At 36.6% G+C, this 72,089-nt stretch overlaps 4 protein-coding genes across 11 annotated transcripts; 1 reads left to right on the top strand and 3 right to left on the bottom strand.

Annotated features, from left to right (window-relative positions):
* Positions 1-16,977: 16,977 nt before the first annotated feature.
* On the top strand, positions 16,978-20,654 carry LOC141600193 (uncharacterized). The gene is made up of 2 exons (XM_074420379.1): positions 16,978-19,724; positions 20,124-20,654. Exons 1-2 carry the CDS (start codon positions 17,087-17,089, stop codon positions 20,561-20,563), a joined length of 3,078 nt encoding a protein of 1,025 aa, XP_074276480.1. The 5' UTR covers positions 16,978-17,086; the 3' UTR covers positions 20,564-20,654.
* Positions 20,655-21,161: 507 nt separating this feature from the next.
* On the bottom strand, positions 21,162-23,651 carry LOC141601866 (uncharacterized). The gene has a single exon (XM_074422171.1). It carries the CDS (start codon positions 23,649-23,651, stop codon positions 21,162-21,164), a length of 2,490 nt encoding a protein of 829 aa, XP_074278272.1.
* A 17-nt stretch (positions 23,652-23,668) lies between these two features.
* On the bottom strand, positions 23,669-24,535 carry LOC141601865 (uncharacterized). The gene has a single exon (XM_074422170.1). It carries the CDS (start codon positions 24,533-24,535, stop codon positions 23,669-23,671), a length of 867 nt encoding a protein of 288 aa, XP_074278271.1.
* A 2,539-nt stretch (positions 24,536-27,074) lies between these two features.
* LOC141600191 (nuclear poly(A) polymerase 4-like) lies at positions 27,075-40,150 on the bottom strand. 8 transcript variants are annotated; one of them, XM_074420373.1, is made up of 13 exons: positions 39,575-40,150; positions 39,418-39,495; positions 34,877-34,984; positions 32,226-32,288; positions 31,980-32,141; positions 31,132-31,245; positions 30,983-31,045; positions 30,570-30,899; positions 30,323-30,487; positions 29,002-29,955; positions 28,808-28,900; positions 27,761-27,797; positions 27,075-27,623 (listed from the first exon to the last, which is right to left on the bottom strand). In XM_074420373.1, exons 1-13 carry the CDS (start codon positions 39,713-39,715, stop codon positions 27,619-27,621), a joined length of 2,313 nt encoding a protein of 770 aa, XP_074276474.1. In that variant the 5' UTR covers positions 39,716-40,150; the 3' UTR covers positions 27,075-27,618. The 8 variants fall into 8 exon arrangements, with proteins under 8 accessions (XP_074276474.1, XP_074276471.1, XP_074276472.1 ...); XM_074420370.1 differs by having other exon boundaries at positions 27,075-27,626; positions 28,808-28,912; positions 39,575-40,131; XM_074420371.1 differs by having other exon boundaries at positions 28,808-28,912; positions 39,575-40,131.
* Between the last annotated feature and the right edge of the window lie 31,939 nt (positions 40,151-72,089).

Raw genomic sequence — 72,089 nt, 5'->3', positions numbered from 1 at the left:
TGCTAGTATAACTTTCACTATTCATGTTGCTATATTGTTGCTTTTACTACTCACATGGGTGGTTACTATCTTAGTAGTTGATTATCTAGTTGTATTAGAGTTATATATTTAAATAAATCTGAAATATTAAATTAGAATATTATTTAAGAGCAATCATTATTATTTACTAATTAAATTACAAATCTAATGAATTATGGAATATTATATTTTTTGGAAATCTAGATTGGTTTATTTACCTTTTAATAATTTCCAAAATATAACATACTTATATTATATTTGTGTATGTTAAATAATTAACATCTTTATACTAATTAATATCATAAGTGGGACATTTTTATGTTAAGGAAACTCACCATATTTTGATATTCTCTATATTATACTTCAACCAAAACTATATAGTATTTACATTGAAGTCCCTTGTTCAGGTCCATCACACAGTGCTATCGATTTAAAATTATATACTCCCTCTTATTCCTTATAATCTTCCACATTAGTTTTAGACAAAAATTTAGTGGGATGGTAATATGTGGATGAAAATGAATGTGGGAGAGAGAATGTGGGGTCAAAAATTATTATAGCCACAAATAGTTGACAAATAAGGAAAGTGGAAGATATTAGTAAATTTGTCGTTTTAGGAAATGTGGAAGATTATAGAGAATAGGAGGGAATAGTATAATTAAGTTGTACAGATTTAGTTAACTACATAGAAGTCTCTTGATTTCTGTAATATATATATATAGTACTAGTTTTGGTGCCCGGCTACGCTCGGGCTGCCTTAGTTTACCAGTTAAATTTTATTTTCTATGAAATCTGATTCACTAAATTTGGTTAACACATACATTTACAATTTATATCTTGAAATTATGATGAGATGTAAAACTAATCAACAAATTATGAGATACGTTCACCATTCTCACTCTTAGTATTATTACTTTCACTACATCTCATCAGGGGTGTCTAAGGTCACGGGCAACCACGGGCGTGGGAACCGGGCCTCCGCTTTTGATCACCGTATTTTAAGCTTTTATTAATGAAATTCAATACAAATCTCTAAGTATAATATACTTGTGCATTCATTTTGGGGCCTCATTTTTTCGTGTCGCACTGGGCTTCCATTTGTTTTAAGACGCCCCTGCATCTCATGTTAATACTATTACGTTCACTACTTCTTCGGTTACAGTTGTTTGTTTAACTATACTCTGAAGGAAATGTAGATTCATATACATATTAACATACTCATATATGTCTAAATAATTTTGTCATAAAATTAAAACGGATTTTATGCATGCAAACAAATAATATAATAGAAGAGAAATAATGTCCTTACATTGTTGATTTCGGATTTAAGGGCACAAAAGAGATCACCTTTCTCTTTTGATCTTGAGCTTTTCCTTATGGATGAACAAGATCTAAGTATAAGATCTCTCCCTAAGCTTTATACCCAAGGCTCCTCTTAATTTTAATTAATATTACAAATACTAGTATAATATTAATCAAGTAGAAAAATTGAACCAAAAATTGTTTGGTTTTTACTCCTAAAACCGGGTAGGAGAAGGTAATTTTGGAGTATATTATCTCTCTAATTTATCTCTAAAATGTAGAGAGGAAATTATCTTTCTTACACTAGGAAAAATCAAATGTGAATGAATGAAATTATTTTTAGAGGAGAAAAACTCTCTAAATGCTAAAGGAAAACCGGTGGGGAGGAGCTTTTTGGGGAGCCAATGCATGCCCATATTTGTCTTCACAAGGTGAGTAGGGTTGCATGGCTACTTTAGCTATTTAATCATTATGTTTTCTATTTAAAATATAAACACAATTTAACCCTAATACTCCTCTAATATTTCGGCACTTTATGGCTAATATGGATTCCATATTATTTTTGTCAATTGTCAATATGTCACATGTCACATGTCACATAAATTTGTTATGTATTTTTAACATATTAAAAATCAACGTATTAATAAAAATACGTCATATACAAAAAAACGACTTAGTAATTTCATAATTACTTGTGCCAAAATATTTTACCAATTTATAAATTACAACAGATTGTATTTATAATAATTCATTCAATTCCGATTGTTTCTTTAAACAATAATTTCATCCGAGTAATGATACAATTCGATTACTCAGACCGTATCTCATTTAATCACATTTCAATTTGATACGTAAATTTTACTTCCAAAATCGTCCGTCAATTTTCAAGTAATTTAATTAACTCGTAACACTATACGATTAATTAAAGGATCAATTAAGAGTATCGCCCTATAGGTATGACCTAGGGGGTCAACTGATCACCACCGTCACACGACAGTAATGTCAAACTCTAGTCAGCCAATCATTACCGATATATGTTGACCAGTTGACAGTATAAATACTTCCCAATTGTATTCTTTAAAATGAGATTTAATAATGATATATAAATCATGTGATCGCACTATTGTTGAGGACACATTTCCCAACAATCTCCCACTTGTCCTCGACAAGTGTGCGTCACCAATTCTCTTTTCCTATTACTATCTCCCACTCAATGCAAGGTGTCTTTCAGGTCGTACTTGCAAGTGATCATATCGAGAGTGGTTTCCTCGATCTGGAGAATAACTGATTGACCGGACTTTATCTATCATAGATACTTTCCGAGCGTGGCCACGCATTTCGATTCATTACTCCTCGAGTGGCCCCGAGATATTGTTACAACCCGACTAGGGGTGAACAATTCCTATCGCACTCATTCCCTTCGACTAGCCACAGCCATCATAACCCAAAATATGCCCATTTGACCCCATTTACGAAGGTCGTAGTAACACAAATCAAAGTTAATGAAATGTGCCATCTTAGGCGAATAGCCTTTAGTCAAAAGAATCGACTCATTCGAATACTATAGTAGCTCTCGCCACGACCAGGCTATATAAATTTGCCGGAACTCTATAAGCGGTCATAAGGCCCGACAAAATGTTCCTAACAGATCGCCTATGTGATCGACTAGTCATCTCACATGACTCTATGGCACTTGAACTTGCCATCAATCGCCTCACACTCTAGTCACTTCGAGACGTCACCTCATACAAGTGACTATGGGCAAATACGATGTTAATCCGTGTTCACTTTAACGGGGTTCAATTGTCTCTACAACCCGTTTGGATGTAACAAAGTATAAATTAAAGATAAAAGACAAATGAGATTATGAACATGAACAAAAACAACACTTTTATTTCATTTCAAAATCTAACAAAAACTTGGTACACGTTTAAGTCCCATGGACGTAACATGTCCATCATGCTTAGCCTGCGATAAAGGCTTGGTGAGCGGATCGGCTATGTTGTCATCCGTCCCAACCTTACAAATCGCAATTTCCTTTCTTTCAATGAAATCTCTTATTACATGATATTTTCTAAGTACATGTCTAGATCTATTACTAGACTTTGGCTCCTTAGCTTGGAAGATCGTCCCACTATTATCACAATAGAGAGTGATGGGATCATTGGCGGTAGGTACTACTTTTAGACCTTCCGTGAATTGCTTGATCCACATGGCTTCCTTGGCGAGCTTCGATCTTTGCTATGTACTCACCCTCCGTTGTCGAATCGCGGTTGATTCTGACTTCCTTGAAGCTTCTCCATTACGGCACCACCATTGAGCATGAAAACAAAACCACTTGTGATTTCATGTCATCTCTATCTGTTTGAAAACTTGAGTCCGTGTATCCATTAACACGCAACTCGGTGTCTCCTCCAAACACAAGGATAGAGTCCTTAGTTCTTCTTAAGTACTTAAGGATGTTCTTTGACAAAGCAATCCAGTGACTCTCACCTGGATTTCCTTGATATCTACTCGTCATGCTCAAGGCATACGAGACATCGAGACGTGTGCATATCATGGCATACATGATTGATCCAACAGCGGAAGCGTAAGGGATCAACTTCATGCGTTCAACATCATGGGGTTCGGAGGGACATTGAGTCTTGCTCAATATCGTTCCGGTTACCATAGGTACCAAACCCCTTTTGGATTTGTCCATCTTTGAATCGTCGAAGAATCTTATTAACATAAGACTCTTGACTTAGTGCCAATATCCTCTTGGATCTATCTCTATAGATCCGGATACCTAATATGCGTTGTGCCTCTCCTAAATCCTTCATTTGGAAGTGGTTACCTAACCACTTCTTAATGAAAAGACAACATTGGAATATCATTTCCAATGAGTAGTATGTCATCGACATACAAGATTAGGAACACAACATTGCTCCCACTAAATTTCATGTATAAACATGGTTCCTCAACATTTCGAGTGAAACCATTTTCCTTTATCACATCATTGAATCGATGATTCCAACTTCTTGATGCTTGCTTAAGACCATAAATGGATCTCTTAAGCTTGCACACTTTGTTAGGATTTTCAGAATCAACAAAACCTTCGGGTTGTATCATGTACACCTCCTCTTCTAAATGCCCATTTAGAAAAGCGGTTTTGACATCCATTTGCCAAATTTCATAATCATGAAATGCGGCGATCGCTAACAAAATCCGTATGGATCTTAGCATTGCTACGGGGGCGAAGGTCTCATCATAATGGAGACCTTGGACGTGGGTAAATCCTTTTGCCACTAGCCTAGCTTTGTAGACATCGTCATGTCCTTCTATGCCATTTTTGACCTTGAATATCCATTTGCATTGGAGGGGTCTTGCCCCTTTAGGCAAATCTACCAAGTCCCAAACTTGGTTTTCAAGCATAGAATCCATTTCGGACTTCATGGCTTCAAGCCATAAGGTGGAATTAGGACTAGAGATTGCGGCCTTGTAGGTGGCGGGCTCGTCACTTTCCATAAGCAACACATCGAGTATTCCATCTTCCTCGATAAGTCCCACATATCGATCGGGATGGCGAATTACTCGGCCCGTCCTTCTTAGTGGAGGAGGTACAACCGCGTTAGACGACGAAGGAACATCTTCTTGCGTCTCTACCTCGGTTTGTGGCTCTTGAACTTCATCAAGTTCAAAATTTCTCCCACTCTGTCTCTTAGAAATAAATTCCCGTTCTAAGAAGACAGCCTCGCAAGACACAACCACTTTGTTCTCTTGAGGTTTATAGAAATAGTAACCTCGAGAGGTCAAAGGATAGCCTACAAAGATGCACTTTTCAGATCTTGGGGCAAGCTTATTGTCGGGTTTAGTTTTGACGTAAGCATCACATCCCCAAATTTTCATGTAGGATAGATTAGGAAGTCTTCCTTTCCATGTCTCAAATGGAGTCTTTTCGGTGGCTTTAGTGGGACTATTATTCAAAGATAGAATTGCAGTTTGGATTGAAAATCCCCAAAACGAGTTCGGTAACTCGGTTTGACTCATCATGGATCGAACCATATCAAGTAGGGTTCGATTTCTCCTTTCGGCAACACCATTTAGTTGTGGTGTTCCGGGTGGAGAAAGTTGTGATATAATACCACAACCTTTCAAGTGTGAATCAAATTCAAGACTAAGGTATTCACCACCACGATCGGATCGTAGTGCCTTAATTCTTTTGTTCAATTGGTTCTCTACTTCGTTTTGGAATTCCTTGAATTTCTCAAATGCTTCACTCTTGTGTTTCATTAAATAGATATACCCATATCTACTCAAGTCATCGGTGAAGGTTATAAAGTAGTCATAATTACCACGAGCGGTGATACTCATTGGTCCACATACATCGGTGTGTATGAGTCCCAATAGCTCACTAGCTCGTGTCCCTTTACCGCTAAAAGGATTACGAGTCATTTTGCCAAGTAGGCAATATTCGCATGTACCAAATGATTGATAATCAAATGGTGTAATCACATTAGTTGAAACTAATCTTTTGATGCGATTCTCGTTTATGTGACCTAATCGATAATGCCAAATGAACGCTTCACTTGGGTCACTTGATTTGAGTTTCTTTGATTGAATGTTATAAATATCATTCGTTGGATTTGAGGTCTCTAAAATGTAAATGCCATTAATGGAAGAAGCTTGGCCAATAACCAAATCATTCCTAGAAATAGTACAACGATTGTTCTTAATGACAAAACAAAAACCGTCCATGTCTAGCATGGCGATTGAAATAATGTTTTTAGAGAGCGTAGGTACATAAAAACAATTATGCAAATACAACTCAAATCCATTTGGCAAAGCTAGAACATAAGTTCCTTTGGATTCGGCCGCTACTCGAGCTCCATTTCCAAGGCGTAGATCCACATCTCCCTTGCTAAGCCTCTCCACATCTCTTAAACCCTGTAAATGATTACAAAGGTGAGAACCACAACCGGTATCTAGTACCCATGTCGTAGTGGAAGTATAATTTATATCAATAACATAAATTTCTTTAGGAATTGTACCTTTTGGAGTAATGAGTCTTTCCCTTATATTTCGCAAATACATAGGGCAATTCCTAAGCCAATGTCCCATGTCATAGCAATAATGGCACTCATCATTAACTTGCTTGAAGTTTTTGATTTTCTTTCCTTTCTTCTTAAACCTCTTGCCCTTTGAAGCAAGAACTTGATTGCTAGAGCTCCCACTAGCTTTGGCATCTTTACCTTCCAGAGATAAAGACCCTATAGACCGTATGAGGTAGTCTTCCTGAGATGGACTCACACGAGGTCTACTAGAAGTGGGTGGTTTAGAAGAGATGATGAAGTTAAGGTTTCCATCCGAACCTATCCCGAAATGAAGTTCTCTAGTTGTATCGAAATTATTGTTGGAGCATACGTCGTCAAGAACATGGTGATATGACTCAATAGTAATCGGTGCGGTAGCATTTGATGGATTCATTGTAATGCACTACAAATATGGAGGAAAGGAAATATTAACATTTGTCTTTTTAAATCATACTTGCAAATTAACAAGATATGAACATTTATATAGTGACCTCTACCCAACTATAATAAATGATTCCAAGACCCAAATTCATATCAACTTAGGCACGGGGTAGCCGATGCAACCTTCATTAATATAACTCGGTGGATTAACCTTTTAATCGATTCTACTTTTAGAACTCTTGGTCGATAAAATTACTCTAATGTTTATCTATAGCCCAAAACACATCAACAAGGGCACGGGGTAGCCGATACATCCCTTATCAATAACTTTTGTTGAGTTCAATCCAAATTTCGAATAAATGTGTCCATTATCCAAACCCACATCAACTTGGGCACGAGGTAGCCGATACATCCCTTATCAATATGAATTCGGTGGATTAACATTCATCACCCACTTCCCCTACGTAACAAGGTTTGTACCCCGGGGTAGCCGAGTGCACTCCCTCGCGAAATAGGTTTTCATGGTTTCTACTATTTGGTAAGGCTATGTCTCAATTGTTTGTTTTAGCGAGAGGTCATGTCAATTTATTATCTATCACGTTTTAAGTGAACTAAAGCGGTGAACTACGATAATTATATTTGACACGGTCGATAAACTCGATAAAATAAGGATGCATGTTTTAGTTATGGCGATTTAGCGATGCATGTGACATAAAATAAAATGCAAGCATAAAGATAAATATCCTAGTATGGCCTCTCCTAAAATAGAAAAACTCTTTAACTATTACATATTCGGAAACCAACTCCATTGGTCCCTTGAACTTCGGTTGTGGCACGCATCTCGAGGTAACACCGTCTTTATGTATCGCCATTCTTGAAGAAATCCGTCTTTTGGAACTCCGGAATGAATAAAATTACATAATAAATTACATAATTTCCTATTATACATTTGTAACTAAAATAAAATAAATCTATTAATTACAAAACGGTGATACGAGATCACAATAAAATTACAACCGAATCGATATTCCCATACATTTCGGGAAATACCAATTAAAATCTAAGGCCATACTAAGTAAAATTACATAATTCAAAATTACATAAATTAAAATTATGACAATCATAAAGAAAAATGCAGCATTATAATATGTATGAACATGCTCAATTTTATGCTAAATCGCCTTAAATAGCCAATATCATATATTACTCGGTTTTTACGGATTTGCGTGATTTCAACATTTTATAATCACAAAAATACATAAACTCATATTTATGCATAAGTTAATTACCCTAACCTCTTAGGACTCAAAATATAGTCTTCACTAATAATTTGACCATAATTAACCCATATTTACAAAATTGTTCATAAATGGACCAAAAATTACAAAAATAAGCCATTAAACTTCAAATAAATCACAAAATTTCAAATAAATTTGAAATTTGAAATTTAAACTCATGAACATTCTGGAAAAATTCCATGACACTCATAATGTTCAAAATTTTAGGTTAAAAATTTCGAAAATTTACCGGAAAAACAATGTTGCGGTTTATCAATTTATAATAAAATAATCATAAAAACATGGAAAAATTATTTTCATTAACTTTTCAATTTTAGATCTGAAAAATATAATAAAATGCAACATTAAACGTTTTTCCTAAGTCATAGATTATGTTTTATTAATTTTCCACTAATAATGTCACTATTTATGCTATTTTTTTCAAAAATTCATAAATCATGCAAAAAGACTTCTTTATAGCCAATTATTTTACACACATCTTGTAAAATTGCATGTGACAACATATTAATTTTCTATTACCAGATTCGAAATTTAACTCATATTAACCTATTTTTCACTTAAATCCGAATTTAATAATGAAAAATTCATTTTTCGAGCATAACAAGTCCAAAAATTATGAAAATTTACAGGTTATCTCAAAATAATATATGTGACAACATATCCAAAAACCAAGTGAAAATTCGAAGTATAGCTAATTTTAGACCAAAAATGACATTTTTACTCATAAAATCACATTTAAATGCCATTATTGTAAATTATGAACAATAAAAATCCGCAAAATTAACCAAAATATCCTAAAAAAATTTAGGACTATAAATATTAACATGCATGTAATAATTTCGTGATATATCATAATAACACAAATTTTACAAGTTTTATTTGTTATTCTTATAACTCGGAAAAACTTTTAACCAATTTGCATGCAAACAACCGTGGCTCTTGATACCGATTGAAGGAAATGTAGATTCATATACATATTAACATACTCATATATGTCTAAATAATTTTGTCATAAAATTAAAACGGATTTTATGCATGCAAACAAATAATATAATAGAAGAGAAATAATGTCCTTACATTGTTGATTTCGGATTTAAGGGCACAAAAGAGATCACCTTTCTCTTTTGATCTTGAGCTTTTCCTTATGGATGAACAAGATCTAAGTATAAGATCTCTCCCTAAGCTTTATACCCAAGGCTCCTCTTAATTTTAATTAATATTACAAATACTAGTATAATATTAATCAAGTAGAAAAATTGAACCAAAAATTGTTTGGTTTTTACTCCTAAAACCGGGTAGGAGAAGGTAATTTTGGAGTATATTATCTCTCTAATTTATCTCTAAAATGTAGAGAGGAAATTATCTTTCTTACACTAGGAAAAATCAAATGTGAATGAATGAAATTATTTTTAGAGGAGAAAAACTCTCTAAATGCTAAAGGAAAACCGGTGGGGAGGAGCTTTTTGGGGAGCCAATGCATGCCCATATTTGTCTTCACAAGGTGAGTAGGGTTGCATGGCTACTTTAGCTATTTAATCATTATGTTTTCTATTTAAAATATAAACACAATTTAACCCTAATACTCCTCTAATATTTCGGCACTTTATGGCTAATATGGATTCCATATTATTTTTGTCAATTGTCAATATGTCACATGTCACATGTCACATAAATTTGTTATGTATTTTTAACATATTAAAAATCAACGTATTAATAAAAATACGTCATATACAAAAAAACGACTTAGTAATTTCATAATTACTTGTGCCAAAATATTTTACCAATTTATAAATTACAACAGATTGTATTTATAATAATTCATTCAATTCCGATTGTTTCTTTAAACAATAATTTCATCCGAGTAATGATACAATTCGATTACTCAGACCGTATCTCATTTAATCACATTTCAATTTGATACGTAAATTTTACTTCCAAAATCGTCCGTCAATTTTCAAGTAATTTAATTAACTCGTAACACTATACGATTAATTAAATGATCAATTAAGAGTATCGCCCTATAGGTATGACCTAGGGGTCAACTGATCACCACCGTCACACGACAGTAATGTCAAACTCTAGTCAGCCAATCATTACCGATATATGTTGACCAGTTGACAGTATAAATACTTCCCAATTGTATTCTTTAAAATGAGATTTAATAATGATATATAAATCATGTGATCGCACTATTGTTGAGGACACATTTCCCAACATACTCCTGCTATTTTTACGGTTAACCCGTTAGTTTTGTCAAACTTGTATATTTAAATAAATTAATATTTTCCTAAAATCGAATTGTTAGTTAATTTTTCACTCTCTCCGTTGTTCCTACTGTTGCTTTCATTACATCTGTTGTGACTACTATTACTTTCACTTCTCCCGCCGTCATTATTTTTTCTTTCACAACTCCCACATTTATTATTGTTAATTTCACTACTCTCGTTGCTGCTAGTATGACTTTCACTACTCCCATTATTATTATTATTATTATAATTATTATTATTATTGCTTTTATTACTCACATGGGTGGTTACTATCATAATAGTTGATTACAAGTTGTATTAGAGTTATATATTTAAATAAATCTGAAATATTAGATTAGAATATTATTTAAGAGAAATCATTATTATTTACTAATTAAATTACAAATCTAATGAATTATGGAATATTATATTTTTTGGAAATCTAGATTGATTTATTTACCTTTTAATAGTTTACAAAATATAACATATTTATATTATATTTGTGTATGTTAAACAGTTAAATATTTATACTAATCAATACCATAAGTGGGATCATGTTTTTTTTAAGGAAACTCACTATATTCTAGTGTTCTCTAAATTTATACTTCAGCCAAAACTATATAATATTTACATTGAAATCTCTTGTTCAGGTCCATCACACAACGCTATTAATTGAAAACTTATATAGTATAACTAATTTATATAGATTTATTTAATTACATAAAAATTCTTTGATTTAAAAAAATATATATATATATATATATATATATATATATATATATATATATATATATATATATATATATATATATATATATATATATAGGCAAGATCCGGTGAGTTTGCCACTTTTCGTGAGTTACCCCCGCATTTATATATCATTAGATCTAACAAGATCAAGGGCTGAGATTATACCAAAAAAAATACACACTCTTTTTTTTCTCTCTCTTCCACTTAATCTTACGTTTCCCTTTTTTACTCCTGCCTTCTTCATTCTTCACCTCTTTTTTTTCTTATTTTCTTCAAATTCATGGCATAATCCAATCAAATCTTCTCGAAACCGGAGTAATTCAAGTCAAAAACATGAAATTAATTCATTATCTTCATTCAATTTGATTGATACACGCATGAATCGTCAGTTTTTGCCCAAAATTTGAAGAAACCCTAGCGGAAATCGACAAAACGAAGGTAAGCATAGATTATAACTGTTATTTTGCGAGTTATTTCAATTGCTACTCCGTTAGTATGCTTGTTTATCTTGACATTTGATTGATGATTTATTATCATAATCCAGAAAATTTGTTGGTAATCTAGATTATCACACCAACTGTTTGTTAAAATGTCTACTTAAATTTAGAAACTCGGTTATTGTAATGAAGAAACGTGGTTATTTAATTGTTATTCAAATGCAGAAACCCAGTTATTGTAATGTAGAAACTCGGTTATTGTAATGTATAAACTCGGTTATTGTAATGGAGAATCTCTGGTATTTGTAATTATTGTAATGTAGAAACTCAGTTATTGTAATGAATAAATTGTGTTATTGTATTGAGATGAAACTCAAATATGTTCAAATTTCATGTTCACTCGTTAATTGTCGTAAAATTACATCTCGATTATTGTATTACTTTAACCCAGTTATTGTATTATCAAAACTCATGTATTGTATTTTATAGTTGCTTCTTGGGTGTTCTGATAAGTTATAGTTTGCTTTTTGGTGATTTTCAGGTGGAATCATGATAGATGCGGATAATTAACGTTCAGTGGAAAAATTGACGTATATACTTGGTCATTTTAATGAAGAAATGTAGTTATTTTAGAGTTAACGTGGTTGTTTACTGAGAATAATGTTTCATGGTATTTACAGTTATTGTAATGTATAAACTCAGTTATTGTAATGTAAAACTTTGGTATTTGTAGTTATTGTAATGTAGAAACTCAATTATTGTAATTGGTAAATCGTGTTATTGTATTGATATGAAACTCAAATATATTTAAATTTTTATCTTGTGTTTGTTTATCTTGTTTAATTGCATAACTAATCATTTTCATTCAATCAATAATTGAGATTGGTTAATGCAATAGCAAAATCTAAAAAATGAGATAATAATATACGGAGTATATAACAAGGTTAAAAAAAACCACTTACTTTCATTATATAACTATTTTGTTTTCAACACATTACACTTAAACATCTCCAACAAATTATATCTAAGCATCATCATAATTACATCTATGCATTTCAAATAACACATCTAACAATAGTAACTTCTCAAATATTACATATATTTATCTCCGATACAACGTCTAAAATATTTCTTCCAACGAGAATCGTGTCTTGCTGTTGTTTCCACGTTTCTTACACCAGTATTTCTTCCCAACGAGAACCATGTCTTGCCGATTGATGAGGGTTGAACCAGCAGACAACAAAAACTCACTGAAAGAAATAAAAACAAAAAGGGGGTAAGTTATAAATAACTATGCAACTGATATACAATAACCACCTATAAGTATTAAAATAACCGTAAAACGACTATAAAATAACTGGATATTTTAGAGAAATAAAGCATATTATTATAACCGACTGTAAGCATATTATATAAGACCACAATAATAACTCCAAATTGAAATAACTAAGTTAAAACAATACAATAATTGAGATGTAATATTATTATAACCAACTTAAACAGATTATATAAGAAGACGCCATCTTACAACAATTCTAATTTGAAACAACTAAGTTAAAACAATACAATAATTGCATTTGAATAATACAATAACTCGGTTAAAGCAATACAATAACTATTATTAACATAATATATTCTGAAATAGCAAAAGAAGTAACTACAAAATACAATAACTAAGTTTGAATAATACAATAACTCGGTTAAAGTAATACAATAACTGTTATTAACAGACTAACCACAAAATCCGAGAAATTATCAAAGCTATAGAAACAAAATTGAATAAAAAAAAAACTACTCAAACACCTTACAAACAACATGAAAATGCACAAAATCATTTAGAATTCTCATCTCAAACTCAAAACCTTATAAATTATTGGCAAAAAAAATGAGAGAACAAGTAATTTAACAACAAAAGACATAAGTACAAACGAATACACAACAAATCAACGAAAATGAAACGAATATTAGACAAGAACGATAATGAAAACGCACAAATTAGATCTAGAAAAACAAAACTAGTACTTACCTATAGTGAAATTGATGAGAAATACGAAGATGAAGGGAAAGTGACGATGAAATCTCCATAATTGATGACGAATTTGGACGAGTATGATGAAGACTGAGTTTGTAGCCTACAACTTGAACGAAATTGATGAAGATTGAATTTCATAATTTGTATCGATTCTTTTTTTTTTTTGTTCTGGTTTTTTAGAGGTGGAAGGAGGAGAGAGAGTGGTCTTTTCTAATAATGGGGGAGATTGAGGGAAAAGTGGGTATTTGTAGGTTGAGTAAGATCTAATCTCAGCCATCCATCTTAGATTAGATTAGTGGTTCAGATTTAGAGGGGTAACTCACCAAAAAAAACCAACTCATATGATCCTATATATATATATATAGTGTCAAGTTCAAATGAGTCCCTTATATTTTTTGAGTCCATAAGTCCCTCCCACAACCCTTGGATCATGCATGGTGGAAGGTTGAGATTGAAAGCAAGAAACACACTTAACACTAATTAATTTACTTCTCTCTCTAGTTTTAGTAATACATTCACTAATTCATTATCATACACAATTAACACCACCTTTTGTCTTATACTTCAAAAATTGCGAAAATTTTGTTAACATTTTTTTTGTTTCGGTTTTTTAATTTTTTTTTTTCGAGACAAGTTTTCGACATTTTAGGATTTTACGAGTCTAATTCTAACAGCAAAAAGTGTAATTTTAAGGAATATTTTCGAGAATTTAGCGTTTTACAAGTTTAACTTCAATCTTTTCCGAGTGATTTTAACGAATAATATTTTGAATTTTTGTAATTTTATCACAAGTTATTGTAATTTAGCATTTTACGAGTGTTATTTTAATGACAAAAAGTGTTAATTTAGTCCAGGTAAATGTAATTTCAGTCCAATGAGATTGTTATTATTAGTCAAGGAGAATGTAATTTTAGTCCAGAAAAGTGTAATTTTAGTCCAGAAAAGTATAATTTCAGTCCACTGAGAATGTAATTTTAGTCCATTGAGAGTGTAACATTAGTCCAATGAGAATATGAGAATATGACCAAGTCCATTGAGAGTGTAACATTTGTCCAATAGAAGTAAGTGTAATTCTAGCAGAAAAAGTGTAATTTTAGCCGAAAAAAGTGTTATTCTAGCAGAAAAAAGTGTAATTTTAACAGAAAAAAGTGTAATTTTAGCGGAGAAAAGTGTAATTTTAACAGAAAAAAGTGTAATTTTAGCGGAGAAAAGTGTAATTTTAACAGAAAAAAGTGTAATTCTAACAACAACAAAAAGTGTAATTCTAGCAGAAAAAGTATAATTTTAGCCGAAAAAAGTGTAATTTTAACAGAAAAAAATGTAATTTTAGCGGAGAAAAGTGTAATTTTAGCGGAAAAAAGTGTAATTTTAACAGAAAAAAGTGTAATTCTAACAACAACAAAAAAGTGTAATTTTAGCAGAAAAAGTGTAATTTTAGCCGAAAAAAGTGTTATTCTAGCAGAAAAAAGTATAATTTTAACAGAAAAAAGTGTAATTTTAATGGAGAAAAATGTAATTTTAAAAGAAAAAAGTGAAACATGATCTTTTCAAAAAAAAACATAATAACACCACCAAAACTGAAAAAAGTGAATCATAATAACACCACCAAAACTGAAAAACAAAAAAATATACAAAAAAACTTAGATCTTTTCAAAAAAAAAAAATCTAATCTTATTCGAAACGTTTTTACAACGAAATATGAAACATGAAAGGGTCGTTCAAGACCAACCACCAACACCTCGTTCAACACTAACCCCAAATCTGAAAAAAAAAATAAAAAAAATATATATATTTAAAAAATAAAAACGATATCTCACAACCACTAAAAAAGAAATCTGAAATTTTTTTAAAAAATAGAAACGAAATAATTGAAAAAAAAGGGTGAGGTGGTTGTGGTTGGAGGCGTGGTGTAACTTTAATATAGAAAAAAATAAATCTAAAATAAAAATCACAATTTATTTTCAAAAACCTAGATCTAAAAAAAAAAAAAAGATAAAAACGAGATCTCACAAAAAAAAAAAAAACGAGATCTCACAAACACTATTTCATAACTAATAGATTTGATATTAAAATCAAAATATAATTTATAAGAAACGAAAAACAAAAAAAAAAAATCTAAAAAAAAAAACGAAAGGAGCCAGATCTGAAATTTCAAAAAAAAAAAAAAAAAGTGGCGGCATTGGAGAAAACGAGGAAGGAGCCTGCGTTGTGGCGGCTGGAATGGAGGTGAGGAGGGTGGGTGGTGGTGGTGGAGGGTGTTGGTATTTGTTGGCGGTGTGGCGGCTATGAGGGCGGAAGTTTGGTGGTGGGTTGTGTGTCGGGTGTCGGGCGAAGGTGTGTGGCGGCGGGTGGGTGTTGGCGGCGGGAAGACGAGGGTGGCAGTAGGAGTGGGTGGTGGTGATGGCGGTGGGGGTGGTTTCGGTGTGGTGGTGGATGGGTGTGTGGTGCTTTCCGTGAGGGGTGAGGGTGTGGGTCGTGAGGGTGGCAGATATGGGGTCGGGTGGGTGGTGGGGGAGGGTGGTGGGTCTCGGTGGTAGTGAGCAAGAAGAGAGGAGGGTAATTTTTTTTTTTTTTAGGTTTTTAGGTTTTAGAGAGGGGAGAGGAGAGGAGATGAGGTATAAAATTGTGGGAGATAGAGAGATAAACAGTTGAAAGAAACTATATATATTAAATTAGAGATTGATTAAGTGGGTTAGTAATTGATTAGGTTGAGTAGAGAGATAGAGTGTTAATTAGACTAATAATCACCATTTTTACCTTTTAATCTCAGCCCTCCAACTTCTTCATCCAAAGGCTCACAATGAGACTTATGGACTCACATGTAAGAGTAGGACTCACATGATCCTAACACTATATATATATATATATATATATATATATTATTGATTGATAACGGAATAATGATGAGAATATAATGCTCCCAAGTCTCGAAGACATAATTACCTAATACTTAATGGCATGTGAGGCCTTCTTCTAGAGCTAAAACAATGATTTCCAATAGTTGCTAATCACCCCACTAGTCATATTTCACAAACCAAGTTGGGTCCATTTACACTCGTGTTAGAATTTGCCATTGAATAATACGGCTACCAATCCACTCTAATAAAAAAACATATGTCTTAATATAGTGATTAAAACGATATTGTGTATAATAGTATGTCTCAGGTTCGAATTTCTCTTTTTCTCTATTGTAATGCGATTAGGTGTGTGGTTTTTGAGACCCAAAAAAAAAGACCATAAATCTCCCTTAAAACGATATTGTCCGTCTTAAGCTTAAGACACATGCTTAAGACGGATAATGCGATCTTAAATAAGAATTTGGGAACAATAAAATTAATCAATTTTAGTGGCAATCTCAATAATTCCTTCCTTTTCCAGTGTTAATTTCTCCAACCCACTTACAGACACATTTAATAAAAACAGCACTCCATATTTGATCTCAACAACCATTTCAATAATTTTCCTCCGTGATATACTTCCTTTACCACAAAGTCCTACTTCTTGAAGTACAGCAGACAGCAGGAAAGACTCTCCAAACCCACGTAAAAAAATGTCAAAAATACCCTCCAAAACCCTCCTCCATTTGCTCACTCTCTTCTTCTCATGCCTACCCATATTGGTAATTTCACAAGTTCCATCATCTTCTGATCAAGCAATATTACTCAACATAAAGAAGCAATGGAACAATCAACCTCCCATGCAGTCATGGAATTCTACCACCTCCCATTGCCTTTGGCATGGTGTCTATTGCGACGGTAGCGAGGCGGTCACCGGGATATTACTAGGAAACCAAAACATCATGGGCAAAATCCCAACATCCATTTGTGATCTCAAGAACTTAACCACTCTTGATGTTAGCAACAATAGCATTCTTTCTACTTTTCCTACATTTATATACAAATGTTTCAAACTTCAAACTTTAAACCTTTCTCAAAACTACTTTGTTGGTTTCTTACCAAATGACATTAATAAACTTTCTCCAAATCTTCAACACCTTGACCTTAGTGGTAATAACTTCACTGGTGATATCCCAAGCTCATTAGCTCAACTCAAAGGCTTAAAAACCTTACATTTCGAACAAAATTTGTTCAACGGAACATTCCCTTCTGATTTCGGAAACTTAGATAGCCTTGAAGAGTTAGTGATGGCATACAACTCATTTACCCCCATGAATCTGCCCATCGAATTTGGGAAGCTCAGAAGTTTGAAGTTGTTATGGATGACTCAATGTAATTTGGTTGGCCAAATTCCAAAGAGTTTTCGCAATTTAGCAAGCCTTGAACATTTAGACTTGGTTGCGAATAATTTGGTGGGTGAAATACCAAGTGAGTTGTTCTTGCTTAAAAACTTCACCTATTTATACTTGTACAGAAACAATTTATCTGGAAACCTTCCAACCTCAATTGAGGCCTTGAACTTGGTAGAACTCGACCTTTCGATGAACTACTTATTGACAGGACCAATTCCTGAAGCACTAACCAAGCTACATAAGTTGGAAATTTTGGCATTGTTTGACAACAAATTTAATGGAACTTTGCCGTCAAGTATAGCTCTAATGCCTTCACTGAAGAGACTAAAACTTTTCAACAACCAATTTTACGGTCCTCTCCCTCAGGACTTAGGTATACACTCCAAGTTAGAGGGTTTCGAGGTGTCAAACAATGGTTTTACAGGCCAATTGCCGGAAAATCTCTGCCAAGGTGGAGCGCTATTAGGTGTTGTGGCATTCAATAACCATCTAAATGGAACCATTCCAGATTCTTTAGGAAGGTGTAACTCTTTATTGACAGTAGAAGTGTACAATAACAGCATGTCAGGGGAAGTTCCTCAAGGGTTATGGAGTTTGGCGAATATATCAATGTTACAGTTGAGTAGTAACCAGTTTTCAGGCCAACTTCCAAATAAGGTGGCTTGGAATATGACAAGGGTAGAGATTGATAACAATAGATTTTCCGGCAAAATCCCACAAACTGTGAGAGATTGGGGTGGTTTAGTGGTGTTTAAGGCAAGCAACAACATGATTTCAGGTACTATTCCATTGGAACTAACTAGCCTTTCGCAAATAAACTCGTTACAACTTGATGGTAATCAACTCTCAGGTGATCTTCCCTCAGAAATCATTTCATGGAAAAATTTGAACAGTTTAAATCTTTCCAATAATCAGCTTTCAGGATTCATTCCACCAGCTCTGGGATCGTTACCTGTCCTTAATTATCTTGATTTGTCTAATAATCAGTTTTCAGGGCAAATCCCGCCTGAAATCGGTCAGTTAAAGCTTACTTCACTCAATCTTTCATCTAATAAGTTTTACGGGAGAATCCCTTTTGGGCTTGATAACAGTGCTTATGAGGGTAGTTTTCTGAGCACCAATTTATGTTCTGATGGAGGAGTTTCAGACCTTCAAAAATGCTCCATTTTACGACTAAAGACGAGGACTCTATCCTCCAAATACCTTACCTTGGTTCTAGTCCTTGCATCAATTGCTTTCTTAGGGACTTTATACTTCACAGTGTCCTTGATTGGTGAATTCAGACGTCGAAAGCATAACCAAGATCTCGCAACGTGGAAACTGACCTCATTCCATAAGCTAGACTTCACAGCAGAGAAAGTCCTAGCCAACTTGAACGAGAGCAATATGATCGGGTCAGGAGGGTTCGGTCAAGTATACCGGATCCCTGTGAATGAGTCGGGAGATTATGTGGCAGTTAAGAGGATATGGAGTAACGAGAAAATGAGCAATACACTCGAGAAAGAGTTCCTTGCTGAGGTTGTGATACTGGGTACAATTCGGCATCTTAACATAGTCAAGTTACTCTGTTGTATTTCGAGTGAGAACTCGAAACTCCTGGTTTATGAGTATATGGAGAATCAAAGCTTAGATAAATGGATCCATGAGAGTAGAAGGCAACCCGTGTCATCAATAATGTACGTACCAGGTCAACGAATGGTGTTGGATTGGCCTATAAGATTGAAGATTGCTATAGGTGCTGCTCAAGGACTCAGCTATATGCATCATGATTGTTCGCCTGCAATAATTCACAGAGATGTGAAATCCAGTAATATTTTGTTGGACTCTGAGTTCAATGCCAAGATTGCTGATTTTGGACTAGCAAAGATTCTAGCTAAGCCAGGTGGAGAGCCCGACATAGCTTCTGCAGTTGCTGGATCATTTGGCTACATGCCCCCAGGTAAATGTTTCAGAAATTACTCTTTTATTCATTAAGCTTTCAAATGAATTTAAGAGCTAAGACTTTTTTTTTTTTTTTTCCTTTTACAAACAAAGTAAGGCCACATGAGCAGATTTTTTTTTCCTTTTAAGAGCTAAGTTTGTTTTACTTCAATTTTCAAAATCGTTTTAAGACCCAGGTCATGAGTACCGCCACTAGACCTGCCAAATAGGTTGGGCAGGTTAAAACGAACTTGGAAGGGTTTAACCTTCGTCCTTCACTATTCTCTTTTAGTTTTATATCAACACATAATTTGCATAATTTTATCTAGTTTTCGCGTAAACAGTAATCAGACTTCACCAGCTAGGAAACTGAACCCTGAACTAATTGGATGTGAATTACGAAACAATTATTATGCAGAATATTGCTACACAAGCAAGGTGAATGAGAAGATAGACATCTATAGCTTTGGGGTAGTACTTCTTGAGCTAGTTACAGGAAAAGAGCCTCAAATCGGGGATGAACACTCCAATCTTGCTGAATGGGCCTGGAAGCATTACAATGAAGGGCATCCCATCTCCAACATCCTTGATAACCAGGCTAACGAACTTAGATATATGGAGGAGATGACGAACGTGTTCAAGATAGGGTTGATGTGCACAAGCACATTGCCTTCTTCCAGGCCTACAATGAAGGAGGTTTTACAAGTGCTAAAACGTTGTAGTGTCCTAGAAGATTTTGGAAGAGCAAAGGTGGGGAGTGAGCGCGACGCTTCCCCGCTTCTTGGAAGAGGATATTACGTCTCTAGTTGTAAAAACAGCAAGAAAGAAGAGGAACATGACGATGATAGTGTAGTTTGAAATTGTAATAAACCATACTCTAATACATAGTACATGTTCTTCATTGAAAATACTCTAATTATTTGTTAAGTTGAGCAATTGGATAAGGCGACATGAGTATTAAATGTCAATAGATTGTATCAGTATGACACAAGTATCTAGCTTAGTACTGATTACAGTGTTTTAATATATTTCAAATTTACAAAAACTCAAGTAAAACGGTATCATTTTAAGTTATAACATTCTCCTTTCATTTTGATACAAAGATTAAGGAAACACATTACCCCAAACATACAATTAAATTTAAATCTCACACACACTTGCCAAAAAAGGAAATAATAAGAATGTATTGGGAATAGACAAAAAAGGAAATAGGAAATTTTATTGTGAATAGGAGGGAGCATTAAAAATCGGTTGAAGTTGACAACAATGTAGCGAGAGAGCAGGTTGAGAAAAGTACAATAACTTGGTATGGTAGTCAAGAAAGACAGCTTCTTTTTTTTTTTTTTTTGACAGTAATACATAGCATAGCTTACAATAGAGCTTTCCGGGCAAGATTATGAGCTATCCTATTCACTCCCCTAGGACAATAACTAAGAGAACAACAGTGAAAACGAGACTATATGATAGACTTAAGATCCCGGAGAATGCCGCTAATAGACGCAATCGCCTTCTCTCCTTGAAGAACCCGCATAACTAAAACAAGACAATCTGTAACAAGTCTAATATGGAGATAGCCTTCTTCCAAGGCCCAATTTAGCGCCATGATAGCAGCATGTCCTTCGGCATGCAGGGCAGAAGAAGCAAACGTGCGAGCATGAGCAGAAGTCCTTAAGGTTCCACTACCATCCAACAAGCACCACCCCATACCAGAGCTTCTATCATCTCTCCAAGCAGCGTCACACTTGACAGTGCAAACATTCCCACAATCAGGCCCACCAACAATCCAAAAAGGAAAGGAATTTCTAATCCTCTTTGCTAAAACAGAATCAGGAGAGATGTCCACGGGAGGTGCTTGAATAAGGCAATCACTCTTGTTACAAACAACCTCATTCATACCCTGAATGTCACCCAGAATAGCAGTGAGAGCACCCATAGGCCAAGGGCGGCGGTTCTGGAAGATCATCTCATTCCTGCAACACCAAATTCTCCAGAGGGTAGCAAGAAAGGGGAAGAGGAGGGAGTTAGGATCAGGCCCTTTTAAAAAGTAAGTAACCCAGTTTATAGCCCAATCCCTAACATCAATATCCACCCCTTCCGTGAGTCTGAGTCCTAGAGGACAACCAAACCAGAGAGCCTTTGCAAAGCGACAATCTCTGAAGAGATGAGAGAGAGATTCCATACATGGGGTAGAGCCTTCACAAAGAGAGCAGGTAGAGCGCCAATGCATAGTTCGTTTAAGAAATTCAGTACCAACGGGAAGGGCATTAGCCATAAATTTCCATAAAAACACCCTTAGTTTGATGGAAATAGGCAATTTCCATAGCTTTGATTTGCAGAAGGCAACAATAGTGGCAGACATTCTAGAACGATCAGCAGCCGAGTTAGAACCAATAGATAAACCCTTAGCAGCAGCATAATATCCAGACTTGACAGTGAAATCGCCATGTCTGGACAATTTCCAGTAGAATGAGTCATCTGAAGGTTGACCCGGGATGTAAGTTGCGAGGATTTTTTTCTTAACTCCCTCACCCGGATCGAAACCAAAAGAGGAGAAATCCCATCTCCTATGATTATCATGAAGATCACCAACCAGGAACGTAGCATTAGTAGGAGTAACAATAGAATCCCCACAGAGGTCACGAAGACTGGAGCCCTCGATCCATCTACTCGTCCAGGCATTAAGACGAGAGGACGAGCCAATCGTCCAAGCAATATTGTTGAAAATAAGATCAGAGCCCCAGATTAAGCTTTTTAGAGCCCATGACGACGCTTGAGGAGTCTTCCAACGGTTCTGGAGAAACGGATCATTTTGCACACCAAGCTTGGGACCAAGAACTTTGCTAATAAGGCTTCCTGGAACATTTAAAATTCTCCAAGCAGACTTGGCGAGAAGGGCTTGGTTAAAACAACCAATATTGCGAAGACCAAGACCCCCTTCTCCCACCGGCCTACTAAGGAAGTCTTTACTACACCAATGAATAGACTTATTAGTTCTAGTTCCACTCCACCAAAAATGCACCATCAAAGACTGGAGCTTTGACGTTACACTTACCGGTATGCGAAATACCGATAGAGAGAAAAGAGATAGTGAAGAAAGAACAGAACGAATAAGGGTCAATTTACCAGCCGAAGAGAGAAGAATGTTATTCCAGGAGGATAGCCTGCGCTTGGTTTTGTCAACGAGAAATTTAAATAAGTCCCTTTTAGAAGATCCAATACTCGTTGGTAGGCCAAGATAATTGCCAAGATCATTCTTAGAAGCAAATTTGTACTCAGTTAAGCACTTCTTGACCGTCATAAGTGAGCAATTCGGGCTAAAGAGAATAGAGGACTTATCTGTATTGATGCATTGCCCAGAGGCAACACAATATTCATCAATAATATTCATAAGAAAGTCCAAGTCCCCATAATCACCGCGAATAAAGAAGAGAGAATCATCCGCAAATAATAAATGGGATATATCCGGTCCGTTCTTGCATATTTTGATACCCTTTATGAAGTTGCCATCCTGAGCGTATAGAATCATTTGAGAGAGAACTTCCGTGCAAAGCGCGAAGATATACGGAGATAAGGGATCACCTTGCCTAATCCCACAGCGAGGTTTAAATTTTTCCATAGGTGCACCATTAATCAGGATATCATAAGTTACAGTTTCAATCGTACTCATAATAAGGTGAACCATAGAGCCCGGCAAGTTTAAGCTGGATAGCACCCCCCTAATGAAGTTCCAGTTAAGTCTATCATAAGCTTTACTCATATCAGCCTTAATCGCCATCAAGCCCTTCTTACCATAATTCTTGTGATTTATAACATGAAGGATTTCTTGAGCAATGACAATATTATCCGCAATACTTCTATTTGGGACGAAAGCACTTTGGAAAGGACCAACCAGATCATCCATAATCCCTTTTAATCTATTCGCAATACATTTTGTAACAACCTTCATAATCACGTTGCGAGAGACTAATCTACCGAAAATCCCCAACTCTCTCCAGGACAATCATTTTTAGGGATGAGAACAATAAAGGTTTTATTAAAATCTTTAAGCACATTACCCGAGTTGAGAATATTGAGAGCACCATTAATCACATCCTTCTTAACAATAGCCCAATATCTCTGGTAGAAGGCTGCCGGTATACCGTCAGGACCTGGTGATTTTAAGGGACCCAATTGAAAAACAGCCTGTCGTACTTCATTTCTCGAATAGACACGACCCAACTTGGCCCTCTCCTCAAAGCCTACTTTACGCTTGAGATTATCAAAAAGATAACCATAATTACTCATGTAATTGTCAAAGCCTTCAGGCTCAGCATCAGACTTAAAAATAGTGGAAAAGTGTTTAAGAAATAATCCACCAATCTCCTTCATATCAAAAGTCCATTCATTAGACTCCTTCATAATACCCAAGATGGTATTAGCACCAGACCGTCCTTTAACCCAATTGAAGAAATATTTAGTGCACGTGTCTCCTTCACAATTCCATTTCAGTTTTGCACGTTGTCGCCAATATGTGCCAGCAGCAGTAGCGAATTCCATAAGCTTTTTGTGACATAAAACATAATCCTCAGTGACACCACCATTCTCAATATCAATGAGATAAGACTCGAGTTCTTGATCAAATGCGCTCCACTTTAAGCCCCACTCATCTTTTTTGTTGCAAGCCCAAAATCTGAAGGCATTATTGGTACGACGTAGTTTGGACAAAAGAACTTGAGAGTCATTACCCTTATCATTTTTTTCCCATCTTTCCTTAACAAGACTATTACATTCAGCATAATCAAAACACCAAGCCTCAAGTCTGTAAACTTTCTTCTTGGTGTAGAGAACCATATTTGTATCAAGGATTATAGGCGCATGATCCGAGATTTGGATAGGTAAGTGCTTGATGAAAGTATTAGGGAAAATAGAAAGCCAATCATTGGAAGCAAAACCCTTATCAAGTCTTTCAGAACCGATGTGGGCTTTCCCTATTATGCACCAGGTGAACCTAGGACCCTTAAAGGGGATATCCATCAGACAAAGAGTATTCTTCCAAAGATGAGAATAAGTCGGCTCCTCTAATCAAATTATCACCTCCTAACTTATCAGAAGAGAACTCCACTTGGTTGAAGTCTCCAATAAGCAGGAAGGGTTTGTCGAGGGAATTAAGAATATTAGTAAACGATTCCCACACAGCACCTCTTTTAGTATGATTAGGTTCACCATAAACACAACACAAGTACCACAAACTACCCTTACATTGGTTAACCAAAAGGATAATGAGATTGCAACTGATAAAGACACATTCTAACTTACAACTGCTTTTCCATCCAACCCAGAGACCCCCCTTTAAACCCTCAGCATCACAACCAACAGACTCAAGGAAACCCATGGGGCGCAAGTGTACATCAACAGACTGTACATCACACTTAGTTTCAGAAAGGAAAATAAAATCCAAATTATTTTTAAAAGACCTACAAATAGCTCTAATTTTAGGAATTGAAGGGGCAAGCGGATCCTTAAGACCCCTACAATTCCAAGCTAACCCTTTCATGGAAAAAGAGGAGATTGAGACCACCGCATCCGAGCCAACCAACAACATAGCCAAACCCCGACATCACCCTACCAAACACACCTCATACAGAAAAAGCCCCATCAACCATAAGGAAATCAACAGAGCCGCCACCACCACCAACCATCCAACCCAACCAAAGCAACCAAGACACACACACATCAACAACCACTAAACCCAGCCTCACCCAAAACAAAAGAAAGGGTCAGGAAACGATAACCACAACGAGGACCAACAGAGAGCCCGACAAACATCGACAAACACGAAGACCAAAGCTGCCCAACAACGACAAGCCACAAAGGCTCAAGCCCCCAACTGACTTAGAAAGCACTGCGACACCCAAACACGCACCATGGGCCAGCAAGATGACCCAAACAAGACACCAGACAAGACACCCGTTTTACCAAACGATACATCCCAGGACCACCGCCCCACAAACAACCAGAGCCAGCTAAGGGACAACACTAAAAGACACAAAAGAGAGAGGGTATAGGACTAATAGGTGGGGGAAATGGGGGGATCACCATATCAGGCCCAAACCGGAAGAGCTGAGCTCATCGACACAGATGGACAACTGACTACTGCAGAAACAGGAGAAGCAGACCAGGGGTGGGGGGAATGGGGGGATCACCCCTGGCCTAAAAAACGAGAGGGTATGGGACTAATAGGTGGGGGAAATGGGGGGATCACCATATCAGGCCCAAACCGGAAGAGCTGAGCTCATCGACACAGACGGACAACTGACTACTGCAGAAACAGGAGAAGCAGACCAGGGGTGGGGGGAATGGGGGGATCACCCCTGGCCTAAAAACGAGAGGGTAAGGGACTAATAGGTGGGGGAAATGGGGGGATCACCATATCAGGCCCAAACCGGATGAGCTGAACTCATCGACACAAACGAACAGCACGGCGACAGGACAAGGTACCGGAATGCGGGAGCGTCAAACGGTGAACCAACCACATGCCGGTGAGGCGATAGTCTTCAACGCCATCACCGAAAACCACGATAAAACCAACGGAAAAAAACGGGCAGCGATAACTAAAGACAGCCGGACAGGAGAAAGATGGTCAGTCGAAACCGCGAACATAACGGACTCAGGCGCCTCAAAACAGTCGGGTCAGACATCTAAACCCAATCAAAGCAGAAAAGGGGAGCTGGGTTAACAAAGCAAACCGTAAGAAAAAGCACGGAAGGTCATCACCGGAAGTCGGCTAGGACAGCCGCAACCCCAGAAACAAATCAGACGGTGAAGGAACGATGGGTGGATGGGAGGCCGACGAAACACGATTGAAATTGGGGGAAACCAAAAATGAGGTATGTCGAATCGCCGGAGATAGGACATGGGAGCGACCTATCTCCGGCGATTGGATAGGGTGAGGTGGAGGGGGCTAGTGTGGAAGGCAGATACGGTGGAGCAGGAAGATCAGGGGTTGGTGGTTCCGACTTGCGATTTGGGGGTTTTTTTTTTTCCCTGCTTTCTCTCTCTAATAAGGTGGTGTTGTTAAGAAAGACAGCTTCATACCCTACAAATTAACAAATAACGTGCCTCGCTGAAGTGTAGAAAGTCCCTTGGTCTTCAATTTCTGCTCTAACTTTTAATATCTAGAAAAAATTAATTAAAATGGACTAAAATGTCACTATGTCGGTACAAAATTCTCCAAGTCACCTTACCCCACATTCCCTGTTAATCAATTTTTAATTAAACATGTGAAAATGAAATGAACAAATACGACATCACAAAGCCCCAGTTTTAAAACTACACCGGAGAATATTACCAATAGGCAATAGCTCCATTTAAGATAGAATTAAACTAGTACTAGTACAAAACTACAAATTGTGCTTTTTATAAATCCAAGCACATCCATAAAAATCACAAGAGTTTTCAATTGTCTGGAGGCAGGAGTGACAAACTGACAATTTAAAGAGGATATAAAGCTGATTACCAGATATCTATACACCATTTAATAACATGATTAACCAACCAAATAAAGCACTACTGCCGCGATAAATCACACTTCTCAATTCTACTCCGAAATTCCATAGTGTCATATTCATCCTACATTTTTTTTTTTTTTTAAATTTAAATTTTCTTTTTTCATTTCATTTTTCCCTGATTCATAAGGCGCCCACAGCCTGCACAAATATCACACAACGGGCCAGCGACTGAACTCAGAATAATGCTGTTGCTGCAGTGCTGCTATGCTTGCTCCCATGAAACCAGTTGGAGCAAACTGCACCCGGAAAAGTAGAGTTAAATCCAGCAGTGAATCTTTGTGGCACTTACCAGAACTGCTGGTGTTCTTTGTACAAGTATTTCACTGATGGAAACATTTGATGGTATCTGCAATCGGACATCGGGCTTCAACCTGCTAAAAAGGAGAAAATGCCACACAGGAAACCAAAGAATACAAGTCATCAAAAATTTGTGAAGTGGAAAACAAAGTTGAGCATCATGCCTTGTTTCTGGCTTCTGAACAGAATTCTGGAGTAGAAGAACTTCTACCTTGAGTTTCTATGACCATGCTCACAGCAGTACTTGACTACAACAGTAACAACTTCATGTTAGGTTCTAAGATGAAGACCAGAAAAGTTCAACAAAAAAAACATCTATGGTTTTATAGTGTCCTAGCCATGGCATTGAGACCACATCGTCGCCGAGTTTCCGTTTTGAAGGTTTTTGTTGGTTTTAAAGGTCACAAGGCACGCCAAGGTCCGACGAGATGAGCCGCGATACCTTTTGTTGCCTCATAAGAAGGAGGCACCCTGTTTTTGCAATCAATTATGTATTTTCATGATAAAATTGAATGCAAGAAAAAAAGCTAGAAATAATAGGGCATAGGAAAGGGAATAGTTTGAAAAAAACAAGAAATATGGAAATCGCATAGCAGTGCCGCTCATTCGCTGTGCCTTATGCAAAAGCTGCCACGGTTAAGCATTCCTGAGGCAAGCTATTTTCAACAGGCTAATCATTAGCCAGTTAAAAATTGCACGCCTCAGAAATTAGTATCAAAAACAAGAAATCAAGTCGTGATGACTCATTCTAAACTCAAGTCTCAAACTGAGAATTAGTATCATGGTCCTAGCACTTATCAAGTCATCAGGCAGCATAACAGCAGTTGCATGTCAAAGACATGCTTTGGGCAAAGAAAAAGTGAACTATACGTCTATACTACAGCTAAGCTATCAGCATGGGTAGAAGTTGCACAAAGCAGTTTCAGCATCAAATTACCAGCTACCAGGTATTAAAAAAAACTATCAGCTATCAGCACGGGTAGAACTTGCACAAGCAGTTTCACGTTTTCAGCATCAAATTACCAGCTACCAGGAGTAGAGCAAGTTTTTTTAAAAAAAAGAAAAAAAAAACATGGAACTCAAGAAGTTAAAACTCGGTAACTACGGACAAATAGCTTTGCAAACCATGAAACAACTTTGATCAACTAAATACTCCTCACTCTTTGATTGCGAGCATGGACATGGAATCACCCAACTAAATCATCGCAATATAGAAAAGAATAGATCAATAAATCAAGAAGGTAAGAAAGCATCAAACCTCAATCTCTTCAGTTGATCCACCTTGGAAAACACTGGTCCCACTGCGTCCATTATCTGAAAGCAAACCTTGATGTGGTCCACAAACATTATCCTGCAAAGACCCCTTCCCTCACTGATTCAATTTATATTCATGGCCATCTGCCATAATTTTCGAAAGCTAAATCCCATATGAATCATGACAAAGTAACTCACCTCACGATTGATTCCATTGATGCTAACACTGGTTTCAAACACGACCCCATCTTTCACTTCCTCTGGCTGCTCAATGTTAGCCACTGTTTCAGCAATGTCATTCTTTGCAGCCTTCTCTATAAGATCTTTTGCTCTTCGGAAGGATTCAGTCTGAGAAATCTCAAGACTAACACTTTCATCACTCTTCCTATTCAGACATGTATCCTTAATTCTATCACAGATATCACGGGATGTCAAACCCTCTTGCCCAGACACATCCATAGGTAAAGCTCCCACTATCCTTGCTTTGTCAGACGAATCTTGCATGACCAGTGGTGTGACATTATTGCCCTTATTTAGATGCAAAACACGTGAATTTATACTTTTATCACCGTCTAACTGCCCAAAGGGTAGTGAATCTTGTGACTGGCTCAAATATTCTAATGTATGGTTTGATTTCAACACTTCACCACAGCTCAATGGAGATGGACTATAAAACCTAGAGCTAACCTCTGGAGAAAGAGCTTCGAGCCGTTGTGGACTGACTGATGCCTTCTTCTCAAGTCGAGACGGAGTCAGATCACCCATCTCGGAATCCGTACGCCTTTTCAGAGATCTATCGGTAGAGCCAGAGCTATCACCTTCTGTGCCATCACAACTTTTCTCAACAAGCTGGCTGGCTTGTCTCCGGTGTCGTTTATAGCCTTCAGGAAAAACATATAGAGGAAGTTGCTTTCTACGAACATGTGATACATACATATCCATGCCAGGTTTCCAGTACATATACATGTTCACCTCCTGCCTGAACTCATCAACAGTCCCCCTTATATCAAACTGCTGCCCTTCATTGACTTTGACCCCTTGTTTCCGCTGCAAGCCCATGAAGAAAGCACAATGGGCACATTGCTTAGATGTGTCTACATACTCATATGGGTACGGATGGCACTGCAACATGCCAAAAGTATCTCTCTCTATCTGCAGGTAAGAAGAAATAATCAACGAGAACAAGGAAGATTACTTGTCTCCATTTGGGGGATCAAATAAAGAAATCATTAAAGTGGCTATGCTTCTTTTAGTTGCGAAGAAACAGACAGTTGATACTATTTTCTACGTAATTTTCATTATGAAGTATCCAGAAAAAGTCTCTTCGTGCTGTCCACGCAGGTGTAGGGCATACCTCCGACCCCCCTTACTCCTCCATTTGTGGAATCCCTTGAGGTAATGCTGTTGCATCACGGGACATTACTTCCCAGTAAATGCTACGAGTACTATTTCACTGTTTACTAAAAAATGTTGACAAGGTACAAATCCTAAATGACCCCAGTTTCCAAGATATAAATACCTTCAAAGTTAGCTGTCGCAGCCGAGATTCCACCCAGCCTTTCCAAGCCAACAAGTCATCAGTATCTTCTGCAATAATATCCACTTGCAGATAATTTTTGTATGCCTCAAAGAAAACATAGGACTCAAAAAGACTACTCCATTGGGCCTTGTTCAGATCAATATCCTGGACAACCATAACGATGATCTGGTTACCTAGTCATACAGGTGCATAATAATAAAGCGCAAAGGGAGTCCTGTGCTCTCACCTGGCAAATTTTATTGCCATACTCAAACTGCTCCATCATAACACGGAGAGTACTTGTTGAAACATTGTAGCTTGAGTTCATGCATGGATAGGCGGGAGTGATAATCGGCATATGATGGGTACGATCCCGGGGATTTTTACGAGGATCCCACACAGGAAAACCTAGATCATCTTCTTCAATTGGGCAGAGCATAACAGGATTGGGCCAACGCCATTGTGTAAAGACTCTAAAAAATCGAGAAACCAACATACTAGGAACAGCATTTGGGTAAAGTTGGCATACTCTAGCCACTAAAAGAGCCCAGTTCACCCCACCAAGAAACCCTGTAACCTACATACGTAGAAAGAAGAAAATGATACCATTTTGAGATGGTAGTTCTACAACAACCACCAGGGAAAAAAAAAACATCTTACATTTGAATAGACACCACGACGCCTTGCCCAATGCTTGAGACATCTGAGAGTTGTCCGAAAGTGCTGTAGCAACAGTTTGTCAGAATTGATTCTCAACTATGCAAGTAATACAGCCTAGTAGAAACTGACTGCAAATGTTTCACATTCACCTCAACATTCGGAACCAACTTGAGAATTTGGTCTGCAACTCTGCATCCATTCAGGCTACGAACAGTTTGCTCGTCAACATTGTAAAGTACTGACCCCTGAGAAATATCCAAGTCCTAAAACAACCAGGTAATAGTTAGTTAAATGGTTGAGGGAAAATTAGAATAAAACTCTTCTACATACAATATTTGAACATGAACCTAAGAAAGTAATTCAAATAAACATCCTTCGACCCTCATCACCATCACTCAAAAGCAAGTCATGGAACTTGATCACAGAATGTTAGTGTGTGTAATTAAGGATGAAGAAAAAATTTTGATTAATCATGCAAGAAAAGGCTTCCACCAAAACGCAATTAGAATATTCCCAACAAAGTAGAAAATGAATGACAACGGTGAAATGGCAATACCCAAAAAAGTCACAATAACCAACAGCATAATAAAATGAGATGGTCACTTGTTAATCAAGACTTACACAAAGTAGAAGCTGAAGGGGATTTGTTTCTCTATAATTGGTTTTGGTTCGATATCAATCAAGACGTAAAATTGGCAGATGAGTGAAGACATTAATTAAATGGTGTTTAAACATGCTAATTAAGAATAGTTGTTCTGGATCAGAAAGAAGGCTACAAGGAAATTATATTAAACAAAGTACAAATACTGCAGGACTGGATCTCAAGAATTAAAATATGAAACACCTCAGCGTAATAAGAGACAACATAGATTAGAAAACCATCCCCATCAATTTGTATAGCCAGCCTCAGATCATTCTGAGGAAAGAGGACGAGGACAAGGACTCGGGCAAGGAAAATCCATTAGTGACCAATTAGAGAGGGACATATTCTACTTACATCAGGAACAATCAACATCGATACACTGGCATAAAGGAGGTCGATTGATACTCCTTGAAATTTGAATTTCATTACAGGAACATGAGCATCCGGAACCGGTTGAAGCTCTGTAACTTCTTCGACTTCAGCAAGAATATCATGTAGTATCAAAAAAAAGTCTTCCTAAATGAATAAATCATGTAATATTAAGCACATTTCCAAAATAATAATTATACTTCACAACTAACAATTTGAACCATAACTTACATCACGGTTAACATAGGAAGGCCCAACGCACAAAGTGTCTATGTCAGCCCCAGGTCCATGTACCTGTCATAAATAGCAAATCTCAATTGATTGTCATCTTAAAGCACCACATAAGAACCAGATGTTTCTACAGAAGAACCTTGCGTGGGTCACTCGAGAGATGCGAAACTATATTCAAGGGATGTAATAAACTAAACAGTTCAGGAAAAATGACGCAAAATAATTTTCACGCAAGCAGTAAGGTGTAACAGAACCAAAGCACAAAAACTAAAATTATATAGCTTTAAGAAGACAAAGACAAGCGAACAAACTGAGAAGATCATATGCCAACACACAATCAAAATCTACAATTACAAATGCTTCATTAGGGCATGCAAGAGGTGAATAGCCTGTATAATCACTTTTCTTGTGTCTGGCTGCAGGGTCTAGACTCTAGAGCAATTAATTGCTCTGAACAATATCCAAATTTGCAAGGACCTGATGAATCGTTACTTTCTGCGAACCAAAACATAGGTGATTCACAGGGAGCAAACTTCTTCCTCTTCATGTGATGCAAGAAGTAAACAAAGACAAGGAAAGATTTCAAAGAGAGCATGATATGCACAGAATTGGGATTAGACTCTCTGAGGAATACAGTAACAATTCAACTGCTTGTCAAATCGCCTCCAAGGCTCTACGTATATTCTTGCCAACCATGAAGTAGTAATCCCATTTGCAGCTTAAACATTTTTTCAATGTCCAGCGTGGCCATGACCAGAAGTCATCTACCAGTCAGATAGCATGACCATAATTGTGGATTACACATGGAGGAAGAACGAAAAAGAAAAATTCAAGAGAGGACAATGACTTGCCCACAGTACTACTAGAGAAAATATGTTGTCCAAATAGCATTCCACATAATAATTGCCGAACAGAAGGAGATGAATCGATCAATCTTCACATAGACTATTCCCCAAGTATTCTATACTTTGTCTTCTAAGACCCAAATAATAGCTCAAGAAAAATACTCCCATGGATTTTCCATCCTCTAATACTCCCAAAGCTTAAAGTAGAAAAATAAAACTATCTCCCAAAAATAATTAGTCGGCCTACTACAACTGTCTCCAACCTACCCAACCAAAATAAAACTATCACACCAAAATAATTACATTGTACTCCCTCCCATTCTCTGCAAAAGCACCCTTTGACGAATATATGTGAGTAGTATTTTATTCAAAAGGTGCTTTTCCAAAGAATGAGAAGGAGTATCAGACATTTAGTTTGTCAATTGTAGTTGGCTTCTCGAAACATTTAGTTCAAATAAAACTGTGCCACATTTCTGGAAACTCTGTTTTCCAAATAATGCTCAGAGTACAAAGGGATGCAAAAAACTAGCAATTTCACCAATTTTTTATGAAGGAGCTACTCAAAAAATAACGTCACAGTCCCCTCGAACATACCAAACCTGATGCCACAAAAGAGCAAGCCTGAATTTCTTACACCCCGAATCTAAAAGCTCCCTAATTTTCTATTATATGTTGCCAAAAGAGCACCAGCCTTTCTGATCAGTAAGTACAATTCTGGGAATAAATCGAGAACAAGTACATCCAGTCTCATCCCATTTCGGCATTTACATTTCAACGACGAAGAAACTAGAGAAAATACATAAAGCATGGTCTCTAACTGAGAAAAAGGCATCTCCAGTTGTCACCTTTTATCATCAGCTCCTGGTGCCAAACAAAATGAAAAATGATAAAAGAGAGCTAGAGTGCTCGACTCAATGGGAACAACTATGGAAAATCATGCACAAATAACCACCAAAACATAATGAAACATCCAATACCATCATCTATCTCCACCTGTTGTCGTACACTCCTACTATAATGAAACTGCCTGGTGCTTTGTCTGCAAATAATATTCCATTACGCACGCCCACATGCTGCAACTAATCGATAACAGAACAGGTTCAAAGCTTGCTTGCAACCAAACATAGACAGCACTCTCCAAGACAGTTACACAAGCCCATGGAGAACTTTCCAAATTCTATAAAACCTTCAGAATGGTGTCATATAAAAGAACCCCAATAAGCCACAATAATGGGTATTGAAGACCCTCTCAAGTTCTCAGAACAAGACTAAAGACTCACCAAAGATAAAGAGTTTAGCAGAACCATTTTTTTAGAGATTTTTTTTTTTTGGGGGGGGGGGGGGGGGAGCATAAAAGTGCACACATCCATTTCCATAAATTCATGGCATTGTTGCTTGCATGTAAAGTTTCTTTGCAAATTATAAAAAAATAATAATTAAAAAAAATAAACAGCACAAAGTATTTCCTCCTCTTAGAAACAGCAAAAGTAGAAGTTGCTGCAATAGCCTGAATAGTTTTCAAATCGAAATCGAAACCGAAACCACCTCATAGCTGCAGCCACCAAAATCTGTCCTGCGCTAGGAGAGTCACAAAAGACAGAATTTCAACCGATTTCAATAGCATACCGCTCCATGACTCAGTACAGCCAAAAAAGTACACCAAAGCAGTGAGGCACAAGCGTGCACAACTCTTGATTACTTAAATCAAATCCTAATTTAAGTACAAAAGTAAAAGAAACAGCGGCGGAAATAAGTACTAATACAAACAACCCCGACATTTTAAGGCAAACACAAGATCTAACTCACCCCAAGTCTATAAGAACCAAAAGTAAAAATCAGAGCATTTGCATCTGCCACCATTTGATCTGTGTATCCTCTTTGGCGTGTCAGCTGCTTCACCCACCCCTTGACAATCTATATCACAAATATTAATAAAAACAAAGCAGTTTGCTCTTTAGAATACAATGCAAATATCATAATTAACATCAAAAAAAAGAAGCAAATGTAAATGTTTTTGAATATGAAATATGGCGACTTAAACCCAGTCTACCACCAGTCCCTATAAAGTGAAATATGCTACCAGTACTATTATTCAACCTTCCTCATGTCAAAGACAGCAAAAGAATAAAGGTCAGTTTTAAGAAAAGAACAGTATACCTGTTTTGACAAAGAACTTTTCTGACAATAAAGTTAACGCCACTTGATAATTAGGAGTGCTTTAAAACAATAGTAGCCTTGATAATTTGCAGAAATCAGCATAACAGCAATTCCAGGCTTTTTCACACATTGTAACATAAGCCAAGTCACTAGAGCAAGATTTAAAAAAGTTCTAAAAAGATATTATATATACATCTTATATCCCCCAAGTATAACATGCCCTCCTTTAAAATAAAAATTCCTCCGACAACTGTCCTCCCATGTTCATCATGCCTATCCCATAAGTTTTCACCAAAAAGAAAAAAAAAAAAACACAAACAGCTAGTATATCCAAATGGTTTCCTTCCTTGGACCATGTATTACTGATTGATAATCATTTGTACTAAAAAATTTATATCCTAGCAAGATAACTGATAACCTCAAAAAAAAATGCTCTCAATTTAACAACAATTGATTGCACTAGCTCCTATTCTACTAGCAACCTAACCTGCCTTCACCAACTGATTGATGTAACTAATTACTTGTCACACCATAATTATTACCATCATTATTATTTTAAGGAATACACCAATATAGATTTGACCACAATACCTTCCCAGATCACAATTTTACTCGTCATCTATTCTGATGTGTCAATTTAACTGTCCAAATAAGTCTATAAAAGCAGATTCGACATGGACTTTCTTTAATTTATAGTTACGTATATTCAATGCCCCATTGAAGCATTCATATAAACATGCAAGGGCTTAAGCAACTATTGTTTTTCCATTTCCTGATCCTTATCCAAAACAATTACCCTTCGTTTGGATTTTGAATACAAAAAGAGAAGGGAAAGAGGGAAAAGGAAATGGAAATGGACCAATGTCATTTTCCCTCCATCTATTTCCTTAGCATGAGGAACTTTCATCAGGCTAGTAGAAGGGGAAAGAATAAAACCATTTTGTCCATTCCCTCCCTCCATTTTCTAACCAAACAATGGATTGTGTGCCCCTCTCTTTCTCTTCAAATCCTCCCATCCAAAGAAAGTCTTACCTAGGGGTGATAATGAGACGAGACAGATCGTGAGCAACTTGAGATCGGCTCGGTCAAAGCTCGGCTTGTGCGAGATCGGCTCGAGCTCAGGCTCGGTTCGAGAGTTTAGCGAGTAAAGTCGAGCAAACGTTGGCTTGGCTCGAAAAGCTCGTGAGCGGCTCGAACTTGTGTGATTATATAAGATATTGCTCATATTTTATAAAAATATTTTATCATGATTATATCTTTGTATCACATATATCAAATGTCTCACCGATTCGCCAAATATTTTTACAGTTAACCTTTGAGCCTTGTTATTGAAAATATCGGAAGAAAAAAAATCAAAACATTAACCATTATATATAGGCTCGATTTGAGCTCGAGTTTGGCTCGAGCTCGCATTAAAGCTAGCCGAGCAAGACTGGCCTTGCTTGGGCTCGGCTCGGCCCGGCTCGTCTCGTTAGAACCCCTAGTCTTACCCTACACGAAATAGAAACTTCTGCCTGCTAGTAGTAAAGATGTATCAGACTCTTAAATAGAAAGAATGATTCACTTCATGTAAAATAATTATGGTTTTGCCTTCTTTGGAGGTTCCTTTGGTAGATGGGAAGAAACAAGACATTTGATTAGATGAAGCAGTAGTGCAGTACCGGAGCAGAAGTACAACTAAACAGAGAGGGGGCACATTTAATACCCTGGTACAGAAATGACTATCTCTCACTGAATTAGCTACCTCCACGGCCACATAGATACAACAATACCATCTAAGCAATCAGAGAAAATTCTATATGTCCAATTTTTTGTTCATGGCATAATAAATCAAAAATATAAAGGGGCATTTGGTTCACACTATGGGAATGGGAATCAGAAAGGGAAACAAGGGGAAAGAAAAGGGTTCCCCTTTGATATCCTTACTTGTTCGGTTTGACATGAATAAGGGAATGAAAAAATAAGACCCAAAACTAACAACCGCCCTAAACCCATCACCACCGCCGCCACCACCAACACCTACACTGGTGCCAATCTCAGCCCTTCCACCGGCCCGGCGCGCTGACTGTCCCCTTGCCGGAGCCCCCCTAACCGTCAGCGACCTCCTCAAACCATCCCCACTCCCCTTCGAAACCCATCTTCCCTAACTCCTAAACACCACCAACGCCAACAAACGCCCACTAACACCACCGAAACTTCCTCCCCCGCCCCCAAAAACAGCAGATCGAGGTGTGGGGCTGGTTGATGAAGTTGGCCACGAAGTCTGAAGGTGACGTCGGCGAGTGGGTCGGAGTGATGGGCCGGCAGCACAGCCGATGGGGATGGTGTTGGGGTAGAACGAGGTGGTTGGTGTTGGTGGTAGAGGTTAATGGCGGATATAGGAGTTTTACTGGTGATGATAAGAGACAGTAGAGAAAGAGTATGGGATATCTTGGGGGATGGGGAATCAACTTGGAGGATTTTGGAGTAATCCTATTCTGAAATTTGGGTAAAGTATAAGAAAAGAGTGGGTAAACAAACAACAAAGGGAATGAGAGGGGGTTTCATGAATTCATTCCCTTTCCTGAGTACCCCAAACCAAATGCCCTCACATTCAACCTTCATTGCACAAAATCAATGTGCCCAACACATGGCACTTCCACTCCCCTTAAGAAGCCTAGATGCTATGCGTTTTGCTAAATGTTTTCACTTGGTCCATTACTTAGTCTAAAATATTAAATAGTGCCCCTGAATGCTTCAGAACCCCCCTCCCCCTAAAAAAGACACAAGTGTAAAGAGTCTTAAAGGTCCCTCCATTTTTTCCAATAAGTCCCATTTCCCATTTATGACTTTTGTCAAATCACCCTCATTTCTCCTTATGGTAAATTTTTTGTCAACAAAACAATCATTATGTTCTCCGTCGCTCTCATCATATGTGTTAATCTCATCCCATGTGCTAAAAAATTACTAACACTATCCCTAGCTTTTTCACTCTCCTAAAAAAATGTGTCATAACTCATAAGCCTATCGAGCTTAATAGAAAAAACGGAGGGTGTATTACTGTGTTACTGTAAGTTCTAAAATAATTGACCTCATTTGTATTCTGTTGAGAGGAAATTTTGCCACCAGTTTCTCAGTATAAAGTATTAATTAAAAGTTGAGTATCTTTATGATATTGGCTTAGTTTAGTTCTTAACTATACCCTCAGTTCCAACGGGTTGTTCAGATTACCTTCTATGACTGTTTCAACAAGTTGATCACGTTTCCTATTTCAACAAGTCTTCACTGGTTTATATATTTATAACCTTGGTCAATCACCACCACCTTAAGCTTACCCTACCTCACTATGACAACCCTCACCAATGTCACGCTACAGCCGCCTTTGCATCACCACCACAAATCTAGCCCTACTCCAATCACCATTACACCACCACCATAAACCTAGGCATGGACAGCTCCAACTACGGTCATCACGAAGTGAGCAACAGACAATGTCCACCATCTCCAGCCACCGCAAACTTCTCCAGTTAGCCTCAGTCACCATCAATCTTGATTTGGAAAAGATTAGAAGGGTAGGCGCAATGACAAATGCCCTAGTGTGTGCAAGGGTGAGTCACGGATGGAGGTACAAGAACGAGTGAAGGATGATGATGGAAAGGTGAGACTGCAGAGAGGCAAGGAGAGAAAGATAAACACAAGGAGGGGTGGCAGTGGTGGCTGACTTGTGGTGGCAGTGTATAAAAGTAGCAAGTTCGGGAAGGGGGAAGGGTGAGGTAGGTGGTGGGAAGAGGAATACCTCAGGGTGGATTGCAATTGTTTTAACTTTGAGATAAAACCCTACTCATACGCAGTCATACCAATTTCTCCTCCACAACAACCACCTTAATGAAACGGTATTTCTCTTGTTTTAGCACATACTCCATATTATACAAACACAGCAAGATTGTCGTTCCTTGTTGCTAAGTATCAATCACCATTTACACAATCATCAAAAGCAGCATTATACTTTTAGCTCCACAATTTTAACCAAAACTCATCCTAGCTTAGCTAACTAATCTCAGTTACTAATTCCCAAGTCAAAAACTCGTGAAACATACATGAATCACCTATGATCTAAATTCCAAAAGAGGATCACTAACAAAGGTTCATACTTTACAATTCATACGATCAACTGACAAATTAATACTTTGAATCAAAACCGAAAACATTACCTCGTGAATGCGATTAAGCACCTCCACTCTCTTCTCAGCTTCTTCCTTACTCTCGTACAAACCCGAATCAACAAGAGACTACATAACCAAACATATAATGTTATAAAAACAACAAAAGATTCAATTTTTTTTCCTTCAAAATTCAATAATAAATCACCTTCTCAAGCTCAGCATTTCGCATAAGATCGGCCTCGGAAGGACCGGCGACTGAGATCGGCTTCGTAATTCCATACTTGTTCACCGGTATCGACGGTGAATTAGCGTTGATCAGCTGCTCTCCACCACCATCACCGCCCATTTTAATAAATAAATAAAATAAATAAAAATTACAGAAAACCCTAAAAAAAAACAAAAGAAAAAGATTGGAATTAATTTTATTTAAAATTAGGTCATTTGATTGGGTTTCTCTCCCTATGAGAAAGGGAGAGAAAAGGAAAAGGAAAAGGAAAAAAGGGGAAAGAGAAGGTAAAATTGAGTGTATTTATTTATAGAAATAGAAATAGAAGTGATTAAAATTAGGGTTTGAAGAGGGAACTGAAAATTGAAATGAAGATGAATTGATGAGATAATTAGAAAGAAGAGGAAGAAAATGACGGGTATATTATACGTATAGGCGGGCGGTAGGCGTCAAACAGAAGAAACAAAGAACTGCGATTTTGGAACAAGATCAACAACAACTGCGAAGTTGGAGTAGTAGAAAGTAAGGGGAAAGGTACATTTGGCAAGACCCCTTGTCTTTTACATAATTTTACTAGTAGTATAATATAGATCTCGAGCTAAAGCACGGTTTTTAGGTTGTACTGTTCGAGAATTTATTAAACAATTAAAATTTAAATGTCCTTTTTATCCTTAACATTTATAATTGCGGGCGTGTAGTATTATGTGGATATTATGAGTTAGAATAAATAAAATTTGACAATCTTACCTGAAATAAAATTGACACTTTAACTAAAACATTTTTTTGTGAAAAAAAAAAGTTGTTACGTAATTGAACAACTTATGATTCTTTTTTATCCATATAAAATCTTCCGGTGAATTATTGTAATTTTTATTATAGTACAGAGTAAGTAATATATAAAAAAATAAAATGTACGGAATATACATTAATTTAACAGTATGACTAAATTTATATAGTTATTTTAATATTATACAGTACTAATTAAGATACATATACATGAGAAAAATGTGATGACAATAATATATTAAAATGTATTAGGCCCAATCATAAAACCTCCAATGTTAGGCCCAACATAAATCTAGATTAGTCCCCAACAAATTAGGTCCAACTTCTAGCTTAATATTTTTAGGCGGGAAAATCTCTAACTTTTTTATTCTTTTAGTATTATAGAGGATTTATTATGAGACATTCTCATACAAAACTTGCTATGTTTTTGAAAATATGACGATATGATTTGTGTTGGCCACCCGATCTAACTTCTTTTAAACAAAGGCTTCCATTTCTACTTAAGCTCTACTAACGCTATAGTAATATCACGCTTTCTATGTGAAGTGCGATGCATTTTCAGTTTGGCAAATGAAGCAAGTACCTAAAGCATTATCACCCACAAAGTTCCCAGTCGATGCTGCTTTAGGGTTTAAACCTTACAATTATATATTTATGTAGGGGCAGTTTTATTGTCGGAGTATTAAACAAGTGAAACCCTTCTGATCGTATTCTTTTTAGAAATAAATTTTCATTTTCTTGCTGAAAATAAAATTATATTATACTCAATATTATGATCATAAAGAATTGTAGAATAAAGAAACAATTTGAAACATAGTTTAATATTATCACCTAATTTCCATATTTCGAAAATGAATATATAAAATACAGAGCAATACGACAACGAAATACGTGAAGTAATTAGCCAAATTTAGTCGACATAAGTATGTTTTCATCATCTCATGACGGGTTCAAGTATTCAATATATGCCTCATTGATAAGAATTGACAAAGCAAAGGTAAGCTTTCATTGTTTTTAGTGAATTTGTAATTTTGTATAATATTCACCAAGTCTATTGTAATATGGTATAATAATAAAGGATTATTTCATGGGAATAATCCATCCTATGGGTGCCCTACAAATAACACTCCATCATATCCGTAATTCCAATTAAATCTATCATATCCACCCTTCTTCTCATAACAAACTCATTTAAAATGATGACCGGTTACTTTAGGTTAATTATGGTTACTTTAGGTTAATTATAATTAATAAAATCAAACCATCCTTCCTTTTACCCTTTACTGCCATCACCACTCACCACCCCTAATAGGACCACCACCATAACACTACTAGAGAGATGTCAACACCGTCCACCCTACACATAACATCTTCCCATCATCATCATCATCATCATCATCATCATCATCATTATGTCAAACCTTAGCTTTCCTGAAATCAATTGCAAACCAATAACACCTTCAATGAGATACCAACTTTGAACCAATCCAGAAAAATCAAATCCCAAACCATAAAAATTCCCCTAAAATTCCCAATTCTTTTTGTTAGTAATTGAGCACTAAGTATTGAATTGGTGAGCTTGGTTTATTATTGTGGACGCCTTTTCTGACCATCACGATTGAAATTTTGCAATTTACTGCACTTTTATTTGAGGCAGTATTCATCTGTTAATTGAGGATTATGTCAAGGCATAATTGGGGATTTTGATTTCAAGGATTTTTTCAGGGTGATTTCAAGGATTTTACAACTTACTGCACTTTTAGTCTTTAAAGTTGGATTTTTTTTTGTGTAGTCGGAAAGAGGAGAATCGTGGTGGTCGAAGTGGCTTATTTGGTCGGTCTAAGTGATGAAAGGGTTGGTTGTTGTAATCGGGTGGTGCTGGCTGATTTTTAAGTGGCGGTAGGGAGTGTTAGTGGTGGACTTACGGTCGAAAAGGTGTTGTTGGTGTAGTGCGGTGATGCAGGTGCTCGTGTTGGTGAAGGGTAGAACAATTATGGAGGAAGGTGGAGTTAATGGAGAATGATGAAATGATGAAGTGCCTTTTTACCTAAAAATAACAAGGGTGACCTGTTCTTCAGGTTGTCGGTCTTCTGAGAGCGTTATGGGAAGAATGGTGCATAGGATGGATTTAATTGGAATTACTGATAGGATAGAGTATTATTTGCAGGGCACCCATAGGATGGATTATTCCCATGAAATAATCCAATAATAAATAGATACGGTATTAAGTGACGTGTTATATTATAAACTCTATAATAAGATTTACATCGTTATAACTCATTTTTAATATATTTATTTAACATTTCTTTAGTGTTGTTTGAATCCGCCGTGAAAATGATAAATGAAGGGACAATCGTATCACCAAAAATTAGCGGGAGCTTGTTTTCTTAACATGTTTTTATTGAGTTAAAATCCTCTCCATTTCCTAAATTCCTATCAACGGACGAGATTGGATTCTATCAACATCGAACGGTTCACGATTTATGCATAGAAATAAAGGGTTAATAGAGTATGGATTAAGACCCCGTGCACGGTACTTACAGTTTAATATTTTTGTAAAATTAAATATATATAACATGGATGATGACGTAGTCTATACTTGAAGATCTCCTTGAAGATTAGAATAGTATAGGTGATTATCTCGTAATGATAATCAAGAATGAGTTTCTTGAATTGGTAAAGTTATAGCTTTACAGCTATAACATTACTAGTAAAAGTGCTCAATGTTATAGCTCCCCTACTATAACATTGAGATGCTGAGTTTATTATACACGACTTATAGTATTTCAAAATTGTTTTGAAAACTGTTTAAAGTTTATTCTAAATATTTTGATAAAAGTATTTATTTAATTAAGCCCGGTTTAGTGCGGAGTTTGGTTTTATGTTGGACGTTGACTAGTAGTTGTTTTGGACCGACTTATGAGTTGGACCTTGCTACTAATTAGGGTTTCAACAAAGCCTCTCTTAAAACCTAAATTCTAACCCATATGTTAAGCTAGGGTTTGCACGAGTCACGAGGCTTATGAGCCGTGACATCTCGTGTTACCTAGGGTATATTTGGTAAAGATTTTATTCTATAATAATATCTTTACATATCTTATATATCTTACTTAATATATTTGTTTACGATAAAAGATATTCTTGTTTTAGGAAATCTTATCATATCTTAGAATTTATAATAAAGATAATATTTGAATAGATTATATTCTATCTTTTGGAATATTCTTTATTATCTTTTAAGGCTTTTAGGAAAGAGATAATAGAAGATATGATTTGTTAACATATCTCTTTTATTCGGCCAATTAGGGTTTCTATAAACCGAATTGCCTTGCTCTTTCTTTCCTATAAATACTTTGCTCTTTACAACATTTAAAGTAGAGACCTTAAGCATAAAAATTGATTTTAGTTTTACAAAGCAAACCGTGTGTTTTCAAGCAAAAAACCGATTTGTTATTTTTGAAAGGTCGTGTGTTTTAAACTCGTATACTCGTTCTTATTGTTATCATTATAAGATAATAGTGCTTAGTTGATTTCTTTCTCGTTCATTAACGTGAACTATTAGAAGAATCATTAGTGCTTTCTTATTAGCGTAAGTTAGTCACTCGAGTATTTAACGGTACTCATTGAGTTACAGCTAGAGTTAGTTGTACGAGTTGGGTTAGTAAATTTGTAATCCGTAGAAAGGTACTAAATTTATTAAGACGTAGGTTTCGATTTGTGAAACTGAACCACTTCAAAAACCGTGTGTCTCCTCTCTTTCATTCTTTCGTTTACTTTGTTCTTACTTGATCATTAGTTAATTAGTTAAAGTTTAATCAATAAACTTTAAGTAATTAATTACATTCATACAATCGAAAAAGCTTTCAAAAGTTTTAAATCCTTAATTCACCCCCCCCCCCCCCCTCTTGAGTATTTTGGATCTATAGACTCTTCAATTGGTATCAGAGCCTCGTGCTCTTGATTGCCTAACCGCAAAGAGGCTGATCTATCTTGTTTTTCATTTATCTCATCGTTTTATATTCCGCTGCCTATCACGTTATAAATGGATTCCAAATATCTCAAGTGTCCCGTCTTTGATGGGAAAAATTATGGATTGTGGAAAAAATGATGACTCACTATGTGAAAGGTCACGATTGGGAGTGCTAGAGGATTATCCAAAACGGACCGCACAAAATTCTTATGGCATCCGAGGAAGGCACTACCTATGAAAAGAAAGAAGAGGACTATGTCGAGGCCGACTACAAGAAGGCCGAAAAGAACTCCAAAGCAATAAGTCTCTTGCAAAACAGAATGACTTCTACAGAGTTTGATCGGTTTCTTCATGCTCTACGGCCAAGGAGATATGGGATGGGCTTGAACTAGCTTATGAAGGTACTTCCATTGTTAGGAAGCACCAAATAGATTTGCTTATGCAACAATATGAGCTATTCATTATGGAGCCTAATGAGTCCCTAGATAGCATGTCCGCAAGGTTTTCAAGCATCATAAATGAACTGAAAAACCTAGGTAGGAAATTCAGTACTGAGGACATTGCTAGAAAGGTTCTTAGGAGCCTGACTAAGAAGTGGTGTGCTAAAGTCACTGCAATGGAGGAATCACGAGATCTTGAAAACCTATCCTATCAAGAACTCATCGGTGCTCTTATGGCCCATGAAATTACTCTTAATAAAGATGACGCTGAACCTAGCCGAAATAAGAGTGTGGCCTTAAAGAGCGAAGAAGTTGACTCTGAATTAGAGGATGAGACTGTTTTGTTTGCACGCCGCTTCAAAAATAAAATATTTCGAAACAACAAACAAAATCATCCTACAACAACAACAACAAGTCATCCAACAAAAAAGTTACTGAATCAAGGTCGTCCTTTGCAAATAGAGGTTGCTTCAAGTGTGGAGAATCTGGTCACATGATCAAGGATTGTCCAACATGGGAGAAGATCAAGGACAAGACAAAACGTGAGAAGACAAAGAGAGAATTTAAACAGGTTATGATGGCTTCGTGTTGGGGAGACCTTGACTTAGAAGATGACGAGGAATCTGAAGACGACGAAGTGGCCAACCTTTGTCTCAGCAGCATTAGTCTTGACCTAATCTCCGACAGCGACGATGAAAGCATAAACTCTCACTCAAATTATTGCTTTCTCGGAGAATCCACTACTACAAATCCAGGCAACTACAACGTCCCTTTAACAACGATTATTCACGAAAATCAAAATAGACGTTGTAGAATGTATGGCGCGAATTTTACTAAAATGAATTACAACGGGTATGGTTATAAAAACCGTTGTTATAAGTTTTAACAACGGGTTACACATGCACAACCGTTGTTAATAATTTGGCGCAAAATTGACGCAAAGTTAGGGAAAAGTAATCACAACGGTTGCTTTTGGAACCCGTTGTTAAAACTTATTTGACAACGGTTGTTGCTTTACAACCGTTGTTAAAACTTATTTGACAACGGTTGTTGTTTAATAACCGTTGTCAATACCTTCCATACTTTAAACCACACAAACACAAGTCTGCTACAGCCACAAAACACAAACCTTAATACACAAACACAAACCCAGCAGACAAACACAAACACAAACACACAAACACAAAACACACTTTCTCATCGTCTCTTTCTCTCTTTCTCATCGTCTCTTTCTCTCTTTCTCATCGTCTCTTTATCTTCTCGCCAAATCCTTTGTTGATTTCATCGTCTAATTATCAGGTAAATCTCTTGCAATTCTTGTTGGTTTCATCGTCTTTCATCGTCATTATTTTCTTTTTCTAATTATTTCATTTGCATGTGTATGTGTTAGTTTTTATCGACCATTATGTTATTTCTTTAAGTATTATTCGCTTAATTCGTCTTTCATCGTCATTATTCGCTTAATTAACAAAGATGAAGCAAGATGATAGAGAGGAATGCCGATAAACATAATTAATATATATATATATATATATATATAATAAATACATAAATTAAAAAAAAATTACATTAATAAAAATGCAATTCTTATATTTTCATAGAGGGTCTTATTCTCCTCTATGATATCCGTCCTCTCCTCCTTGGCTATTTGGAGGTTCCGTTCAGCAGTTGCTATATCGTCATATAGCTGCAAATGCTGCTGCTCCGTTAAGCCATCTTTTTTGGCGTCCTTCAGAATGGATCGAGCATCCGCAAGGTAGCTCCTGAAACTTTCCTCAATGTGGAGCAACCGGCGGATGAAACGGTTGTTGTTCTCGATCATAGTAAGAGTCTTAAGGATGATATCATTCATTTTGTTGGAGTTTGGGGTTTGTTTTGAAAGATTAAGTAGGGTTAATTTATTTGGAGTTTGTTTTAGCAGTTAGGGTTTGGAGATGTATATAGTGAGATAATGGAAATGTTAGTTGAGATAATGCATGTATTTATACTAAGCAATGTGTGGGTTGAGTTGTTTTTTAATTAATATATATGTTAGGAAGTTGTGCCATAATCATCATCATATCTCTCAATGCTGCTTCAAATCTTATTACTAACCCTTCTCATTCCATATTGTCCGTTCATATGCACAGTGATGGCAGTAATAATGCATGCATCGGAATTATAACGGGCCGTAATTATGCATGCATCTAGTAATATTTAATTTAATTTTTTTTTATTTTTTAAGAATAAACAACAACGGTTATTTATTAAAAAACCGTTGTCTTTAGTTATAACAACGGTTTTGTATATTACAACCGTTGTTATAACTTTCCCCCCAAAATTGAGTCACACTTTCCACAACGGGTTTTTATACTTAAAACCGTTGTTAATAGTTTAAACAACGGGTTCTTTAAGAAACCCAACCGTTGTTAAAACCTTTTACAACGGACGCTTTAACAACGTCCGCTTTTTTATATAACAAAGGTTTTTAACCGTTGTTATAGCCTGTATCTGTAGTAGTGATCAGACGAAGATGACGATGAAGAGGTAAGTTATCTTGAGCTTAAAAAACGCGTTAATAAATTATCTAAAAGTGCTTTAATTGAATTCTTTGAACAATCTCTTGATAAGTGTCACGAACATGACTTGGAATTGAAAGATCTAAAGGAACAAATTCTCGAAATTGCAGAAGAGAATCACACTCTGAAGGCCAAAGCTAAGAAGTTAAAATCTAAAGTTATAGCTGAGAAAGCAACAACGTTAGATTCTACTATGGCTGAAAAGAAGGAATTAGAGTCCAAAGTTATAGCTAATGAAGCTATAACTTCAGACCTAAAGCTTAACATCAAGCACCTTCAAGCCAAAGTTATAGCTAATGAAGCTATAACTTTAGAACATAGAAAAGCCAAAGAACTTTTGGAAACTAAGGTCACATCTAATGAAGCAGTGATCTTAGACCAAAAGAAAGAGATAGATTCCCTCTCAAAGCAATTAAAGGAATCTAAGACCGACATGATAAATGTTAAGAAACAACACTCCGATGTTGTGTTCCTTCTTAACAAACGATTCCAAGACTTTCGTGATAACTTTAAAAAGGATAATGATGTAGATCACACGAAATGTCAAGAGGAAATTAAAACCCTAAAAGACCTTCTTCTACATGCTAGAAAGGTCCATGATAAATGGGAAGGTAGCACAAAAGTCCTAAACTTTCTAACCGAACAACCGGACAATAATATGAAGATGGGGTTAGGACATGAGTGCTACAGCCGTAGAGATCACTCTAAATGCAAAGCAACACCTTCGGATTTTGATTTCAGAAAAAGGAAGTATGCTGATCTTCCTGAATACCTGATTTGCAATTACTGTGGTCATACGGGTCACATCCAAATCAATTGTGTCAAAAAGGCTCGTGATATACGAAAGAATGCCGACCATTCTAAAACTGTTGACACGGTTGACGAGAATGATGAAACTCCCATTAAGGAACCTAACGAAGAAAGGAACAATAAATTTCGTTGGTTCTATGATATGGCCTTCAACTACAGCAAGAAACCTAGCACCTCACAAAACCCTTGTCGATCTCAACCTAGTAAACCTATTCACAAGGGAAATAGTCATGAAAGACCTAGAGAAATTCCTAGACCAAAAGAAAACCCTAACCCTAGAACTCCTTCCAAGCCAAATAAACCAAGGGTTAGAAAAATGGTTAGTAGACAAGTTTGGATTCGAAAAGATTTAGTATATAGAGTAACTAATCATAAGGGACCCAACTTAGCTTGGGTTCCTAAAAACTGTATCTAATCCTTTCTGCAGGAAGTAGTGAAAGAAAACAATCAATGGTATCTTGATAGTGGATGTTCAAGACACATGACCAGAGATAAGAATCTATTTCTTTCACTCAAGCCGCTCAATGGAGGAAAAGTGACGTTCGGGGACAACAAAAAGGGAAAAGTAATCGACGTTGGCAAAATCGGAATTTCTAAGTCTCACGCGATCAGTGACGTTTATCTCGTGGACGGTCTAAAACATAACTTGCTAAGCATATCTCAACTATGCGACAAAGGTAACAAAGTAGTTTTTCATACTGATAGCTGTCGCATTATTATTGAAGGAACTAGCAATGTTATTCTAGAAGGCCACAGGAAAAGAAATGTTTATATGGTAGATTTAAATGCTGTGCCTACTAACTCCTTTTTGTGCATGAAAGTTACACTTGATGATCCCTATTTATGGCATAAGCGGTTTGGTCACATTAGCTCACTAACCTTGAACAAACTCAAGAAGTGGGACTTGGTTGAAGGATTACCTAAAATCAAGTTCGACCAAGAAAAGATGTGTGACACATGTGCAAGGTGCAAACAAGTAAGATCATCGTTCAAACCGAAAAGAGTAGTAAGCACAAATCAAGCCTTGGAATTAGTACACATGGATTTATGTGGACCCATGAAGGTAAGGAGTAGAGGAGGATCCAGGTACGTCTTTGTTCTTGTAGACGATTACTCAAGGTATTTATGGCCTATCTTTCTTCATTCAAAAGACGAAACTTTTGATGAATTTGATTGTCTTATGAAATGTGTTCAAAACAAATATAAGACTAATCTTGTATCTATTCGTACGGATCATGGCACCGAGTTTGATAATCAAGCTTTCATAGAATATTGTAGAGTTAATGGTGTAGGGCATAACTTTTCTGCACCAAGAACTCCTCAACAAAACGGTGTCGTTGAACGTAAATAGAACTTTAGAAGATATGGCTCGTACAATGCTTTTGTGCAGTGGTTTACCTCGTAACTTTTGGGCTGAAGCCATTAGTACTTCTTGCTATATCCATAATCGTGCTATGATCCGACCTATTCTTAAGAAAACCCCCTATAAACTCCTTAGAGGTCGAAAACCTAATATCTCCCATCTTCGTTGCTTTGGGAGTAAATGTTTTGTTCACAATAACGGTAAAAACCGGTTAAGTAAGTTCGACCTTAGGAGTGATGAGGCAATTTTCATAGTATACTCAAATTATAGCAAGGCTTACAAAGTCTTCAATAAGAGAACTCTTTGTATTGAAGAAAGTGTCCACATTATTTTTGATGAAGATAACGTGTTTGATAAGGCTTTACAGGATGAGGAAGAAGACTTGGATGAACCTGACTTTCGTCTTTCAAGAGATGATCCCCCGGAATTGGAATTGGAGGACAATGAGATTGAAGGAACAAGTGATGAACTTGATCGTTCCTCAAAAGATAAAAAGGAGAAAACCAAAGTTATAGTTGATGATACTATAACATTGACTCAAAATAAGGACTCCCAAACCAATAATGTTATAGATGATGTTACTATAACATTGAATCCAAATCAAGGTGTAGAGTCCGAGGTTATAATCGGCTCTAATACAACACCCGGATTGGATTCAGGGGGAACTTCCTCCAATTCCGATCCAAATAAAGTTGGGACAAGCTCAAGTAACGATGAAGAACCAAGTACTTCAACAAAGTGGAAATACAAGAGCTCACACCCCATGGACAATATTCTAGGGAATATTATGAAGGGTGTTCAAACAAGACGATCCTTGAATAACTTCCGCTCCTTTTACTCTTTTCTATCCATGATCGAACCAACAAATATCAATGAAGCTCTTGCTGAATCTGATTGGATTATAGTTATGCAAGAAGAGCTACAACAGTTCGAAAGAAACAAGGTTTGGCATTTAGTTCCTAGACCAAAGGATCATTCTATCATTGAAACAAGGTGGGTCTTTAGGAACAAACTAGATGATGCCAGAGTCATTGTCAGAAACAAAGCGAGATTGGTGGTCCAAGGTTATAATCAACAAGAAGGAATAGATTATGACGAGACTTTCGCACCTGTCGCTCGTCTTGAAGCTATTAGACTTCTAATAGCATTCGCTGTACATAAAGGAATGAAGCTCTTCCAGATGGACGTCAAGACAGCATTTCTGAATGGGTATTTACAAGAAGAAGTTTTCGTTGAACAACCCCCCGGATTTAAGAATAGCAAATTTGAAGATCACGTCTTCAAATTAGATAAAGCCCTATACGGATTAAAGCAAGCACCTAGGGCGTGGTACGACAGATTATCCAAGTTTTTACTTGACAGTGGATTCAGTAGAGGATCTGTTGATAAAACCCTATTTCTAAAATCCGAGGAATCTGATCTTTTAGTTGTTCAAATATAAGTCGATGACATTATCTTTGGATCAACCAAACGAAGCTTGTGCAAGTATTTTTCTGAGTTGATGACCTCCGAGTTCGAGATGAGTATGATGGGAGAATTAAAATTCTTCCTAGGTCTGCAAATACAACAAACTGAAGAAGGCATTAAAATCCATCAACAGAAATATATTAAGGAATTAATTCGAAAATTCGGAATGGAAAATTCTCATGCTATGTCTACTCCAATGGTCGAGAACAAGAAATTGACATTAGATGAAGACGGTAAATTAGTTGATGAAACTACTTACCGTGGAATGATTGGGTCACTGTTATATTTGACCGCAAGTAGACCCGATATTATGTTTAGCGTATGCGTTTGTGCGAGATATCAATCATCTCCCAAAGAATCGCATATGACGGCCGTAAAACGAATTTTACGATATTTAATTGGAACGGCCAAGCTGTATTTATGGTATCCGATGGAGTGTAACTTCGATCTAGTCGGTTATTCCGATGCCGACTATGCAGGATATTCTCTAGACAGAAAAAGCACGTCGGGTGTCGCCACATTTGTCGGACCGTGTATCATTACGTGGGGTTCGAAGAAACAAAATTCAGTTGCTCTCTCAACTGCTGAAGCCGAATATATTGCTGCAGGACTGGTATGTACTCAACTTTTATGGCTTAAGCAACAATTACGTGATTATGGTATTAACGTAGGATGCATTCCTATTTTATGTGATAATATTAGTGCAATAATTATTTCAAAAAATCCCGCACAACATTCACGTACCAAACACATTGAAATAAGACACCATTTTATTCGAGACCACGTTGAGGAGGGGAATATAAAACTTGAATTTTGTAGTACTGAAAAACAATGGGCAGACATTTTGATAAAATCATTAGCTAGAGAACGATTTCAGACTTTACGGTTGGAAATTGGTTTAATCAGTGGTACCTAAGTTTCTATACACGTTCTATTTTCTTATGACTAACTAGTTAAGTTAAGATTGTATGACTGTGTCCGTATATTGCGTTGCATAAATAATTTCGTTTATAGGAATATATTTATCATAAATTTCTATTTGATATTTAGGATTTAATTGTCTATACAAACTTAATTCCTTATTAAAAAAGGACACACCATATCTTTTGTTTTTCCATATCACATACAAACTCTCTTATATTGCTCTCCATGTTACACGCCTTATATTTCCTATACACAATTCAACTTTCCAAATTTTATCTTTTATCATATATATTTAATCACCTAACAATCCTATTCCTACTTTAATACTTGCCACTATTTGACACTTACCAAAATTAATCACTCACCTTATTACCATAGACTAGGATGCCACTTGCCTTATATCATCTAACCCTAGCCTTATAATTACCCTTCCCCTTTGCCGTTTAAACCATACCCACAACCCACTTGCATAACTTTTTCTCTTCTCAAAATATTTACCATCATCACCTTCACCTCCTTTACACAACCATCACCATCACTTCCTTTACTCAACTATCACCATCATAATGAGTCCTAACCATGCAAAAACCCGATCATCGACCCGCCATCAACAAAGCCGCCACTTTCACAAACCATCATCACCACTACCATCTCATGATCTTAATTCTACTAATTTTCCTTCACCTCAACCAAACCCAACTACGCCCCTGTTTCATGGTCGGGACGAGTCGATGTCCGAGTGTAAAAGGCGCCGTCTTTTTAAAGGGAAAAATAAGGTAGTTGTTGATGAAGATGAAGATGTTGAGGAACCCGAGGTTATTGTTCGAAACGGTGTTGCTCGTACCTTGCTCCGAGATGTTTCGAAAGCCGCAACCAAAAAAGGGTTAAATCGTGTTCGGCTAACTCATGACGAAAGCATTCTTGTTAATCGTGTTTTAAGGTATTCTCTTCATGGAGGAAGGTATTATCCGAAATCTTGGTTGATTAATGTTCCCGCTCTTAAGTTCTTTGTTGATTTTCTTGATTTTCAAGGGTGGAGTCACATTAGTCAATTTTCGGGTCCTATTTATCCGGTTGAAGTTGTTCAATTCTTTGCTAGTGTGTCAATTAAGAAGGGAGTCTTGCATGCGGTGGTTAATGGGGTTGATGTGACGGTCTCTGTTTCGGATTTTTGCTCTGCTTTTTTGGTTCCCGATGACGGAATTGAAATTAATCCGAGTCTTGAATGGTCTAATGTGGTGAGTGAAAAGGAGATGTTAGTTAAAAGGTATTTTGAGGAGGTTGGGACGGACGGAGGTAATATTGTGGTTCGTCCTCTCTCGACGAAAATTAAGTTCCTCTTGAACTTTCTTTGGAACACGATTGTGCCGAGGAGAGGAGGTTGTGATAAAGTTTCGAGTTATGAGGCTATTGTAATCTATTCATGGTTGGAGGGACAAAAAGTGAACTTGGCAAGTCTTGTGTTGCATCGTATCGTCCAAACAAGTCTCACGGTTACCAAGGAGAAATTAAGTACAACAATCGACCTACCATATGGGATGTGGGTGTCTTGGTTGTTAGAGATAAAACAAGTGGTGGGACGGGATAGCTACGGTGTAAGTGCACGGGATTGCATGTGTGATCGGTTGATCAAGCTTATGGGTCTTGTCGTTGATGGACCCGAGTTACTTCTTGTCAAGGATGTTGAGAAAAACCCGGGTGATTCGGGTTTGGGGACTATGGAAGCGAAATTGGAAGGGTTTATGACTGGGTTAATAGAGAAATTTGAGGAGCATTCAACCAACTTGGCTATGGCTTTGTCACATGTTGGACCATCACGGTCTTTGGAGTCGGGTTTGGATGCTTCTCGGGTTTATTCTTGGATGGATGCGGTGGATAAGAGGTTAGAGGGTTTTGAACGGGAATTGAAGGCAATCCGTGGGGAAGTGTTCCCACATGGTGACCGTATTACTTTCCTCACAAGTCAAGGTGGAGCGTTGGTCATGGACGGAAAGGCTATGGCAAGTGATCAATCGCTTACATTGGAGGCTACGAAAGCTTTATCTTTGAAGGTGCTCAACTTTGAGCATAGTATTCAAACTCTTTCTCAGCTTGTGTGGAGTTCCTTCGATCGTCTTGATGCCTTGGAGCATCGAACTCGGCTCGACTACGTGAAACCTTACCGAACCCGCAATATTTGATCTACCTCTGTCTTACCATATTTAGCCCTGTCTATTTTTTAGCTTTCTTTTTCATTTTCTTATGGTGTGTTTTGCAAACTTATCATTCGGCCCAAGTTTTGGCATGCACTTGTGGATTATGGCCCAAGTGTTTCTCTAAACATGTGTTTCATTCGGCCCATCGGCTTTAAACATGTTTTCTTAAGTTTGTTTGATAGTTAATCTTCTAGATACTTTTAGTTATGCGTGCTAAATTTGCTCTCTATGACGTTTTATCTCTTGTCTCGTCTTATATTATTCTAGTCATTTTTGATTTGTTCTTAACTTTTCGATGATTTCAAGAGGGGGAAAGAACGTCTATCGTAAGCCTCTACCTAAGCTTGCTCCTTGTCAAGACCGATTGTCTCTTAAAGTCCTTAAAGTTTCGGTTTTTGATAAATCGTTTTGATCTTGGGTTGATCTTTATTATTAAGATGACGGTACTATATTGAGGGGGAACTACATACTTAGTCACAATTTTAGGAGGCTTGCCATCATCAAAAAGGGGGAATTTGTTGAACCATATAGTTTATATGTTTATGTTTTGATGATGTCAAGGTGTTTTATATTTTATATACTTGTTGTGTGTAATCGTTTGTCTAAGTGTTTTAGAATCAACTTATTACAAGCGAGCAACAAAGTAGATTGTGATGATAGTATGAAATGTTCAAGCCTCTATTCAAGATCAAACGATATAAAGATTCATTCAAGATTTATATGAAGACGAAGTCCGTCTAAAGATTAATCAAGCTTGGATGATGACGTAGCCTATACTCGAAGATCTCCTTGAAGATTAGAATAGTATAGGTGATTATCTCGTAATGATAATCAAGAATGAGTTTCTTAAATTGGTAAAGTTATAACTTTACAGCTATAACATTACTAGTAAAAGAGCTCAATGTTATAGCTCCTCTACTATAACATTGAGATGCTGAGTTTATTATACACGACTTATAGTATTTCAAAATTGTTTCGAAAACTGTTTAAAGTTTATTCTAAATGTTTTGATAAAAGTATTTATTTAATTAAGCTCGGTTTAGTGCGGAGTTTGGTTTTATGTTGGACGTTGACTAGTAGTTGTTTTGGACCGACTTATGAGTTGGACCTTGCTACTAATTAGGGTTTCAACAAAGCCTCTCTTAAAACCTAAATTCTAACCCATATGTTAAGCTAGGGTTTGCACGAGTCACGAGGCTTATGAGCCGTGACATCTCGTGTTACCTAGGGTATATTTGGTAAAGATTTTATTCTATAATAATATCTTTACATATCTTATATATCTTACTTAATATATCTGTTTACGATAAAAGATATTCTTGTTTTAGGAAATCTAATCATATCTTAGAATTTATAATAAAGATAATATTTGAATAGATTATATTCTATCTTTTGGAATATTCTTTATTATCTTTTAAGGCGTTTAGGAAAGAGATAATAGAAGATATGATTTGTTAACATATCTCTTTTATTCGGCCAATTAGGGTTTCTATAAACCGAATTGCCTTGCTCTTTCTTTCCTATAAATACTTTGCTCTTTACAACATTTAAAGTAGAGACCTTAAGCATAAAAATTGATTTTAATTTTACAAAGCAAACCGTGTGTTTTCAAGCAAAAACTCGATTTGTTATTTTTGAAAGGTCGTGTGTTTTAAACTCGTATACTCGTTCTTATTGTTATCGTATAATAGTGCTTAGTTGATTTCTTTCTCGTTCATTAACGTGAACTATTAGAAGAATCATTAGTGCTTTCTTATTAGCGTAAGTTAGTCACTCGAGTATTTAACGGTACTCATTGAGTTACAACTAGAGTTAGTTGTACGAGTTGGGTTAGTAAATTTGTAATCCGTAGAAATATACTAAATTTATTAATCGAGAATAGTGGACGTAGGTTTCGATTTGTGAAACTGAACCACTTCAAAAACCGTGTGTCTCCTCTCTTTCATTCTTTCGTTTACTTTGTTCTTACTTGATCATTAGTTAATTAGTTAAAGTTTAATCAATAAACTTTAAGTAATTAATTACATTCATACAATCGAAAAAGCTTTCAAAAGTTTTAAATCCTCAATTCACCCCCCCTCTTGAGTATTTTGGATCTATAGACTCTTCACTTGTTAAGTGGTATTCAAAAATTCTAAGTCTAACTACAATTAGTAATTAATAAAATAAAAACCGTATTGATTATTACGAGTTTAAAATCAACCCTTGGTCAATAATCAAAATGGTCAAGTTTAGCTAACTAAAGGTCAAATGGGCCTATGATCCACCAGGCCTAATAGTTTAGTTTAGTGGCCAAATCCTGGCTTATAAATAGGGACAAAATCGACTTTAGAAAACCGTAAAAATTAAATTATTTACTACGTGTTGGAACAAAAACTTTTCGGACAATTCACGTGGTACCCTCGAACTTTGCCATTTTGCACGTGGTATCCGACTTTTTAAGTTTGTGCACATGATATCCTTGAGATTTGATTTTCAAGCACAACATGTTTTTTTTATCGTTTTTAAAATTTTCAAATGAGCATAAATCATAGACCAGAAATCAGAATTGATTAATTTTTTTTTTCCAGATTGATTACCTTTTTTAGATCTATAAATTGATAAAAGGAAAATGGTCATTTGGAAATTTAAGATCGAAGATATGGTTGATTTGAAATTTTCGTTAAAAAAAACCTATAAAATGTCAGTTGACAATTTTTTTTTCTCAAATCGTAGATTGTGATGAGATAATCATTTTAGGAAAAAAATTTGACCAATTCTCAATTCCGATCTAGGAGTTATGCGCAATTGAGTTTTTTTATAGCGACAAAAAAGGTATGTTGTGCATGAAAATTAAACATGGAGGGTATTATGTATACAAACTTAAAAAGTTGGGTACCACGTGCAAAATGGCAAAGTTCAAGGGTATCACGTGAATTTTCCGAAAACTTTTACCAAGGTAACAAAATTTATTTTACTAAGTAGAACTTGGTTATGAGAAATAAGAAAATGGAAAATTATTTTCGAAAATAAAATGATATTTTGTATTTTGTTGGGCATTTTTACGAGGTAGTTCAGAATCTCTACGAGCGGGAAAACATGTTTGTACTATTGTAAACGTATAGACATGGATGAATAACACTTAGCTTAACCGTATAAAACCGTCCGTTGCGTGCGAAGAGTGTTTGGATGTATTGATATGGACTCGAGAGTAGGCGGGAGTGTGGCCATACTTTAGGTGGGGACCTGATCAGTCTCGTACGTGTTAGGTGGATCGCATCCAGGTTCCCGAAAGTCTTGATGTAGAGATAGACCTAAGGGATAACTAGCCGGGTGGTGTTTAGTCCGTGGTGCGGGTCTATCAACCCCACGCACCGGCATTCGATCCTGGAGTTTAGATGATGAACTTAAATATAAACGTGCTTATGTCATTACGGTAAATAGGGATAATAATGTAAGCCCCTGGTATCAGGATGATTGGCGATATATACGTTATTATACGGATTTTGAATAATGTAATATTATTTAGAACCCGTGTAATAATAGGTCGGTATGTCGTGATAAAGTTTCTAAAATATATAATACGGCCTCTTTGATTTTGATCTTTCAGAAATTATTAATATGTGATTTGGTTATTTGGTGATTATTCATTTGATATTGCTTATTTTAAAAATGTTGGATCATTCACTTACCTGTTGTTTTCTTTTATATACTTGTATATTCTATAATTGTATATGACTTTTAACAATAGATTTCGTTAGAAGACCGACTCTTCCCATGGACTTGGGCTTGGTTTTTGAAGACGAGATTGACTAGATGTCTTATTTTATATCAATAATATGTTGTAATTTGACTAAGTGATGTGACTCGTATTTCCGCACATTTAGTCCCCTAACTAGCCTCGTTCCTATGCTTTCTGGCATGCATTAGGGTTGTTTCTTATCTCTAGCTTCCTATTATGCATATTCTATGAGTTTTTGTGCCTTTGGTAGGGGAGGAGTGCTAAGCCTTGCCTAAACGGAGCAAAAAGGGAGCTAAATTGATCGAATCTAACGACCAAGCATCAAAGAGGAGACTGATACTCAAGGCCTAAGTTGATAGAACAAGTAATTGGGCAATGATGAAGGACCCCCCACGACCCTTGAAGGATCCCCACGAGTTAGGGGACAGCCGAATGAAAGAAGAAGCAAAATTGCCCTTTAGGACGGGCGTCCCAGAAGAAGGACGGGCGTCCCAATGAGAAGGACGGGCGTCCCCAAGCTCAGCATGAGCGTCCCAAAGTCAGGACGGGCGTCTTTCAGTGCAGGATGGGCGTCCATCAAGAAGAGGTCGTGCGTCCCATGCCAGGACTTGCAAGGCGTTGGACTTCATTTAAGGCGCTTAATCGTCATTTAAGCCCTTAGTTAACCTAATACTTGTACTTAGTATAAATACTCCTTTTTAATAGGAGCTTAAAGAAGTAGATTAGAGGAGACATTAGAGAATAATTAGAAATCTATTAGCTTAATTATACTTTAATCCTTTCTTAATTATTGTTCAAGAATTCTTAGATCTAGTTGGATAATTGAAGATTATTTGGGTATTATTGGAGAATTGACAACTCTTTATCATCAATCAAGTTTTCTTCTATTATTCTTTCCTTTCCATTTGTTCATCATAAGTTTGGTACAATTTATTTACTCTTTACTTAATTATTGTTTATTGCTTTTCTCTTCCATCATGTTCATACTTGTTAAGATGATTGACACCATTGTTAACATGATTTCCATGATAATGAGTGATTAGTTCCCTAACTAGGGTTAGTGGGAGATTAGGGGAGTTAATCATGGGATAGATCTATACTTAATAAGTTCATATGAATGCTTGCTTGTTGTAGTTTCAACTTATGCATATGTTATGCTTGATGAAATGCTTGATTGCGACAACCTAGCATGATTCTCTTATCCTTTCAACAAGACTTGTAAGACATAAACTAACTCAAGGCTTGTTAGACCATGCATATAGTTGAATAGGGAGGACTAAGTCGATGTAGGTGTTATAAAGTCTTGATCGACTCGGCTCCGAGACCTAAAACTCCCTAGGAATTGTAAGATATAAACGAACTCGATTCCATTACAACAATAATTGCTTGCATCTATGTAACTTATTTATGTGATCTCATCAAGATTTTCCCTATGAACTCATGACACCCTAGTACCTTTAATCAATTGTTTACATCCCCAGTTACTTACCTTGCTTTATTTTCCATTTGTTTACATTTACTTTGTTAAGTAGTTTTGATTACATTCTCAACTCAAACCAAATTGTGACTCTAAGGCATAACTACTTGCATTTAATAGCTTAGTTCAATAGCCGTCCCTTGGGATCCGACCTCTACTTGCCGCTTTTCTAAGAGTAGTTTGTTGAGATTATAAATATTGTTTGAGAGCATAAACGACACGCTCATCACTAAGTTAAGAAAATGTTGAGCACTTAACCAGTTAATGACTCGGATATGTAAGTTGTCTTCCGTTGTTTCTTATTTTAGACTTTATTATTAAGTCTGGAAAATCCGGGTTGTTACACAACGTCGGTGACATCTTTGTTGTAAGGTGTTGGTGGTGGTTACTGCAGAGCTATGATGAATGAGATCCGGGGAGAAGGCAGGAGAATGATGGGAGGAGAGAGAAGTAGGTAATTATTTTGGTAAGGTTATTGGGAATGAGGCTGAATGACAAAGGGATGGAAAAGTACTTTGACTGTTGCGCCCCTCTTTTTTTAACTGAATAATACACTATTATTTTTTGGACAATTTTATCCAGTTAATGAGAGGCCTAGAAACCTTATTTTCTGATTTCTCATTAACACGCCTAAAACATCGCAATAAAAGACGGCCAAATTAACAATTTATATACCACAATACGTACTAATTAATACTAATTATAAACTAGTAAAGTAGCAAGCAATGAGATCGAACCTAGAGAAGGGGGTTTTGCAATGGTGTAATCAAAAGAGCAACTAGAACAATTGTGACAAATTAATCAACAAGTATGTAGGGGGGGGAGGGGTTGTTTTCGTTGGTTTCCAAGGACAAAATGAAATTCAAATAAGAGTGAACAACAAGTAATCAAGCAATCAAGTTTTAAGATGGAAATTTATCAAGTTTAAGAGAGACTTAATCCGACTCAATAAAGTGAGACACTTTAGTTAGTAAAACCACAAAATCAATCCTTTGATTATATATGATCACCTTATTGTGAAGATTACTCTCCTAAATCTCCTTAATAATGGTTAAATGACAAGAAAATCACACTTAATCAAATAACCCAACTTATCAATCCTACCAAGTAGAAATCACATACATTGGTTAAATTAATAAGAAGATAAAAGCATTAAAGATCCAATAAGGGTAATTAGACACAATGAAAACACGATTAATGCCTAATTACAAGTTAATCCTTTAGTTGCTAATTAAGCCAAGAAGAAATCACATTCATTAGCATAATAACAAGGTGTTGCAACATGCGATTACAAGGAAATCACACTCATTAAACCCATCAACATTAAATTAAGGAACTTGGCAAGATTAAGCAACAAGGAAATTACACTCAATTACTCAATTTAAACAAGGTTTCCAAAATTCAATCAATAAACACAAAGGATTAACAATGATAATAAAAATTAGGGAAAGATTAAGGAGTCTTACATACACCTTTGAGTCGTATTAAGATGAGGAGATTAGTTCTCCATAATAGATCTCAAACCCAAATTAGATGATAATTCTTCAATTACAACTTGATTAACAAAATAAAGCATAAGATAAAGATAAGATAAAGCATAAGATATAGCATAAGATATGATGAATCCCTAATGATATTCATCTATATATAGTCCTAAGTTAAAGAGGAAATGATGGGCTTAAGTTGGATGGAAGCCCGTAATAAAAAAGCGTAATGCCCAGAATAGGCGCACGGTGCGCCCTTGCCCCTAGACTGCATTTTTCAAAAGGCCATATCTCTTTCGTTACTTGGCCAAATGAGGCGTGTGACCTGTCGTTGGAAAGTTAAGAACATACGCTTTCACCTCCACTTGGCCTTGCATCGATACGAGCTCTAGAACTAAAGATATGCTCATTTCAAGTCGATCCTTATGAAAATGAAGCTTTAAATCTTCAATTGCTTCATCCTTTCACTTCTTCATGTCTTAGCTAGTCTTCCTTCTTGCTTGTAGATATTTTGTACCATGGTAGACTTTAAGATATTCCTTTGCTTCCGATCATTGCTCAAAACTCCATTATTACCCCAACACTCGAAAAACGGCAATAGTGACGTAAATCATGTAAAACCGCTTCCCAATGTCGCTTTATTGTATTTAAAATATGCTAAATAGATAGTATAAATACGAGCCTATCAAATACCCCACACTTAAGACTTTGCTCGTCCCGAGCAAACTATTATAGAACCAATCAATCAACAAAAGGCTCACAAAATAAGTATGGGGAAGCTCACATGGACATACCCTCTTCTCTCGCACCCTTACCTTCTTGTATCACCCTCATCATTTTACCTCATGGTCACCATTCCATCTCCATATGTTCCTCAAGAAGATAAGTGACCCAAATCCTCCATAAAGAGTCGCTCTTCACTCACGCGCCCTCCTTATACCTTCCCTCTTCTAAGAGTGTTCCTAAATCCACCAATTCAACCTTCACTTTTCACTCACAACTCATCAAAATTCTCCTTATTATTCTCCCTTATCACTCCACTTTGTTCAACACAAGGTCACCATATTCATCATAGCATCTCCTAGCTCAACAAGTAGGCAAACTCAAATTCCTCCACATTTCACACAACTCCAATAATTCATAACTCAAATAACCAAAACTCAACCACACTATCAATACATAAGATAAGTCAAAGCAATCCAACTCCAAACAACAAGTATGCCAAGCACTAGTATCAAAATAAGCTTCCAAATCCCCCTTCTAGTCTTGGCACACTACTAGCCAACCCTTTCGACCTTCTTTACCACCTCCACTTATGTCACCAACACCATGTAGGAAGCAATAAAAATATGTGACAAGACTTGAGAGTTTCAATCATTTTCATTTTCCTAAATCTCTCATTTTGCCTAAACCGCCCACCCTTGCGGGTTTTCGGTTTAGCTTTCTCCTCACTCTATCTCTCGTGGCTCACACTCATTTTTTTATTTTGCCTGGAGTTCCCTTTCGGGTTTTCACTCCGACCTCGGCCACTTTCCCATTTTTGCCTAGGACGCCCTTTCGGGTTTTCATCCTAGTCGGGTTTTTCTTTTTTCCAATTTTTTCGTTTTTTTTTTCAATTTTTTTTTTTGCAATGCATGGAATGAAATATAGTACACGATATTACAAGATATTACCAACTCATGTCCACCCCACACTTTATTTTTCACTTTGTCCCCAAAGTGAAGGTGAACATCACAATCAATCCTCAATGAAATGACTTGAGGGACCCTCTTTCTCTTCAAATTAGAACAAGTTCAACTCCATCACACAAGCTCACTAACTTACACCACCAACACCCTCGACTCTCGATGATGAGCTCAAATATTCACACCTTACATCCTCCTCTTCATCTACTTCACTCGGTATTATCATGGTGTACCAAGCACAAATCACGGGCAAAATGATAACTCAACATACTTCACCATTTTTCCAACAAAACTCCTCCATATTTGAACTTTTGATTGCTTCTGGGAATTCTTTTGTAGGTGATTCCACATGATTGAGGTAATGATAGGGAAATAAGGTGTTTAGACAATTAGGCAAAGAAGAGTGGTGATATATGTAGTGATTGTGTCAAAAAGTGAGCTTGGGAATAATGGGGTACAAGGGTAGCTTGAATAGGCTTGATAAGGAGCATTGGTGGAATTTTTAAGCATGATACTTTTTACTTCCAAGCAAGGACTTATCAAAAGATTTAACAAATCACTTGCACCGTTTCACAAACACCTTGTGTGCACTACTCAAGAACTTGAGTTTTACACACAAGTGACAACTCACAATCCATTATTAGGAAAAGACACTAGCAAAAAAAACATTAAAGGAGTACGGGTTGCCTCCCGTAAAGCGCTTTTGGTTTTCGTCATTTACTCGACGCCTTTTTCAAGCTTCTTCTTCTATCAATGGTCAAGAGCGGAGCAACTCAATGCTCTTAGTAACCTATCAAACATGTTAGCCCACAAACAAGAAAAGTGACAATAATAGAAAGTCAAGACATACCAAGCATGAACAATGAAAACATATGCATATGACAAGTGATTCATTGAGCTTTCATGTTCGAAAAACAAATTAATGTCACGGTAAGGCTCTTTGAAAGAATGGTTGGACTTGATAAAAACCAAGTAAGAGTGAAGGAACATAAGAGGTTCTTTAGGAACTAGTATGAGTGGTTTTTTTTTGTGAGGCCAAACTTCAACAAGCATCTTGTTCTCTACCCTCTCAACATTCTCCTCAAAGTTCATACTTACTAAATTCTTACCCAAAGAAGGGTCATAACCAACATCCTTAAGAACCACAACTTTCTCGTTTTCTTCCAACTCCTCCATGGGTGGATTTGCGTCCAAATCTTGTAAGGTTTCCTCTAAATCACAAGACAAAACATACCCCAAATCTTCTCCAACCATCCCATTAGTCATAGCAATATTCAAAGTATCACCTCCACACATTTCATAGACAGTTTGAATAATAGGTTCAAATATCTCAAGAAAGCATAGAGAAGAAGACTTGTAAAATGGTTCAAATTGAGGAAAATTAAGAAAAGCCATTAAATTAAACAAGAGAGCAATATAAACTACTTAAACTAATCCTAATATTTACAAAAACTATTACACTACAAAGCACACAAAAACACACAACTACTCTAAAAACACAATTAAAAACACTAACAAAACAGTTACCTTCCCCGGCAACGACGCCAAAATTTGACACGCCTAAAACGTCGCAATAAAAGACGGCCAAATTAACAATTTATATACAACAATACGTACTAATTAATACTAATTATAAACTAGTAAAGTAGCAAGCAATGGGATCGAACCCAAGAGAAGGAGGTTTTGCAATGGTGTAATCAAAAGAGCAACTAGAACAATTGTGACAAATTAATCAACAAGTATGTAAAAAGGGGGGGGGGGGGGGTTGTTTTGGTTGGTTTTCAAGGACAAAATGAAATTCAAATAAGAGTGAACAACAAGTAATCAAGCAATCAAGGTTTAAGATGGAAATTTATCAAGTTTAAGAGAGACTTAATCCGACTCAATAAAGTGAGACACTTTAGTTAGTAAAACCACAAAATCAATCCTTGATTATATATTATCACCTTATTGTGAAGATTACTCTCCTAAATCTCCTTAATAATGGTTAAATGACAAGGAAATCACACTTAATCAAATAACCCAACTTATCAATCCTACCAAGTAGAAATCACATACATTGGTTAAATTAATTAGAATATAAAAGCATTAGAGATTCAATAAGGGTAATTAGACACAATAAAAACACGATTAATGCCTAATTACAATTTAATCCTTTACTTGCTAATTAAGCCAAGAAGAAATCACATTCATTAGCATAATAACAAGGTGTTGCAACATGGGATTACAAGGAAATCACACTCAATAAACCCAACAACAATAAATTAAGGAACTTGGCAAGATTAAGCAACAAGGAAATCACACTTAATTACTCAATTTAAACAAGGTTTCCAAAATTCAATCAATAAACACAAAGGAATAACAATGATAATGAAAATTAGGGAAAGATTAAGGAGTCTTACAACCAAAGTTTACACCTTTGAGTCAGATTAAGATGAGGAGATTAGTTCTCCATAATAGATCTCAAACCCAAATTAGATGATAATTCTTCAATTACAACTTGATTAACAAAATAAAGCATAAGATAAAGATAAGATAAAGCATAAGATATAGCATAAGATATGATGAATCCCTAATGGTATTCATCTATATATAGTCCTAGGTTAAAGAGGAAATGATGGGCTTAAGTTGGATGGAAGCCCGTAATAAAAACGCGTAATGCCCAGAATAGGCGCACGGTGCGCCCTATAGCATAGGGAGGAGCGCACGGTGCGCCCTTACCCCTGGACTGCATTTTTCAAAAGGCCATATCTCTCTTGTTACTTGGCCAAATGAGGCGTGTGACCTGTCGTTGGAAAGCTAAAAACATAAACTTTTATCTCCACTTGGCCTTGCATCGATACGAGCTCTAGAACTGAAGATATGCTCATTTCAAGTAGATCCTTATGCAAACGAAGCTTCAAATCTTCAATTGCTTCATCCTTTCACTTCTTCATGTCTTAGCTAGTCTTCCTTCTTGCTTGTAGATGTTTTGTACCATGGTAAACTTCAAGACATGCCTTTGCTTCCGATCATTGCTCAAAACTCCATTATTACCCCAACATTCGAAAAACGGCAATAGTGACGTAAATCATGTAAAACCGCATCCCAATGTCGCTTTATTGTACTTAAAATATGCTAAATAGATAGTATAAATACGAGCCTATCACTGATGTTGCCACATCAGCATTGTAAGGGTGTTCTTTAATATATATAATATAATGATAATGATTTTTTTAAACAGATTTTATAAAATTTCTTTTTAAATTCAATTTAAGATTTAAATTTTTTAATTTATATGAACTTTACTTGTCTAAATTTATACTCCATATAATCTAAATTGAATTTTTTTCAGTATAATTCACAAACTTTAAGTTAACTTATACTCCATTCCTACTCAATTATGGATCATTTGTTTATCTATTTTACTTTAGAATTTCTTTGTTATATGTTTATCTCGTTTATCTCTATATTTTAGGAATATTTTTTCACAGTGGATAATAGTTTTTCATAATGGATAATTTGACCATCCATCTATTTGGTTCACATGTTCTCTATAACCAGAACGAAAGAAGTATAAAAGCATGTTATGGAACTTGTTAAGCAACTTATTAAGTTAATTAGTTTAGTTAACCTATACTGGTATATACCATATGCAATGAATGCTATAAATTTTAGTGTATTACTTGTTGATTTTAATCTAACACTTCATTAATTTTTCACTTTTTCATCCTTATATTTTGATTGAGAAAAACAAATAAAACGCAATTGATGTATCACTTTTATATACACTTTTATAACTCCTTTCATATTGTTTTTGATACCGTTTCCGTGCCTATTATGTCATTTATATGCCTTTATTAGTGAAATGTCGATTCTGCCGCTACTTTATGTTTTAATGCAGAAATGACGCATTACGAGGTGAATCAAGTAAAGATGAGCATTGCGGATATGGCATAGTGGAATACACGAGGCATGGCACGAGAAACGAGGAGACTTGAAGACAAAAAGAGAAGTTAAGATGAAGATGAAGCTGGAAGCACTTGGTTCCTCGATCGAGTAACCTGTCCTTGATCGAGTATGTCAAGGCTCGATCGAGGATCTTCTTTGATAGATTTATTTCAATATTTTCCTAAAACACGTCTTATTTGTAATATATATTATAAACTCGGAAGAATTATTAGGTTACACTTTTATTTACTTTCATACCGCAAAATACTCTTAGGATTGGTTGGTTAGCATACTTTGGATCTTTAATGTTTCCTCATTAACTGTTAAGGTATTTAATCGTTCTTCATTAATTATAATTCAAGTTTATGCTTTTAATTCATTGTTGTTATTTTATGTCTTCAATCATGCTTTCATCTACTTTTATTATTGTGAATCAATTTACTATGAGTAGCTAAATCATTCATCTAGGATAAAGGGGATCTAGATTGATTAGAAGGGGGGTTATTAATTGATTGTTAGTAATATCCTTTAAACTATCGTTTGATTATTGTTCTTTTTCTAATTATATGATTTAAGGCCTGAATCTATAAATAGTGTAGCGAATTAATGCTTTCACCGATAGGGTTAGAATTAATATAGGCTGCGATAATCAGATAGATTGTGTTTAATTATAGCGATTGCATGTTAGACTTAATCTAAAGGGCATAACAGAATTAATCAATCTTGTGACCTTAGATAGTTTGATTAACCTAACAATTGATTAAGATACACCCCGCATAATTGACCTAGTGAACCGGAATCCTAGACTTCTTTATTATTATTGTTCTACATCTTATATTCACTTGCTATTAGTTGTTAGAAAACAAACAAACAAAACCCCCAAGAAACCGGTTACTTTAAGACACTTTAATATTATTAAACTGAATATTACCGCCTCCCTGTGGATTTGATACCTTTCTTGCCACTAGCTATTTTGTTAGTACTGAGATAGGATTACTTTGATTTACGTGATACGACTTTAGCCTTATCAAATTTGGCGCCGTTGCCGGGGAGGCAACAATTTTCTTGTTTGTTTTTGTTTATTTTGTCTTTTTGTCTCAGGGAACCTAGTTCCTTCAGACCGTTCTCACACTTTTCTTGTTAGTCTCGTGTATGCCCAGGTCAACTAGGTCCGAGATTCTTCCAATAGATCCCGAGCTAGAAAAGACTTTTCGCTACAAACGAAAGTTTCAGAAAGAAGTGGGTCAAGTAGAAGACTTCAGTATACTTGACGTTGAGACAGATGATGCGTGTATTTTATATAAGGTTTTTACCTCATTTTTACACGCATTTCTGTAATATTTATGTAGCATTTGGCTACAAATACCCCCGAATATTCTACTTTGGTTCGTTTTATGTAAATTGCAGGAATAAACCAAAGAGGCGCTAAATCGAGCCTAAACTCGTCCCATTTGCATGCATTTATGGGGAACAAGGAGCCGAAGCTTGGAATCTATCACTTTGAAGACGCGCGAGCTAGTTTCGGAAGGTGTTTAGTGCCTAAACGTACCAAGATAGCTCGATCGAGTAGATTTTCCACTCGATCGAATGCTTTATATACTGAGGTTACTCGATCGAGCAGTCCCAGTATTCATTCAAGTAGGCATTGCAAGGAGTTGCTCGATCGAGTGGTTTATTTCCACTCGATCGAGAGGTTTTGTGCTTAGTTGCTTGATCGAGTGGTTTATTTCCACTCGATCGAGTGGTTTAGCCTGTTATAGACTTTTTTCCGCCTAATTTCTTATGGGCTTTTGTAATTTAGTTATGGATTAGGTTTAGAGGAGGATTTTCGTGTACTACTTAATACAGTAGACTGCGTAACTCTCCTATGGGTTCACTTTTACTCTATCATTTCTTACTGTTTCTGGGATTTTGCTCTCTTTCCATCCTTTTGCTACTTGGATTCGGATTCATATTTAATATTATTCTTCTTCTTTAATTCCTTAATCATTACTATTGTTTTGCTATTTCTCTTTCATTACTTTCTCCATTACTCTATTCAATCTTTGCTAGCTTTATTAATATGTTTAATTTCCGTTATCTGTCTGTTATTATTGTTAATTCGATGATGATGCATAGCTAATCTCCTTTTGCTAAGACTAAGGAGATCCATGATTGTGAAGGGATAGTAATCGATTTATTATGTTAATGCTGGTGTAGTCCTTGTTGTTAACTGCTGCATTTATCTGTATCTGTTTAATTGAGTCGACGCAATTAGGCATTTATATCACAGTAAACCTTGACCTGGACCGAAAGGTTGGAAAGGGTGAGACTCGTAGTGAACAATAGGGCACCATAGTGAGGGCGAAAGCTAAGCTATTTGTGCTTTAGGGCGAATTGAGACCGAAAGGAGATATTCACTGCTCCTTAGACCATACCTGTATTGACATGAGAGCTAGATTACTTAACCGAACGATCATGGTGAACCGTCTGTCTTAGCTGCTTTCTCTACTTGGTTAATCTTTATTTCCTTGTTCTTTCTTCTCTATCCCTTTTATTAGTTTAGAACAATACCATTAAAAACCCCCCAATTTGGTTACCGTCTGTCTTAGCTGCCAGTTGGTTATTTTTGATAGGCATACGACTGCCCTATCAAATTTTGGCGTCGTTGCCAGAGAGGCAATTGCCCTATCTGTTTTTGTTTCGTTTATTTTATCCGTCTCAGGGAATTTTTATTCCTTGAGGCAGTTCTTATTTATTTTCTTTCAGTGTTGTTTATGCCCAGGTCAGATAGGTTTGAGTTAGTTTCAGCTGATTCAGAGCCAGAGAGACTATTCAGGCATAAACTCCGTCTGCAGAGAAAATCACGAAATGAAGACTTGAGTACTTTCGAGCCAGAGCTAAATCATTCTCTTTTCGCAGAAGACATTCCTATTTCTGCCGATCAACCAGTAAAGATGCCAAAACTTTCTAGTTATTCGGTGCCTAAAGCAACCTCGATTCCAAAGGGTTTCAATCTCCAGACTGAGGATGGGAATACATTCGACATCCGTCCTTCCTATATCAATCTGGTGGAAAGAAATCTTTATAGAGATGTGGCAGGTGAAGACCCGAGGAAGCATATGGAGGTCTTTACAGACTACTGTTCTACTATCCCCGCCACTAAGGGGGTAACTCAAGACAAGATTAAGGAGGTTCTGTTTCCTTTCTCTTTGATCGACTCAGCCAGGGAGTGGCTGACTGACTTGGACCGCACATTGCAGGAGTTCTGATTGGGAGTCTCTTGCTCTTGCCTTTTATAAGAGATATTTCCCTCCACAGCGAACCAATCTACTGAGGGCTAAGATTACCAGTTTCAAGCAGGCTCCCGATGAGACTTTATATGAGTCGTGGTCCCGATTCAAGAAATTGGTGAGGTCTATTCCTCACCATGGTTTTGACCCATGGTTTATAGCTAACCAGTTCTACAATGGGCTGTATGATGACCACAGAGCCATACTTGATGCGTCATCTAGTGGGAGATTCCAGGAAAATACCGATGATGATAAGGGATGGGCCCTTATTGAAGAGATGGCGAATCACAGTGATGAGTATGGAAACCCGAGGGATAGTATAAGAACAGTTCATGCAGTCGATAAGCAGGTTGTGGCTCAGCTGGAAGCCATGAATGCTAGATTTGACAAGTTGGAGTTACATGCTACTGAGGAGCCTCAGACGGTCCATGTTCTTACTAGAGGGAAGACCGTCACATGTGAGAGATGTGGGAGCAATGATGGTCACACTGCTGTTGGCTGTCTTATGGAGAAGGAACAAGTCCTTGCCTTTCAATAATATAGGCAAGGAGGGGGTTCCTATTACAACAACCAAGGGGCAGTCCATCCCAATTTGAGGTGGACTAGTCAAAATGTGCTCAATCCTACCCCTCCTCCGCACCAGCAGCAGCCGTATGTTCCTCCACATAAGAATCAACAAGGCTTTCAGAAGCCTCCTTCCTTCCCTCCTCCCAATCACGGAGCATCATCTTCTGGAGGGGTGAGTGAAATAGGTGAGCTAAAGTATATGTTGCAGTCTTTTACAAAGCAGTGGCAGCTGAGTGATCAACAGAAAGATGCATCCATTAAGGCACTTGAAACTCAAGTTGCCCAGTTAGCCACGAATTAATCCACAAGAAAGCAGGGTCAATTACCGTCTCAAACTGAGAAAAATCCACATGAGACGGTAAATTTAATCAATTTGAGAAGCGGTCGTTCATATGAAGGACCGGAAGTGTTTAAATCAGACCTAAGGAAGGCTATAACTGATGATGAACAGTGTTCTGACGAAGGAAATGAGCTGACGGCTAAGAAAATACTCGATCGACTGGTTTCTGGAGGTCGATCGAGTAGAATTGATGATGAAAGTACTCGATCGAGTGGATTTTCTACTCGATCGAGTGAACAGGAAAAAGAAGGTGTTCGATCGAGTGAATTTTCCACTCGATCGAGTGATTCTATTGAAGAAACTACTCGATCGAATGGGAATTTTGGTCGATCGAGTAGTTTGGATGACGGAGAGCTTGATCGAGAGCCTGCTAGTGCTCGATTAAGTGAGAAATCGCCTGAAAGACCTCGTTCGAGAGGTAAGAAGCGTCCAAAGGATACATAACTTGCTCCGGCTGACACATTGGAAGAGAGAAACAAGGGACTCGAGATACCCATCACGGTTCCCTTCCCGAGGCGTCTACAGAATACTAAAGCTAACCAACAATTTGGCAAATTTGCCGATATTTTGAGAAGCTTGTAGGCCACTGTACCGTTCGCCGAACTGCTGACACAGGTACCCTCTTACCTTAAGTTTATGAAAGAAATTTTAATACGTAAGAGGCATATTAGTGATAATGAGACAGTAGCTTTGACTGAGGTGGGGACAACCCTAGTTCAGAATAAGATACCTCCAAAACAGTCAGATCCGGGTAGTTTCTCAATTCCGTGTCATATCGGTACCCATTTGATTGATAACGCGTTATGCGATCTAGGCGCTAGCGTGAATGTCTTACCGTTGTCTCTGGCTAAGAGACTTGGTTTGACAAAGTTTAATTGCACCAACATGACTGTCTAGATGGCCGACCGTAGTATATCACGGCCACTAGGTGTAATAGAAGACGTACTTGTTAAGATCGGGAAGTTCTTTATTCCCGTTGACTTCGTTGTTTTAGACATCCCCGAAGATGCACACACCCCTATTATTTTAGGGAGACCATTCTTGTCTACTGCCCGTGCGGTAATAGACGTCGGGGGTAAGACGTTGACTTTTCAGGTAGGGGACGAGGAACTGATATTTCATCAGTCTAAGTTCCGGAGGGCTCCCATGCAAGCTCAACCTTGCAATGCCCTCTCTTCTATTGACCCTATTATTGACACTCCAAATGAAAATTTGGAGTATTGTGCTGCTATTGTTACCCCTCCGCCTCACGTTGAGAGCAAAAAGGAGGAAAGTTCGTCTGTTTTCCTTGCTGCAGGTACAGATGAAAGCAATGAAGGAGCTGTCAAAGGACATTGTGCAATTAATGTCAATCAAATTGGGAGTGACGATGCTAAAGCCGGTGATAAAGGAGCAAGGATGAGAAAAGTTCGCGCATATGTGGATGTGAATTATTCTCCTCCTAAAGATTTAAATGAATCGAGTTCAAGTTCATGGAAGCTAAAGAGGACGATCAATGTTGCTGA

Source organism: Silene latifolia, chromosome 9, assembly GCF_048544455.1.
Source record: "Silene latifolia isolate original U9 population chromosome 9, ASM4854445v1, whole genome shotgun sequence".
In the NCBI taxonomy this organism is placed as follows: domain Eukaryota; kingdom Viridiplantae; phylum Streptophyta; class Magnoliopsida; order Caryophyllales; family Caryophyllaceae; genus Silene; species Silene latifolia.
This window is presented reverse-complemented; position numbering and strand designations above follow the sequence as displayed.

What these genes read in the sequence shown, in the direction of transcription:
- LOC141600191 (XM_074420370.1), bottom strand. Translation starts at nt 39,715, where the DNA reads ATGGGCGGTGATGGTGGTGGAGAGCAGCTGATCAACGCTAATTCACCG. An exon ending in TGCGACAGCTAACTTTGAAG is followed by an intron (nt 29,956 to 30,322) that starts GTATTTATATCT and finishes TCTTACCTGCAG; the next exon opens with ATAGAGAGAGATACTTTTGG. An exon ending in TCAATGGAATCAATCGTGAG is followed by an intron (nt 28,913 to 29,001) that starts GTGAGTTACTTT and finishes CAGTGAGGGAAG; the next exon opens with GGGTCTTTGCAGGATAATGT.
- LOC141601866 (XM_074422171.1), bottom strand. Translation starts at nt 23,651, where the DNA reads ATGAAGGTTGTTACAAAATGTATTGCGAATAGATTAAAAGGGATTATG.
- LOC141601865 (XM_074422170.1), bottom strand. Translation starts at nt 24,535, where the DNA reads ATGGTTCTCTACACCAAGAAGAAAGTTTACAGACTTGAGGCTTGGTGT.
- LOC141600193 (XM_074420379.1), top strand. Translation starts at nt 17,087, where the DNA reads ATGTCAAAAATACCCTCCAAAACCCTCCTCCATTTGCTCACTCTCTTC. An exon ending in ATTTGGCTACATGCCCCCAG is followed by an intron (nt 19,725 to 20,123) that starts GTAAATGTTTCA and finishes ATTATTATGCAG; the next exon opens with AATATTGCTACACAAGCAAG.